At 37.6% G+C, this 72,089-nt stretch overlaps 2 protein-coding genes across 4 annotated transcripts; one reads left to right on the top strand and one right to left on the bottom strand.

The window, feature by feature from the left end:
• The first annotated feature begins 38,769 nt into the window (after positions 1–38,769).
• On the top strand, positions 38,770–55,711 carry LOC107809478 (alpha,alpha-trehalose-phosphate synthase [UDP-forming] 1). Of its 2 annotated transcripts, none has more exons than XM_016634124.2 (18): positions 38,770–39,261; positions 43,144–43,572; positions 43,716–43,813; positions 43,985–44,373; positions 46,057–46,171; positions 46,324–46,425; positions 47,563–47,713; positions 49,176–49,264; positions 49,344–49,392; positions 51,084–51,184; positions 51,970–52,157; positions 52,893–53,010; positions 53,647–53,826; positions 53,906–54,028; positions 54,105–54,192; positions 54,352–54,482; positions 54,610–54,708; positions 55,179–55,711. In XM_016634124.2, exons 2-18 carry the CDS (start codon positions 43,194–43,196, stop codon positions 55,563–55,565), a joined length of 2,787 nt encoding a protein of 928 aa, XP_016489610.1. In that variant the 5' UTR covers positions 38,770–39,261; positions 43,144–43,193; the 3' UTR covers positions 55,566–55,711. The 2 variants fall into 2 exon arrangements, with proteins under 2 accessions (XP_016489610.1, XP_016489608.1); XM_016634122.2 differs by lacking the exon at positions 38,770–39,261 and adding an exon at positions 41,983–42,470.
• Positions 55,712–56,522: 811 nt separating this feature from the next.
• Positions 56,523–59,915, bottom strand: LOC107809479 (trifunctional UDP-glucose 4,6-dehydratase/UDP-4-keto-6-deoxy-D-glucose 3,5-epimerase/UDP-4-keto-L-rhamnose-reductase RHM1). Of its 2 annotated transcripts, none has more exons than XM_016634126.2 (3): positions 59,634–59,915; positions 57,302–58,933; positions 56,523–57,228 (listed from the first exon to the last, which is right to left on the bottom strand). In XM_016634126.2, the coding sequence occupies exons 2-3, from the start codon at positions 58,865–58,867 to the stop codon at positions 56,779–56,781; spliced, it is 2,016 nt and encodes a 671-aa protein (XP_016489612.1). In that variant the 5' UTR covers positions 58,868–58,933; positions 59,634–59,915; the 3' UTR covers positions 56,523–56,778. The 2 variants fall into 2 exon arrangements, with proteins under 2 accessions (XP_016489612.1, XP_016489611.1); XM_016634125.2 differs by having other exon boundaries at positions 59,645–59,905.
• Positions 59,916–72,089: the final 12,174 nt, after the last annotated feature.

Here is a 72,089-nt window from a genome sequence, read left to right as displayed (position 1 = left end):
GTGACCTTGTTCAACTGGTGGTAATCAATACACATCCGCATAGAGCCATCTTTCTTCTTCACAAATAAGACAGGAACTCCCTAAGGTGACACACTGGGCCGAATAAAGCCCTTATCAAGCAATTCTTGTAACTGTTCCTTCAACTCCTTCAACTCAGGAGGAGCCATACGATATGGAGGAATAGAGATGGGCTGAGTGCCTGGCAACAAATCAATGCCAAAATCAATTTCTTTGTCGGGCGGCATGTCCGAAAGATCATCTGGAAACACATTTGGAAAGTCCCTCACTACTGGAACTGACTCAACTGTAGGGGTATCAATATTGACATATCTCACATATGCTAGATACGCGTCACACCTCTTCTCAACCATTCGTTGAGCTTTAAGAAATGAAATAACTCTGCTGGGAGTATAAACTAAGGTACATCTCCACTCTAATCGCGGTAATCCTAGCATAGCCAGCGTCACGGTCTTAGCGTGACAATCAAGAATAGCATAATGGGGCGACAACCAGTCCATGCCCAAAATAATATCAAAGTCTACCATGTTGAGCAATAATAAATCGGCTCCGATCTCAAAACCACTAAGAGCAATCAAACACGACCGATACACGCGGTCCACAATAAGAGAATCTCCCACATGAGTAGACACATAAACATGGGAACTCAAAGAATCCCGAGATACGCCCAACTACGGGGCAGAATAAGAGGACACATAGGAATATGTAGAGCCTGGGTCAAATAATACCGATGCGTCTCTATGACAGATCAGGACAATACCTGTAATGACAGAGTCGGAAGCAACTGCCTCTGTATGAGCAGGAAGAGAATAATATCTGGACTGGCCTCCCCCTCTAGGGCAACCTCGACCTCCCCGACCTCCACCTCGAGCTGGCTGAGCAGGTGGGGCGGTAGCTGGTGCTGAAATCATAGCCCGAGGAGTAGCCCCGATCCCCTATTTACTGCTTTCCCCGTATCTGTTTCAGCTTATGTGACTTGCCGGGAGGTTTTGTTTTGGTTTTTGGGGTGTTTTGGGACACTTAGTCCCTAAACAGAAGCTTAAGCCTAATGATTTTGACTGTAGTCGGAACTGTGTGAAGATGACTCCGGAATGGAGTTCAGTCGGTTCTGTTATTTTTGTTGGGTGATTTTGGACTTAGGGGCGTGTCCGGATTGTGTTTTGGAGATCTGTAGTTCATTTAGGCTTGAAATGACGAAAGTCGAATTTTTGGAGATTTTGACAGTAGTGGACTTTTTGATATCGGGGTCAGAATCCGATTCCGGAAGTTGGAGTAGGTCCATAATGTTGAATATAACTTGTGTGCAAAATTTGGGGTCAATCGGACGTGGTTTGATAGGTTTCGGCAACGGTTCTAGAAATTGGAAGTTTCAAGTTCATTAAGTTTGAATCGGAGGGTGATTCGTGTTTTTATCATTGTTTGATGTGATTTAAGGGCTAGACTAAGTTCGTATGGTGTTATAGGACTGGTTGGTATGTTTGATTGAGGTCCCGGGGGCCTCGAGCGTGTTTCGGATGCTTAACGGATTGAATTTGGACTTATGCAAATTGCTGAAGTTTCTGGTTCCTGGTGTTTTCGCACCTGCGGTGGGGTGACTGCAGGTGCAGACTCGCACGTGCGGAAAGAGGAGCGCAGGTGCGGTTTGGTCAAGCTTGGTTTGTGGGAGCAGGTGCGAGATTGGCCTGCAGAAGCGGACCCGCATCTGCGAAAGATGGAGCGCGGAAGCGGACGGGGCCTGGAGCATGAGGATCACAGAAGCGGAAGATATTCACAGGAGCGGGTGCACAGGTGCAGCCCATTGCTCGCAGATGCGGACCCAGCCTCCTTAAGTCATTTTCGCACATGCGATGAGGCCTGGAGCGTGAGGATCGTAGAAGCGGAAGATATCCGCAGGAGTGGGCGTGCAGGTGCGGCCCATTGCTCGCAGATGCGGACCCAGCCTCCTTAAGTCATTTTCGCACATGCGATGGTTTTTCTGCAGGTGCGACTAGAGGTCCGCGGATACGAAAATGCTGGACAGCACACTTAAATGCAAGGGTTCGCAATTTTTGCTCATTTTAAACATTTTGAGCTCGGGTTTGGCGATTTCTTGAGAGCATTTTCGAGAGATTTCGTGAGATAAGTCCCTTGTGCTTATTTTTGATCAATAATGTTGCTTACCCATTTATTTTCCACCTAGCTAGTTTGTATTTAAGGTGGAATTTGGGAGTTTGGGGCTAGGGATTTGGAGAGTTTTATTTTGGGTTTTGAGTGGTCATTTGAGGTCGGATTTTGATAAATTTGGTATGGTTGGACTCGTGAGTGAATGGGCTTTCGGATTTTATAATTTTTGCCCAATTATGAGACATGGGCCCGGGTCGACCCTTTAGGACGAATTTCGAAATTTTTGTTAAAGTCTTGATTTCATTAATTAGATTAATTTTTTATAGTTGTATTTATGGTATGTAATTGATTTTGGCTATAGTTGGGCCATTCGGAGTCGGATATTCATGAAAAGCGCATTGTTACGGATTGATTTGAGCTCGGTTCGAGGTAAGTGGCTTGCCTAACCTTGTGTGGGGGAAATTCCCTTAGGATTTGGTGTTGTTATGATATGTGAGCGCCGTGTACGCGAGGTGACGAGTGCGTACACGAGCTATTTGTGGAAAAACCTGATTTTTATTGAGTAATAGCCCGTTTTCATCTTATCTGAGTATACTAGCATGTGTAGTTATGCTGTTAGCCTAGAATAGCATGTCTACGTGTCCTAATTGCCTATTTGAACTCTTTGCAGCATGTTTAGTAAGTCTTGTTTCTTTCTTGACTTGTACTTAGCCTAAATTATAGGTTTTCTTGATGTAACTGTTATATTCATTTGTTTGAGTTGCGTATTTATTTTGGGACTACGGGACGTTATCCAGGAGATCCCCCTGTACTGCATATTTATTTTCGGACTATGAGGCGTTTACTCGGGAGATCCCCATGTACTGCATATTTACTTTGAAACTACGAGACGGTTCCTCGGGAGTTCTCCCCGCATATTTACTTTTGAGACTACTAGGCAGTTCCTCGGGAGTTCTCCATGCACATTTACTTTTGAGACTACGAGGCGGTTCCTCGGGAGTTCTCCCTACACATTTACTTTTGAGACTATAAGGCGGTTCCTCGGGAATTCTCCCTGCATATTTACTTTTGGGACTACGAGATAGTATATTGGGAGCGCACATGTCATTATATCATTGTGCGGTGTTGTTATTGCTTTGTGGATACTTGTTGTTGTCTTTTTCTATTTTTACTTCATGTTCATTATTGCATTTGTCTTATTATTATATACCAGTAGGGCCCGGAACTGACTTCATCACTACTCTACCGAGGTTAGGCTTGGCACTTACTGGGTACCATTATGGTGTACTCATGCTACTCTTCTGCACATATTTTATGTGCAGATCCAGGTATTTCTTAGCAGCCTCGCTACTAGCTGAGAGTGCTTGCTGTTGTACAGAGACTTCAAGGTATATTTTTCGCGTCCGCAGACCTCGGAGTCCCCTGCATTCCCTCTTATGTCATTTACCTTCCTTATTTTTTTTATTAGACTCTGGTGTATAGAGATACTAGTTTTCATCTTGTATCTTATGACTTATGATATTTCGGGTTTTGGAAATACTGTGTATTATTAGAGTGTTGGTTGTTGTAAATGCCAAGCGGCATTGTTATCAGCTATTTAGTTATCTGTTACAGTTAGTTGTTAAGTTTTGTTTTCATTTTTTGTTATTTTCGCATCTTTGTTAGGCTTACCTAGTCGTAGAGACTAGGTGCCGTCACAATATTTTACGGAGAGAATTGGGTCATGACAGAACCAAGCCCCAACCTTCATTACTATAGGTTCAAGCTCCCCATATATTTAAGCACATGCAAGGTGAGAACTACCACTAGCAAGGAATCAATTTTTTTTCTTTTCTAAGTTCTGATTTTGTTTTCCTTTCTATTTTTTTTTCCAATCAAACTCTTTTTTTTTAATTCTCTGCATGTGGCTCTCACAAATTTTTAAACAGTGCACCTTTCTCCTTTTTCTATAGTTCCACTCAAAATCCGACCATACCTCACTTAGGTTTATAAGTTCATAAGAAAATCAAGTACTTACGAGAGGTAAAAGGTTCAAACAGGTACACAATTCAAACAAATGGGTCAAGCTTGTAGTGTGATTGCCAAAAAAATAGGATTATAGGCTCAACGGGGCTAAATAAGATACACATTAATTTGGTGGGTAAAAGCAATTATCTGTCTCAACAAAGAAATGCCTATATTACTTCCTAGACTGAACAAGACTACTATTTCGCTTTGCAAACACACGGGGCAAATTCTAGACATCAAATGCAATACACAGAATACCCAAAACCTCACACACACATGGCATATAACTCACTCAGGATCGGACTCATCAAAATACTCTAGTCAAAGCAGTTAAACAAAATTAAGATCATACAATTTAAGGTACTTATACAAGAGTCAAAAACTGAGCATAAGTGTCACAACTAAAGCACTTGTTATTCTCAAGGCATAATAAAGTCAAGAGATATTGCTTTTATTTAAAATCACAACACAAGATCTCCTAACTACACCTGGTTCAAACTAAACCCTTGGAAAAGAACCGCGGCACAAAGAAAAATCAAGGAGAAATTATTATACTACCTAAAGATAATAATATTTTATAAAAAAAGAAAATATATATATATTAATTTAAAATTTTCAATCAAAAGAAACGAAAACACACACAAGAAACGAAAACAAACAATTATTTACATATTTACATCCCCAAATTTGACGAGCGCAAAACACACACTTAAATTGTGTTCGCTAGCCAAAGATAGTATAGTATAATATCGTATCCACGGGGATTGGAGTTAAATAGTATTATCGTAGTTTGTAGCTAGATTGCTATCCAAGATGATCAATAATTTAGATTTATGTGGTTAATACTAAAATTAATTAAGAATCTAGAGCCAACTGACTAATGACAATCGAAGCAAGGCCTAAGCAAAGGAAGATATCAATGGGAGAAAATGGGGTTTTGATAGGATAAGTGTAAGATAATTGTCTGGGATTTAACTCTAGATAATTCATTTCTAATGTTCAAGTCAGTCTCTCGAATTCACTTAATTATCAGTACAACTGTTTAGTAGAAACTCATCTCTCGATTAAGTCTCAACCTTTCAATATGAACCAATTTACGCTCTGTGAAACAGGGGATTATAGCCTACCATCATAATGTTGTACTGATGTAATGTTATATTTGATGAAGTTATTAGATGCGACTTTGAGTGTATTACACAACCAAGTATCTAGTTTATTACTAGACACGTTATCTATTACGCAACCTCTAGCTGCCTGATATAATGTTATATTTGATGAAGTTATTAGACACATTTTGAGTCTATTACGCAACCAAGTAGATAGTTTATAGATGGACCCAATGTCTATTACACAACTAAGTAGCTAGTTTATTACGAGACACATTGTCTATTACGCAACTTCTAGCTATATGTTGTAATACAAAAAGGAAGTGCTAAGGAAACAAAAATTATAGCATCAATAGTTAATCGACAAAAAGGTAGTTTCATTACATAAAGGTAGATGCAAATATCATAAATTACTACAAGTTCACCCAAAATGCATTTGCCCTATGACCAACATAAATATAAATTACACTGATAAAACTAAGAAGGATCCATCATTCCGCTGAAGATATCCACCACAGATTTTTTCGTGAACAACTCCATTCGCTTGTCATTAAGCTGCACACACCAATGCAATCTTAAACGTCTCTTCTGTGCCAAACCTTTTGGACTTCAATCTATCAGCCATCACTTTTTTCATTTCACTTCTTCTATACTGGCAAACTCCACCCCCTTCCTGCTAGACTGACAAACTTTACCGTAGAATGCTTCATCATTATCCATCACTTTGTTCATTTCTTCTTTACTGGGTTTCGCATCATAGTTCAATACAGTCATCATAGTAAACTCCTTCAATCCAAAGTGAACAGGCTTGTCTCTAACTAAAAATCTTAACTCGCGCTACTTCACGCAATAAATTCGGTGAATTAGTAGGAAATGGACAAGTTGCCCATTAAACTGTGTCCGATGCTCTAAAAGTTTTGCAGACTATCCAAAATAACTACTATTAAACTTTTCCATCAATTTGACTGTTTTAAGTTTATCCTTGAACTCATGGAATAAATTAATCCTAGACCTCACACTAATGTTGGCCGGGAAAGGTCTATGCTTTCTTAGAAAAGTTCTGAATTTGTATTTAGATGCGTCGATCTCCCTTACAAATACAGGAATTGATAGAGCATCCTGGTCACCTTCAATTGCTGCATGTGTTATACTTTCCAACCCATCTTCACTATCTTCAAGTTGTTCATCATCTTCTTCTTCTGTTGCATCGTCTTCTTCTTCTTTAGCATTTTTATCAACCTCCTGAGCAACATCATCACCATTTTCATCATCCTCCCCACCTAAAGTTTCATCATCATTGTCCTTTTCTTTTTCGATAATTATTTTTTCGGAAACCTGTTCTTCCATTTAAGTTTGTGCTGAGTTTATGTCCAAGTCTTCTTCCTCCTCATCATCAACACCTCTAATCCTAAGCTCATTGAAACAGATTTTTTACTAACAAGTATGTCCTCGTCAACTAATCTAGACCTTGATCTTGTTCTTTTTTACCGGTAGACTTTGATGGCTCTTTGTTCATTTTCCTTCTATCATGCTTAGAAATCGCAGAATTTTCTTTACTAGGGGAAGCTTTAGAAGTATCTACATTTCATTTTTTGGTAGTAGTTTTTGAAGGCTCGGCATTTGCTTTACTTGGTGATGCTTCTTGTGTTTTTGCATTTCCTTTCCTGTTTGGAGGCTTTGAAGGCTGTGTAATTGCTTTCTTTGCCGAAAGAATATGCTTTTTAGCAATTTATTTCTTCCTCGTGTTACCTACATATAAATATGCAATGTCACATTTAATAATTTGAAAGCTAATATCAGAAGAAGAAAAATAAGCCCCAATTTGAGCAAACGTATATGGCCAGAAGACAATCGAATACAGGTTTATCAATAAATATTAGGTCGCCAGTCCGACGACATTCTTAAATACAAAGCACAGAGGTAGTCCAAGAAGCAAATATAACCACCCACTCCATATAAGATATGGCTATACACGACCCAATCGATCTTGAACATGCACAAAAATAAAAAAAAAAATAATCAAATTCAAGAAGCAAAAGAACTCGCAAGTCAAGGAGAAAAAGAGTGTGGATCAGATATAGAAAACAAAGGAAATCTGGGTTATGTTATCTCAAAGCATCAAAACGCTCTTAAAAAAGATTACGCTGAATCAGACACGAAGAAGGGTAAAAATAAAAAATAATACAAAAGTAACACGGGTGAAACTAGAGCTGCTTGTCGTTCCAACCTAGTTCCAACAATGCATTTCTCTGAGCTAGAAAGAGGAACTGCTTGACGTTGCATATTAGAACTCATTAAAACTCGATTCGCATCATTATGTTCGATAAAAGGAATGAGGGAAGCTCCATAGAAAAATATTGGAAAGGAAAAATATTTCGAAGATAAACATGTTCCCATGCAATAGTCAAGAATTTTTTACGGTATCGAGCTGGAACAACCTGTTCGTCCTGAATATCCCGATTTAAGGCTAAAGAATTTTCTGCCACTACCATATAGTATTCATCTCTACCTTGTGATAAATAAAGCATTCATACCCCGATTGACCTCTCAAAAATTCATAAAAAGGGTTTTCTAGAGATCACCAATGACCGATCCTCGCATGAAAATATTTATATATTTAGATTCTCCTATTCTATTCACTAAGTTAAGTAATTCTCTTGAGCCACCCACCATATTTATACATTGCTTTGGGCTAAACTAAATAAGAATATCTCAATGATGGCCCTCCATGGATTTACCTATATAAGCCACGGTTAAAGTTACAAAAATAAGAGCTTGAATACCACTTGTAAATAATCCAAGGAGCATGACAGGTATAGGAACTATACTAAAGAAACAAGAACAACAACTACTAATTTATCTGCTAAGATATTCCCGAAAAGTAAAAAACTAAGAGATAAAGGTTTTGTGAAATCTTCTAAGATGTTAATGGAAAAAAGGATTGGGGTTGGTTGAATATATTTTTCGAAATAACCTAATCCTTTTTTTGTAAAACCCGCAGAGAAATATGCCACTAATGTGAGTAAAGCCAAAGTAACAGTAGTATTTATATCATTCGTGTGTGCGACTAACTCCCCATGAAATAATTGTATGATTTTTCAAGATAAAAGAGGTCCTGACCAATTAGAAACAAAAATAAATAAAAATATAGTGCCAATAAAAGGAACCCAGGGCCCATATTATTCGCCAATTTGAGTTTTACTCACATCTCGAATAAATTCAAGAACATATTCGAAGAAATTCTGACCCCCGATCGGAATGGTTTGTAGGTTCCGAACAGCTATAGTGGTTGAACCTAATAAGATAGCAATTATAACCCAAAAAATAATAAGTACTTGGCCATGTACTTGGAAACCCCCTATTTGCCAATAGAAATATTGGTCTATTTTCACATCGAATATATCGTATAACCTCTTTAGAGTATTGATGGAGCATGATAGAACATTCATATTGCCTTGGCCTCTGAAAAAAAACTGAACTTTAAACAAAAACATTTGATTCAACCATATCTTTGTCTACTTGAATCGGATATTTAGAACACCAACTAAGATTTAGAATACTAATAAATCATATAATATTCCCAATTATTTTTAACTCTTTTTTGAAATTCAAAAATAGTAAGCGATTCCATAAGGAATTTCTGAAGTAAGTTATTTATCTTATTATGTTATTATTAATCAAGGATTTCTAATATAGCTAGCCACAAATTGCGAATACTAATTTGTTAAGAATTAATCAGATTTAAGATTTGGCGTCATCATTCGCTGGAATTGAAATATCTACGAGATCGGGATCACAATTTGTATCGGTTAAACAAATTGTTGGAATTCCTAAAGTAATACACTCTCGCAGGGTCGTATATTCTTTATGTTGATCAACGATGATTACAATATCGGGTAAGCCTGTCATATATTTAATCCCGCCCGAATATGTTTGCAAGTGAGATAATTGTCTTTTCAACATAGCTGCATCTCTTTTCGGGAGACGGTTGAGTCTCCTTGTTTTTTGTTCCATTCTCAAGTTCCTGAACTTATGAAGTCTTGTTTTGGTAGTGGACCGATTAGTTAACATACTGCCAAGCTATTTTTTATTAACATAATGACACTGGCCCTTATTGCAGCCCACTCTACTGAATCGGCTGCTTTATTTTTTGTACCAACAATTAAGAATTATTTTCCCCTACTTGTTGCGTCAAAAACTAAATCACAAGCTATTGATAAAAAATGAGGTAAATGACAATTCACTGAAATTTCATCTTTGTGAGATTGTCAGTATTGTACCGAGGGTGTCTTTAGAGTATACTGAATAAGTATAGCTATCCTTCTTCTGACACAGCAATGCAATGCCTCGATCAAACTTGCGTTCCCCAGGCGCTATGAAATGGGGGTCTTTTCTTCACCTATCGTATGTATCGGCTTGGCTTCGTCCCGAACCAAGGAGGCATTCTTGCGGGCGCATACGTGTAGGAAGGCCGATGACTACATAAGAATGAATCCCTCTATAAAACCACAAATCACAAATGTAAGAAACGAAAAAAAAAATTAGAATTTACCAAAATTGACACGTTTTGAGCAACAATACAGTGCTTGTTGGGTCTATAGAGACGATTTCACCCAAAATCGAAGCTTGATTTTTATCCTTTCCCGCCAGAAAACATCGTGGTCGAGGGGGTTGAGTGAGAGAGAAGAGAGAGTAAAGAGATAAACGAGAATATGACATAAAAATTAGAAATAAAGCTTATTTTTCAAACCTTATAGATGACTCACTAGTTTTGGAAATGTTAAAAAGGCCCCATCTATCTTAACCCACTCATTTAGCCATTTTCCAACCCACAAGAAATTGAGAAAGAAAATAGGAGGTCACTTGACCAGTTTATGTTTTGAGGAGGTCTTCTTCACAATTCCTCTCTAGTTACTCTAAGAAGAAGGGGAGGGAGGGAGAAGAAGCGGGTGAGGAGCAGTTTTGTCTTATGCCTATATTGGTTATTTGCACACAAAACTTAAAACCACAAAATATTACACTGTTTTTCCCCCACCCACCCCCCACCAAGGATGAGCCTTTAAATATTATTTTTATTTTTAACTCTGTTACAAAAATAGGCTTCTTCTTCACCTAGAACACCATAGTTCTTTAATATTAAAAAAAAAACTTCTTGAACTAGAAGTTAATTATTGATTATTATTAAAATCGTTTGAATATTAATAAATTTGAGCTTAGATTTGAAAAAGACAAAGTGAGTTTTATTGATTTAGAATAATTTGACTAAATTAGTGATTGGGATCGTTTGTGTTAGTATTTGAAGATTTTATTTTAAATTTGAGATCATTTGAAGCAAACTTGGGATGGTTTGATCAATGTTCAAATTGCAATTTCGAAGAAGAATTTGTTGAACAACACAAAAAAAGTATGCCATATGATTAGACTTTGATAATAATTTAATCGATAGGTCAATTGCATATAACACAAACTTATGCCAATCTGGTAGAGTTTGTTGAATAATTGAACAAGCATAAAATCAAGCCAACTCGGTAGAATTTGTGAACAATCTAATAAATAAGTCGAATGCAGATAACACAAAGTCATGCCAATATGATAGAATTTGGTGAACAATTGAACAATTATAAAGTTATATCAACAGTGTAGAATTTATAAATAATAAACAATATATGTAGAGTTAATATGGTATAAAATCTACCAATTCGGTAGAGAAATACCTGACAAGTAATAAGTGTGTATTGATTTTTTTAAATACATTCAAAAATAGAAATAATATTTAAAGATACACTTGGAGCTATGGGTGCTTCAACACCCATTGACCTTGGCCACACTATTTTATCTATGCATATATAATACTTTAAAAAGTCTATAAAATGGGCATGAGCATCCACTATAACAAGGTGGATAGATGAAATTTATACTGATATCAATTGTAAATTTTGGATTCGCCACTGTCCTTATAGGTGAAAATAGCATGGGCTAGCAAGTTTTTGGACTGGTAATTGAAAAATAGTTAGCGTTTGCAAAGTCATTAAAAAATAGCCATTATTTTGCTGCAACACGAAAAGTTCCAGCATAATATACCGAAGATTAGTGCACCTGTGTATGAACTTTCAGCATATTATGCTGGAACTCCAACACACGGAAAGTTCCAGCATAATATACTGGAGATTGGAGCACATGTGTATGAACTTCCAGCATATTATGTTGGACCAGTATATTATGCTGGAAGTCCAGTATATTATGCTGGAATATTTTTCGGATTTTGAACAGTATTTTCGTTCATATTTATCCTTGCATGAAAAGTGACTAAATTTCGATTACTTTTGAAACTATGACTATTTTTCAATTACCACTTGTAAATCTGGCTATTTTTGAATTTCACCCTCCTTATAGGGTCATTCTTGTCAATCACCCGAAATTTTTATGAAAATATAATTTAACTGAGTCGGGCCTCTTTCTCTTGGGTCATTGATCACTTCACTTGGGCCTGGATCATGAACGAATTATTTGGGCCAAACAAAAATTGCAGGCAAGTTCCTCGAACAACTGCAAGAAAGTTTTTCCAAATTAGTCAATAGAGTTGTTGATTAGTTGTTAGTACTTAGAAGCCTGCAGGGTGTGCGAACTCTGCGTTCTGCGAATTCCTAGAATGACTTTAACTCTGTTCGGAGGAAAAATTGAGAGCAAAATTAAACCCGAATCGTGTGAATTGTCTTGGTCTGAGGTAGGGGTATCAAACGGGCTGATCGGGTCGGATACGGCAAACAATCAAAAGATTACGAATCTTTGGTAAGGAAACAATCATTTCAATTATGTGTACGTGAAATCTGTCTTTGTATTCTTTGTGCTTTTGTGCTTGATAAAGCCAAGCATAATCGAGCACATAGTCTCCTCACCATTCACATTATTCTCTCCACAAAAATCAATTCCAATTTCCCATCATTGCCAAACTCCCTTTTCCGTATTTTTTGCTTCCCTTGGATTTTTGAAAGGGACATCTCCTCATCCACTTACATTTGTGAAACGACGAATATGTACTACTATTAATTGTTTGTCCAATTGATTATTTTTATTTTCCTTTTTTTCTTTGGATCTTTATGCTAGTAGCTGCCTGAAATTTATTTTTTCAAATTAGTATATATTGATTATATATAGTTATACACATATTATACATATATTATATATGCACAGACTATTTTTAGTTTAAACGATTGAGTGAGTGTCTATTAAGATTAATTTTTTTTTCCTTTAGGGTTGGGGCCCAAGTCATTGACCAATGGAGGAAGAAAAAGTAAGAGGGATGACCTTTTGGTTCAAACCTTACACTCAAGTGCCAAGACAAAGAGGGGCAAATGTCTTGCACATAGAAAAAGGACACATAAACAAGACTTGTGAATTCCAACTTCCAACTGAAGGAGATTTCCACGTTCCAAGACAAATAAAGGGTTTGTTAAAGACTAGTCTCGCCATCTTTGACAAGCAGTCAAAGTTTGGGGTGATTTTGGACAAGATTGTTTGTTTTGAATAAGTGGGCAAAGACTAAGAAAAATGATGTAATTAAGTTGCATGAAGACAGGAAAATGCTGAAAGTTGCATGCTTTTGAATAGAATTCTCGAATCAAAGAAACTCTGTACAATTTGGGGGGAACCAATTTGTCGTGTAATCATATTACTGCATGGCATGGACCAAACTTCCCTTTGTCACCAAATGAATCATTACGTTCTTGTTTGGCTCATTGTATATGTCCATAGTACTCCTAAATTAATGCTTTTGGTTTCGTATTTCTTATCCTAAAATCCAAAATCAAATTTCCTCTTCCTTTGCACTCTCTCCAATAAACAATATCGCCGCTGCTCAGGCCAAAACTTTAGAGCTAACGGATTCGGGATGAATTCATGATTTAAACGTTACGTGTTTAATTTTTTAAGGTTTTAATGTTAAATTTATTATATTTTAAAATTTATGAGCTTATATTAACTATTTATTGCAACTTTAATTAATTTTACATATAAAGTTATACTCTGCATGTGCATCAAACCACCTTTCGTCGAAAATTTATATTATGTATAAGGTAAAATATTATTTGTTATTAATTAAAAATTAATTTTGAACACCCTTACGTATAAGGTAAAATATTACTCTCTCCGTTCACTTTTACTTGACACGTTTTGACTTATCACGCCCCTTAAAAAATAATAAATGAAGTGCATAATTTACCATGATACCCATATTAATTGATGCATATTTTATTGGATTTGAGAAAATAATTTGAAATGAGTAATAAATATTGTGGGTATAATAGAAAAAAAAATGTCTTTTCTTGATATGCGTAAAGTGACAAGTAAAAATAAAAATTTATTTTTAGTATACATGTCAAGTAAAAGTGAACGGAGAGAGTACTTGCTATTGATTAAAAATAGACTTTGAACACCCTTGCATATCCCCCGGCAATAAGTCTAGCAAAAACATTTACATGAATGAATTTGCTAAAATCTGAAATTTTTGTAAGCTAACTCTACGCTGGATAGAGAGGTTGTTTCTGATAGAAACTTGGCTCTCTCCCTCCAAGAACTCCTCACCTTGCTCTTGGGATGACTCGAACTCACAACCTCTTGGTTGGAAGTGGAGGGTGCTCACCACTAGAGCAACCCACTTTTGTAAGCTATATCGACGAAGAAAAAAGAAAAAAGAAAGAAATACACCACATTGTTTATCACTAAATTGCAACCCACCAAATCGATTGGAAGATGAAGATTGCAATATTGTTATATGAACATATTCTATATTTTTCATATGTTTGAGTTTAGAATTAATTAGTATGATCTTATTAAGCGTATAGATTTTGAATTTCTTTTGTATATGTCAAGCAAAAATCAACGAGTTGAGTTAAACTCACCACATCAACCTATAATTCTCCTCGACTTAAAAACCGAACAACACTAATTTATCACTCGAATATGTGGACATTAAGAAATGACCCCTACGAATCTTGGACCATCAGAAAGAATAAAATGACATAAAAATGTTAATGGACAGCGTTGTAAGTCAACTAGTAAACTATTTTTTGGGTGATAATTTAATATTGACGAATCAAGCTGAAATGATTAGTTTAACCTTAAGCTACCTAAAGATGAATAGTTTATGTCTTTATCATATTAGTACAATGCTGCGTGTTTGGCTATCACGTGAGTTAGTTTCTTTTTCTCGATCACTTTTCTAAGTTGATGCCAAGTATCATGCAAATTATAAAAGATGGATTTGTTCTCTTTGCAAAAGCTAATTAGCCAAAAAGCATGTCTTTCCCCTTTTTGTCATCACCAACTAGCATGCTTTGAGATTCCTCATCGATTTAATATACTTACTGAAATGTAGGCAATTCCTGTCTATACTATTATATAGTAGTCTACGAGTACTATCTTTTTGTACTCCGACTGCCACTTCCACTTCTACGATACTCCGTTAATATGATATTTTCCTTTTTATTTACATGTTCCTCTGCGGCTCTGCCAACAAAAATATGATACAATAATTATTTAGATAGTTAAATAATTTTTCTATTATCCGGGGCTTTTATTATAAGAATAGTTGATTTCTATAAAATTTTATGTAACTTTTAATGTGTACCTTTTTATTTTAAAAACACTGAGATTTTCCTCCTCCTTTTCTTTTCAAAAATTACGCTGAGAAAGATATTTTAATTCTCGTATTTCCGATTGTGGCATTCTTTTGGAAAGAAGATAGCATTTTATGTCCTAGTTTAAGGCACATTTGGTTTACGGCCAACATTTAGTTTATCTTTTTGGATAATTAATTCCCGAATTAAATTTGAGATGAGTTTATCTCACGTTTAGTTGGAATAAAATTGCGGTATAACTAATTTTGAGATAAATTATTCTGGGATTGTAATGTTATTTTTATCCGTATGAGAGAGTGAATAACTAATCCTAAAATAATTAATTCTGAAATAACTTGTTTCTCGACGACGAACCTTAATCTTCCTCCAAGTGTTATGGCTATCCAATTGTCATTAGATGACTTGTTACTAAATTGCAATAACTACGAATATTTTCCTTACTTTTAAAATCCTAGATTACGTAAATACACAGACAACTAGACAAGACATGTAACAGAAAGGGATCCAGCTAAGATCAATTGAAGCGGAGACCTCCATTGGCTAGAAGCTATAGAATCAAAGTAGGTCCAAAGTGGTTCAAGAGAGCTTTGTGAATTAGGGCCCGCCACAAGCTCCAAATGCAAATGCCTTATTAAAGTTCCATTTTCCTGCATGTTAAGTAACATGTGTCATTCAATTTTTTTTTTCTTCAAAAATTGCTCGAAAAGAACAAATTCTATCGAGATTATCACAAACAAGAAGAGATCGAGCTCACACAGTGGCGGACCCAGAATTTTGTACAAGCGAGTTCAATCTTAGAAATATATAAATTTAATCGTAAAATATTAGTTGTCAAGTGGTTTCAAATAAAATATTTATGCAAAATTTACACAGCTTTAATCTTAATTTATACATATAAATAATATTATTTTTTTGTGAAGCGGATTCAACTGAACCCGCTAGCCACCACTTGGGTCCTCCACTGAGCTCACAGAGGAGCTCCAATGGAGGCTCTAGAAGGTTGTGAGTGAGGAAAATATATGAGAGTAGAGAGAGAATGAAGAGGAACTAAAAAATGGAACTCTACTACTTTTCTCATTATTACAATGTGTATATATGTACACACGTGTATCTAAAATACAAGTATCTGAAAATACAAAATACAACTAACTACATGCTGACTCAGCATATCTATGTATAAAAGCATAGACATACAACTACTCCCATAACTACATGCTTACTCAGCATATTACAAATTAATTTATCTTCAACTAACTAACTATATCTCATCTCAATACCCCCCTCAAGTTGGATGGGAGGGCCTCACAGCCAACTTGCCAAGAACAACATTATGTTTAACTCTTGTGAGGGCTTTAGTAAGAATGTCAGCCAATTGGTCAGTAGTGGCTACATGGTGAAGAGAGATCACGCCCTCCTAGAGTTTGTTCCTTACAAAGTGACAGTCGGCCTCAATGTGCTTTGTCCGCTCAGGGAATACGAGATTGTGAGCAATATGGATAGCAGATTGGCTGTCACAGAAAACAGCAATGGGACTGGACTATGGGATAGTGAACTCTTCAAACAGCCTGCTTAACCATACCAGTCCCCCAACAACTTTTCTAAGGGACCTGTATTCAGCTTCAGTTGATGACAGGGAAATGGTCTCTTGTTTCTTGGACTTCCAGCTAATGGGACTGTCTCCTACTAGAACAATATAACTAATGACAGATCTCCTAGAGTCAGGGCAGGATGCCCAGTCAGAGTCACAATAGGCAGAGATAGAGCAATCAGTGGCATTTGAGAAAAATATCTCAAGTGTGAGATTTTTCTTGAGGTACTTGAAAAGATGAAAAGCTGTAGTTAAGTGTGTATCTCTAGGTGCTTGCATGAACTGGCTGAGGAGCTACACACTGTAGGCTATATCCAATCTGGTGTTGGTTAGAAAGTTCAGTTTGCCCACTAATTTTCTGTAGTATGTAGGATCTGGGAGAAGAGTGCCTTCATCAGCCTTCAATTTCATAGCAGGATCAAGAGAAGAAGACAAGCTGATGTAGGCAAAGTAGTCATATTCCTTTAATAAGTCTAAGGTAAACTTCATTTGGGAGATGATAACACCATCTGGCTTGTAAAGGACCTCCAAACCCAAGAAGTAATGAAGTTTCCCCAAGTCCTTGATTTTGAACTGTCCGTCAAGGAATGACTTTAAGTTGGCTATCTCCACTGAATCGGTACCAGTGATGATAACATCATCAACATACACGGCTACAAAGATAATAGAGGATGAAACTTTCTTGGAGAAGGGTGAATAATTATTTTCAGAATGTTTGTACCCCATTGATGACAGGGCTTCAGTCAGCTTGGCATACCACTGCCTGCTGGCTTGTTTCAGCCCATACAAGATTTGTTTAGTTTGCAAACCACCTTATGTGGGCTAGTTTGATCAATCAAAAGACCTGGTGGCACTTCCATGTATACCTATTCATATAGGTCACCTTGGAGGAATGCATTATTTACATCAAGTTGAAATATATCCCAACCTTTCTTTATAACAACAGTAACTAAAACTCTAAATGTTGTCATCTTGACAACATGGGAAAAGGTTTTTGTATAGTCAACCCCTGCTTGTTGAGTATACCCTTTCACCACCAGTCTAGCTTTAAATCTCTCAATACTACCATCTGCTTTAAGCTTGATCTTATAGACCCATTTGCAGCCTATTACCTATTTTCCAACTGGTAAAGGTACTAAGTCCCAATGTGGTTGGCATAAAGAGCCTCAAATTCCTGTGTCATGGCTGCTTGCCATGCAAGATTGAGTGCTACCTCTCCATATGAGGATGTCTCACTATCATGACAAATATCTGTCACTAAGTGTTGACTCTTAGAACATAGGGCATCAGGGGTAACATGATTGTGATTGGAAAAAAGTGCACTTAAGGAAGGTAAACCTTGAGAAGCAACAAGATAAGATGTGTTAGGTAAGTTACAATGTAATCCTTAAGGTAGGTAGGAGTTTTATGTGTTCTGTTAGACTTTCTTAGCATGGGTATTTCTGATTGGGTAGTTGTTGGTGAATAATGACTGGTAACTTCATGTGAAACTGTAGGGATAGGAGCATAAAGGGATAAGGTGTATGATACATGTATTAGAGTATCATTACCAAATGAGGACTCAGGGTGTTGATGCACATCTGGAGATGTAATACTTGTAGGACTTTGAACACTAGAATATGGATTGTTACTCTCAATGTAAGTAGGAAGGGGACCTGATTTGAGGACATTGTACATGGAAACATTCTTAGAGCCTAAAGAAAAAGGAAAGACATCTTCATAGAACACTACATCTCTAGAGACATGAATCTTTGTAGTGGCTAGGCTCAACACTTTGTAATCCTTTGTCCCAAAGGGATAGCCCATAAAGACACGAGGAGTTGTCCTGGGCTCAAATTTGTCTTTGCGCACCTTAGACACAGTGGGATAGCAAAGACAACCAAAACTTCTCATATGAGAATAATTGGGTGTCTTGTGATATATGAGTTTAAAAGGGCATTTGTTAGTAACCTGTTAATTAGGTAAGTGGCTATCAAAATATATTCTCCCAGTATCTAGTTGATAATTTGGATTGAAACATGAGTGCCCTGGCAGTTTCAAGGAGATATTTGTGTTTTCTCTCCACTACCCCATTTTGTTGTGGAGTATAAGGGCAAGTTTTCTGGTGAATAATGCCTTTGAATTGATAAAATGTGGTGGCTTCATGACTGCTAAACTCCAGTCCATTATCAGATCTGATGGTTTTCACAGAGGTGTTGAATTGATTCTCAATCATGTTTACAAAAGCTTTAAGGGTTTGTAGGACATTGCTTTTACTGCAACAAATGGGTCCAGGTGGACGAGCTAAAATCATCCACTAATGTGAGGAAGTATTTGTAATTATCATAGGTAGTGACATGGTAGGGGGGCCATATGTCAACATACAATAATTGAAATATCTGAGTAGAAGCACAGGTTCTTTGTGGAAATGAAAGTCTGGCTTGTCTAGCCATGGGATAAATTGAACAAATGAAGGGTTGTTTAGGTGAGAAATTCACAGGTATGAAGGATATTCCTCTCATTTTGACGAAAGGAACATGGCCAAGCCTATTATGCCACAAGACATTTACATCATGTTTATCTAACACAGTTGAAGACTCATTCTTATTATTGTGAATGGAAGTATTTACATTTGCTAAATAAGGATGTGAATGAGCAGGACCTATTATGCCACAAGGCATTTACACTAGTAGAAGAAGAACAGTTGCAACAAGAAATTGACACATTAGCATTTGAAACAGTGTTTTTACCCTTCAGACACCTAGAACTTAGGTAGTATAGTCCCTCCTTGCTACTACCAATCACCTGAGGCCTCTTCACTGAAGGGGCCAGCAACAGACACAGTGCATCAGTAAAGAATACAATACATTTGAGATGTGTTGCAAGTGAATGGACAGAAATCAGGTAGTATTAAAAGAATGGAACATAGAGAACTTTATGTAAGGTAATTTCAGAACTAAGTATCACATCTCCAAATTCAAGCACTTTCACCCTATATCTATTTGGTAAGCTTATCAATAGAGGGTATGGTAGTGTTGTGATGTTACTAAGTGCATTTTTATTGAAGGTCATATAGTTAAAATCTCCTGAGTCTATGATCCAAAAGTCAGTCTTAGATTCGAAACATTTGCATGATGGTTTGTCAAAATCAATAGAAGAAGTACAGACTACAATACCTGCAAAGTTGATAGCACCACTGGTGATATTGGCATTTCTGCGAGATCCTCCTGTCTGAAATTGTTGTAGCAAATTCACTATCTGCCCGTAATGTTCTTTTGTCAGGCTGATATTTTGATTCTCATCATGCAAGGTTGGATCATCTTCTTTCTCGTGGAGAAGATCAGCTGGGACTCCATGTACGTTTGCCACAACTCATTTTTCTCTGTTGAATTTGTGACCTTGAATCTGACTTGAATTATTACCCTGGTTGAATTGTTAGGTGTTGGTGTGATTTAAGTTTTGATTGTTGTATGAATTGCTCTTGGGATACCTATGTAACTTGTAGAATTTGTCCTTTGTATGACCTGGCATTTTGCAATAGTCGCAGAATGGTCGACCCCTATTATTGGCAGTATAATGCAGTTTAAAATTCCTAGCTCCAAGTGGATTTTGATATTGTGAAGGTGCAATATTCACATGCAGTGAAGTAGACTCGAGGTTCAGCTGATTGTTTGGTTTGAATTCACTCTTCTTCTCCTCTTGTATTAATAGAGAGAAAGCTTGTGCCAAGGATGGCAGAGGTTTCATCATCAAAATACTTCCTCGCACTGTTGTGTAGACTTCATTTAGGCCCATCAGAAATTGTATGAGTCGTCTATCTTGTTCTGCCTTATGCATAATTTCCTTTGATCCACACAAATACAAGTGCACTGAGACTTAGCACTTAGATTGCTCAGTTCTTCCCATAATCTTTTCATCCATGTGTAATATGCAGTGATGTCCAAAGAGCCTTGAATAAGGTCGTTAATCTCCTTTTGGATCTGATACAACTTTGCACCATTTGTTTGATCATATCGATCTTCCAGTTCCCTCCATAGTTCTACTGAATCATTAACATACTCAACACTATCAGAAATCTCCTTTACGAGGGAATTAAGAATCCAGAAAGTTACCATGTCGTCGCACCTCTCCCATTGACGAAACTAAGGTGAATTGGGGGCAGGTTTCATGCAATCTTCATTTACGAACCCTAATTTGTTTTTGACGGACATGGCTCTCAACACACTCTTTTTCCACGCCCTATACCTAATTCCGTCAAATAGAACCGACACTAGCATCACTCCGGGACTATCCGAAGGATGAATGTATAGGGGACTACTCGCATCTATGACTGGTTGATCATTTCTGCTCTTATGGGGATGAGTTCTTCGGTTTGATCGACAGCCATGGGAGAAGCTATAAATGATGAAATTGACGAATGTTCCAAACGATTTAGTGAATGGACAGATAGATTTTATAGAAGATCTCTTCACTTCGTACAGAAATCGCAGATCGGAATCACGAAACCAAACCCTAGCAGGCAACGGGGAAAGAGAGGTCTTAAGACACAAAATATCCGTCAGACTTCGAGTAAATACATTCCGCTGGCTCTGATACCATATCGAGATTATCACAAAGAAGAAGAGATGGAGCTCACAGAGGAGCTCCAATGAAGGCTCTAGAAGGTTCTGAGTGAGGAAAATATCTGAGAGTAGAGAGAGAATGAAGAGGAATTAAAAAATGGAACTCTACTACTTTTCTCATTATTACAATGTGTATATATGTACACACGTGTATCTAAAATACAAGTATCTGAAAATACAAAATACGACTAACTACATGGTGACTCAGCATATCTATGTATAAAAGCATAGACATACAACTACTCCCATAACTACATGCTTACTCAGCATATTACAAATTAATTTATCTTCAACTAACTAACTGTGAGCACCTAATTTTTGACCATGCTTGAGTTTTTTCCCACTCATCTCACCAATACCTCACTTCTCGGTCCATCTTTTCCGCTCGCATCCTCCCAGGCGTGTCCCCACTCCACTTACCTTTGTCTCCCATGCTTGTCCTCCATATTTGTCCCACATGCTTTGTCCCCCATGCTTATCCCCCACACACAACCCCCCACATATCCCCATTTTCTTTCTTCACGTGAGGGGGCAAAAAGATCCCTCCCTAAAAAGAGAGGACACGCCCAAACCAACTTTTTGGATTCTGCTGAATAAGGGCAACAAAAATAGCTCTCAAACCAGCCCCAAAAGGAGGTAAAACTACATAGAAAGCACCAAAAATTCAGCCAAAACACAGCTGAAATTGCTCCCTAAAACCAGCTCAAATCCCACCCCAAACGGGCAACAAAAACAGTTGCGAAGATCTGCAAAAACGACCTCAAATCTGTCCCAAAAATCAGCACCAAAAAATAATTGAACACTATCAAAATTCAGCCCCATAACAGCCCCAAATCAGCTGCAAAATCCAGCCCAAGAAAGCAGCAAAATAAGCTACGAATCTGCTGAAAAATAAATCCAAAACCACCAGCAAAGCACCTCATTTTCAACACCAAAGCGCTGTAAACAAATGCAGCAGTTCACCTCCCAAAATAACCTTTAAATACCACCCCAAAGCATCTGAAATTCACCACCAAATAGCCATGAAAACTCCACAAAACAGCAACATCAGGAGTTGAGTTCAAGGGCGCCGTTCAAAAGATCCGATCGTCATTTCAATATGCCAGTCAGATTTTGATTTTTAGCATTTGAGGTGATTTTGACTCTAAAGAATGTTCATTTATCACCTTTATACTTGATTAATTTATGATTGGAAGTCCTATGTCGTGAATCTTGAAGCTAAATGAAGTTATGTTTCCTTGATGAGTGTATTTTTATGCTTTAATATTTCCCTCTATGTGGACTTCATCTCTATTGCATTATTTCAGCTATGTTAATGAAAAATTAGTATAAGTTGTTTAGTTTGTGCTATAGTGATTTTTCTTAAAAATTTTATTTTTGTAATTTTTCTTATGGTTTGTTGCAAGGCTGAGTATGATTTAGGACTTGGGCCAAATGCTTTCGATAATAAAAGAGGCACAACAGCTCAATAACAAATAATGGAGCTAACTTAGTATCTAAAGTAAGCTAATCTACCTTTAACTAATTTACTACATTTCTTCCACAATAAATTCCGTAATCAATGGCCTTGGAATAATCTCAAAAATAATTTTTTAAAAAAATCTTAATAATTGCTAGTATGCTTTAGGCGCGCATTAATAAATAAATTATCGTGATTATGTACATATTTACATGACACAATTATGATTTCTAAAATTAAAATTGAAGTATGCGTTCGCGCAACTTTGGGAAAAACAATCTTAGTGTAATAAAATGCTATTAATTGTGTATACGTACGCGTGACATGATTTTGGCACAATAAACAAAACGGATTCACACAAGTGATTCGTTTCAAAGATAATTTCATATTTTTATAATTAAAAGCGGATAGATAAAATATGAAAACTAATAATTTAAGCCAAGTTTAAGTCAATAAAGCAACCGTGCTAGAACCACGGGACTTGGGAATGCCTTACACCTTCTTCCCGGTCAACAGAATTCCTTACCCGGACTTTATTTTTGCAGACCAATAATAATAGAGTCAAACATTCCTTTGACTAGGGATTCAAATAAAAGGTGACTTGGAACACCCAAAAAATCAATTCCGAGTGGCGACTCTGTAAATAAAATAATTCCTAATCAAGTTTGTCACTTTAATTGGAAAAACTCTTTAACCCACCATCCATAATACATATTATCTTTGTGGGGGGTAAAAAGGAGGTGTGACAGTTCTGGCTACTCTGCTGGGGATATCAAGAATTCGAGCTTGTGCATTGACTTTATTTGGCTTTATTAATTTTTGTATATATTGTGATTTATTTGGGCCTAATGTGTTACTTGTCGAGTTTTTACCGTTTTGATATTGTTGAACTGTACATATAAATTGTATCTTCTCTCGCATCCCTCTGAGTCTTCTGATAATTAGTTATGTTGTGTTTGCCTACCAGCATCATAAAATTTATGTCTTGAGATAAAGCCAGTTAGCCTACCAGCTTCTCGTGAAGGATTTAGTCACATGTGTTTAGGCGGGAGAGCCGTTAGCTAGCCAGTGCTGTTCTACTACTGGTGACGCTTGACGCTCCTCGGCCCGGGTTGTCCATCCGGGTAAGCCAGGTCTAGATACCATCTCCTTTAGGATTTACAAACTTAGAAGAACAAGCCACAAGCAATGAATATCCCTAGTAGGCTACGCTTTATTTGCATCATGTGCATTTGACTTAGCAGCGCTCGACACAGAGGTCGAGTTCTGTTTTAGGACAGGCTTTGTTGAGACCATTATGTCATGTTACGTGCTACTTGTTGCATTATTTGGGAGGCTTGCATGTCGACTGGCTTTAGCATATATCAGTTGAACGAAGAGAGAAAAAATGATGTGGTTTAGTGCATATGGTTTTTAAAGATTAATTTTCATTAAAAAAAAAGAACATACCCGATTTGACCGAACTACGCAGGTCTGATTCTCACCGGATATGAGATACGTAGGCAAACCTCATCGGTTCCGGCCCCCAATTTTCAAAAAATCCAAAAAAATATTTTTCTTTAATTCCTTCCTTAGAAGTCTTTCTTTGGGACGTCAAACTCAAAATTCCAAAAATATTTTCTTCTTTTTTTTGTCTTTCTCCCAAAATCCAAAAAATGAAAAATAAAAATCCACAAAAATATTGTCTTTTTAATTTTAATTTTTTTAAAAAAAAATCAAAAAATATATATTTTTTTAAAAAAGAATTTCTTTCGAAGATTCCAAAAAAAAAATTGTCTTTAGAAGTTTTCTTTCAACCAAAAAAAAACAAAATTCCAAAACAAAAAAAAATCCTAAATATTTTTCCTTGCTAGCCGCTTTTATGGGATTATTTGTATATGAGTAAAAAAAAGAGTTACTTTATTTTACTTTATTCCCGATTTGCCCTGAACTACGTAATGATCTGATTCATGCGGCGACATGATACGTAGGCAAACCACAAAAGGTTCGATCAAATTATTTTTCAATGATTCTAAGATGAGGGATCAAAATGAGGTGTAAGTGGGAAAAAAAAAAGAAGAAAATAAGAGCGTCAATAAGAAGCTACCTCATAAGCCGGAATGAAACATGAAGCCTCCAAAAGCATGTTAGAAATAGTGACAATGATAGGAGCATGGCACATTATGTGTTATTCATATCTATAAAATGCTTAACCCTAACACGTTTGTTGTCTCTTACGTAGTAAGCTTAAGGTGGTTGGTTTGTGGTGAAACTAATAACACACCATTACTTCACTAGATCTAAGGGAGCAGTAGTAATGGCCAACGATGATGAGATCGAGCTGATCAGTGACGACCCCCAGGGTCAATCAGTTGAACAAGAGTCGGAGGAAATAAGAAAATTGAGACAGCAATTGTCTGATGTATATCAAGCTTGGGTGTCTGGTCAGCCTCCACCCCGGGGTCCCTCAGAGGGAACTTCCACCGTACCCCTGGCTACTCAACCACCGCTCCATGCAACGAGCGACCACATTCTACCACCAGGGTATGTGCCAAACTACAGCCTCCACGTTGCTCCTAGTACCTCTAATGTGCGACCTCCAGTTGCACCGGTCAGGAACACTCCTCTAGTCATGTCTGGTGCACCGACATACGCAATCCTGCCTCCACCTCCTGTGACGAGGCCACTCAACGAGCCACCATCTTATGCTTATGATGGCCAATACTACTCTCCAAATATGGCTTTCGGGGTCTCGGCTCCATGTAATCAGACTCCTCAGTACGAGTCACCAATGGAAAATGAAAAGCTTTCCAAGACGGTTGAGTCGGATGAGATGGCCAGGAAAATGAGAAGTCTTGAACAGAAAATAAAGAACATACAGGGACTAGGGGGTCACAAAATTATTTCGTTCTCTGATCTATGCATGTTCCCTCACATCCATTTGCCACCAGGGTTCAGGACCCCAAAATTTGAGAAGTATGATAGACACGGCGACCCTATCGCCCATTTGAAAAGGTACTGCAACCAGCTGAGGGGTGCAGGTGGAAAAGAAAAATTACTGATGGCTTATTTTGGGGAAAGTCTTGTGGGGGTAGCCTCCGAATGGTTCATTGACCAAGATATCTTTCACTGGCATGTCTGGGACAACATGGCCCAAGCCTTCGTCAAATAATTTCAATACAACATAGATATTGCACCGGATCGCAATTCCCTGTCCAATATGAAGAAAAAGCCGACTGAAAGCTTTAGGGAGTATGCAATCAAGTGGAGGGAGCAAACAGCTAGAGTTAAGCCACTCATGGATAACCACGAGTTGATAACTATTTTTCTGGAGGCCCAAGAGCCTGATTACTTTCAGAACATGATGTCCGCAATAGGTAGACCTTTTGCGGAAGCGATCAAAATAGGAGAAATGGTTGAAAATGGCCTCAAGACTGGCAGAATTGTAAGTCAAGCTGCTCTCAAAGCCACCACCCAAGCTATCCAAAATGGGTCGGGAAGTTTGGCAAATAGAAAGAAGAGAGATGAAGGGTCCATGATGACTTCGGGATCCAGGGAAGTTCAAAGAGGGGCATCGCACCCTTATCTGCAAGTTCAGCAGGGGAAAATCCAGCTACCCTCAACATTACTATCCCCCGCCAATTCCTCAGTACTCTGTGGGACCGCCACAATATACATTGTTTAATGCTCAATCATATGCTCGTCCTCCCAATCAACACGTACGGGTACTAGCTCTAAGATTCCCCCGAACTCAGCAGCAAAATTTTTGGGCACCCTACAATGCTCGTCCTAGGCAGGATTATGGTCGAGAGCAGAGGCCGGTGGAAAAATTTACTCCATTGGATGAATCATACTCTAGTCTGTTCCAGAAGTTGAAGCATATGGGCGTGATTGGACCCATCGCTCCCCACCATATGCATCCTAATTCACACGGATTTCAAGCAAATGTTAGATGTAAATATCATTCAGGTGCTCTGGGGCATAGCACTGATGACTGTTGGACCCTGAAAAGAGCCATAGAAAGACTCATTGTTGAAAAGTTGATTGTAGTCACGAATGGCGAGGACCCTCCTAATGTGACCAATAACCCGTTGCCAGTACACAATGATGTTCATTTTGTGGGAATGATTGGCCGAGATCATGAATATAAGCCGGTTGGTCAAGCAGAAATGACAATGGTAACAATTCAAGAGGGAACCAAACTGGAAGTAAGTCCAAGCCTAGATGCACCGTTGATTGTGAAAGGCGCCCAAAGCTCAGAGAGGGCAACTTTATTTGTTCCAAAAATCTCGAGGTTGGAAGTTCGCTCCAATGTTCCAAACCCAAAGTTATACGTCCTTGGAGGTCACCCCATCACAAAGCAGAATCAGGGTGATATGACGGGTATAATAGAACCGATCATAATCAAGCCTGCCACACAACCCCGTGTAACAAATACGAAAACCATCCCTTGGAACTACAACAAAACTGTAGTAACCTACAAAGGCAAGGAAATCATAGAAGAAGTGGGGGAAATTGGAGGTTTGACTCGATCAGGGAGGTGTTACTCTCCAGAAGAGTTGAGGAAGGCTAAGTAAATCAGAGAAGGCCAAATGCAAATAAAGAAACCGGTCACTAAAGAAGAGGCGGAGGAGTTTTTGAAAAAGATGAAAGTTCAAGATTACTCAATCATTGACCAACTGAGAAAGACTCCTGCCCAAATCTCTCTGTTATCTCTGCTCATACACTCAGGAGAGCATGCCCGTGTACTAATCAAAATCCTGAACGAGGCACATGTCTCAGAGAATACCACCGTGAATCAGTTAGAGAAGATGGCCAATAGATTTTTTGAGGTTAACAAAATTTCCTTTACTGATGATGAACTTCCTGAGGAGGGATCCGGTCACAATAGGGCTTTACACTTGATTGTCAAATGTGAGGGGCATTATCTGAAGCGAGTCATGGTTGATGGAGGCTCGAGTGTAGATGTATGCCCTCTCTCTACCTTGCAAAGTATGAAGATCAATACAGACAGGATCCGACCCAGCAATGTTCGCATCCGGGCTTTTGATAGCTCAGCGAGAGATACCATTGGGGAGATCAACCTCACCATGACGATTGGGCCTGTTGATTTTGAAATTGTCTTCCAAGTAGTGGACATGGAAACTTCTTATAACTTTCTTCTTGGAAGGCCATGGATCCATAAGGCCCGAGCTGTGCCATCCACCTTGCATCAAATGCTCAAATTCGAGCACGATATGCAAGAAATTATTATTCACGGAGAAGACGAGTCATCCATTTATAAAGACACATTAATCCCATGTATTGAGGCCAATGAAGGATGTGAGTCTATTGTCTATCAGGCTTTTGAAGTGGTTGTTGTGGACCATGTTGAGGAAGGAAAGCCCATTGTGCATCCTCGTCTCTCCGCCACATCTGTAATGGTGGCTGCACTTATGATGAGACAAGGTTATGATCCAGGAAAAGGCTTGGGGGCATCATTGCAAGGAATTTCAAAACCCATTTCTCCGTTCAGTAACATGGGTACTTTTGGTTTAGGCTTTAGGCCAACACAAGCGGACAAAGACAAAGCCAAGCACTGCAAAAAGTACGGGTGGGTCTTGCAGCAACCTATCCCTCACATTTTCTACACTTTTGTCGAGCCACGAGTCAAACATGGTCAAAATTCCTCGGCGCATGCAAACATTGATGAAATTTGCCATGGCCTCAGGCAGATATTTTCTGAAGCGAATATGATCCAAGTTGGTGAAGATACTAGTCGTGCCGATATGCAACTAATTGGCCCAGAAACCATGCTCAATAACTGGGAAGCAACTCCTCTCCCCACAAGGAAGGAGTCTTGGTAGTTGACTTTTGCAGCTTCTTTCTTTTGTACTTTGGGTTACTTTCAGGGTTGTAATCCAAATATCTTAGTATGATTGTTTTATTTTGACGTTAACCCTTCTATCCTTTCAAATTCAATGAAATGCAGTTCAGTTTCATATTTTGTATCTTTTCCTTTTTCTAATTCCTGCCATTTTATTTCCATTTTAGTTTTGTTAATGCCGGCTTTAATAACATGACATGCATGCGGAATTCACACCCAGATCTCAAAAAGCTGTCTAATTTCAAAATAATGTATCAAGAGGTCGAATATGATGAAGATAAAGGTTTTTGATGAAATAAAAAGAGAGTTGGAACAATTTGAAAACAAGCCTAGGCCCAACCTCAATGAAACTGAGCCAATTAATATCGGAGGTCATGAAGAAGTCAGAGAAAAAAAGATAAGCATTCACACTGAACAAAAAACCAAATATGCCTTGATTCAAATTTTATTTGAGTATAGAGATGTGTTTTCCTGGTCTTATGATGATATGCCTGGTTTAAGCGCCGATTTAGTGGTTCATAAGCTTCCCGCGTATCCTGATTTTCCACCAGTCCAACAGAAGCAGCGAAAATTTAAAACGGACATGAGTGATAAAATCAAAGAGGAAATAATGAAGCAATTGAGCGCCAATGTTGTCAGAGCCGTACGATACACCACCTGGGTGGCAAATGTTTTGCCCGTGCCAAAGAAAGATGGAAAAACTATAGTCTGTGTTGACTACAGAGACCTGAACAAAGCAAGTCCGAAGGATAATTTTCCTTTGCCGAACATCCATATTCTTGTAGATAATTACGCAAAGCATGAAATACAGTCGTTCGTGGATTGCTATGCTGGTTACCAACAGATTCTAATGGATGAGGGTGATGCAGAAAAGACCGCTTTCACCACTCCGTGGGGTACCTATTGTTACAGGGTCATGCCATTCGGTTTAAAGAATGCAGGGGAAACTTACATGAGGGCCATGACCACCATTTTTCACGACATGATGCACAAAGAGATTGAAGTATATGTGGATGATATCATCATAAAATCAAAGACACAGGCTGATCACGTGAATGATTTGAAAAAGTTCTTCGAATGGCTTCGAAGGTATGACCTTAAGCTCAATCCAGCCAAATGTGCATTTGGAGTTCCATCTGGGAAACTCCTCGATTTTATAGTCAGTCAGAGAGGCATCGAATTGGATCCATCAAAGATAAGGTCCATTCGAGATCTGCCACCCCCGAACAAAAAGGAGGTCATGAGTTTGCTCGGAAGGTTGAACTACATTAGTAGGTTCATTGCTCAGCTCACAACCACATGAGAGCCCATCTTTAAGTTGCTGGAAAAGGATGCTGCAATCAAGTGGACAGACGATTGCCAAAATGCTTTTGACAGGATCAAAGATTATCTATCAAAACCCCCTGTACTGGTCCCACCTGAACCTGGTAGGCCTTTGTTTTTATATCTATCGGTGATGGATAATTCCTTTGGATGCATTCTGGGGCAACATGATGCGACAGGCAAAAAGGAACAAGCAATATATTATTTGAGCAAGAAGTTCACCAATTATGAGGTTAAGTACACCCTTTTAGAAAGGACATGTTGTGTCTTGACTTGGGTCGCTTAGAAGTTGAGACATTATCTTTTGGCCTGTACTACTTACCTCATATCCAGAATGGATCCTCTGAAGTATATCTTCCAAAAGCCAATGCCCACCGGCAGGCTCGCAAAATGGCAAATCCTGCTTAGAGAGTTCGACATCGTCTATGTCACTCGCACCGCGATGAAAGCACAGGCTTTGGCCGATCATTTGGAAGAGAATCCAGTTGATGATGAGTACAAGCCACTTACCACATACTTCCCAGACGAAGAGGTCAACTCAATAGAGGAAGTAGTTCCAGACGACAACCCTCTATGAAAAATATATTTTGATGGAGCTGTCAATATCAAAGGAGTTGGGATCGGGGTAATCCTCATCTCACCTATTGGACAGTATTACCATGCAACAGCCTGGCTTTGATTCTTTTGTACCAATAATACGGCAGAATACGAAGCATGTATCATGGGTTTGAAAATGGCCCTCTATCTGGATGTGTATGAACTATTGGTTATGGGAGATTCTGACTTACTTATCCGGCAAGCCCAAGGTGAATGGGAGACTCGAGACATCAAGCTTATTCCATACAGACAATGTGTACAAGATTTGAGCAAAAGATTCAAATCCATCGAGTTCAGGTACATTCCCAGGTTTCACAATGATCTAGCCGATGCTTTGGCTACTTTAGCCTCGATGCTTCCTTATCCGGGAAACACCCATATCGATCCACTAGAAATCCAAGTTCGGAATCAACACGGTTACTACAATACAATTGAGACTTAACCAGATGGTGAACCATGGTATCATGATATAAAACGATTCCTGAAAATGAGAGAATACCCAGAGCATGCCAAGGGAGATCAAAAAAGAACTATAAGGAGGCTCGCCAGCGGTTTCTTCCTGAATGGGGAAATTTTGTACAAAAGGACCCTAGATTTGAATTTGTTGAGATGCGTAGATGCCACAGAAGATGAGCGGATCATGAGTGAAGTGCATTAGGGGGTATGCGGACCTCACATGAATGGATATGTTTTGGCGAAGAAGATTCTGCAGGCAGGGTATTATTGGCTTACAATGGAGCGAGATTGCTTCAGTTTTGTTCGCAAGTGTCACCAATGCCAGATTCATGGTGACCTGATTCACTCGCCACCTTCAGAGTTGCATCCCATGTCCTCTCCTTGGCCTTTCGTTGCTTGGGGAATGGATGTTATTGGGCCAATTAAGCCAAAGGCTTCAAATGGGCATAGATTCATTTTGGTTGCAATTGATTACTTCACCAAGTGGGTGGAGGCCGTCACTTTCAAAGCAGTCGCCAAGAAACCAGTGGTAGACTTTGTTCATTCCAACATCATCTGCTGCTTTGGTATCCCAAATACCATTATCACTGACAATGCAGCCAATCTCAATAGTCATTTGATGAAGGAGATATGCGAGCAATTTAAAATTATGCATCGCCATTCTACCCCTTACCGGCCAAAAGCCAATGGAGCCGTTGAAGCAGCGAACAAGAACATCAAGAAGATTTTTAGGAAAATGATCCAAGGTTCGAGACAATGACATGAAAAGTTACCTTTTGCTCTTTTGGGATACCGCACGACTGCTCGCACATCTGTTGGTGCAACTCCTTATCTGTTGGTATATGGGACAGAAGCTGTAATACCGGCTGAAGTCGAAATTCCCTCTCTTCGGATCATTGTGGAGTCGGAGATTGAAGATACAGAATGGGTAAAGACCCGATTAGAACAACTAATGCTGATTAATGAAAAATGGCTAGCAGCAATGTGCTTTGGCCAGTTATACCAGCAAAGAATGGCGCGCGCTTACAACAAGAAAGTGCGTCCAAGGCATTTTGAGGTAGGCCAACGCGTTCTGAAACGCGTTCTTCCATACCAAGTAGAAGCTAAAGGAAAGTTCATCCCAAACTGGAAAGGACCCTACATCATCAAGAAAGTGTTACCAAAAGGGGCCTTGCACTCGGTAGATAAAGAAAGACGGGTACCAGACATGACTATTAATGCAGATGCAGTCAAAAGATATTATGTCTGATATATACCCACTGTGAAACTTTCATGCATGATTTTCTTAGATCGAGATGACAAAGGCTACCATTGCTCGCTATTCCAAGCAAGTATCACCCTTTTGTTACCCATTTAAGCTGTATTTTTCTTCCTTGTTTTTCATTTTTTGGAACCTGTGTACTTAAAAAAAAAAAAAGTCAAACAATAATTTTTTTTTGAGTCATTGAACTACGTCCGACCTGATTCCGAAAGGATACGTAAGCAGCCTTACCCTGGGTTCGGTTCCATCGCAACAAAAATTCATTCCCAATACTCTAAAACTGGGGCAGAAGTTTGTTTTTATCTTACGGTTTTTCCCGTAGAAACAGTTCCAAAAGTTGTAATTCAGTTCAAGGTTCTTTTCGCCTTTTCGTGTTAAGAATTTCTGATTGATCTTTGAGAATACTCGAAGTCTCCATGCCAGGGGCATTGACCAACCTTCCGCATGAAAAAAAGAAAAAGAAAAAAAAAGAAATGAGAAAGTTTTATCGGTGAAAACCCGTATGAGCACTGTAAAGCGACAGTGAGCAGAGAAATGCAAGAGTCTTATTGGTGAAAACCAGATGGGCACCATAAGGCAACCGTGATTAAAGAAATGAGAGAGGTCAGTTAGCGAAAACCCGCAAAGGGCGCTACTAGCCGAATGAGGGTCTTCGATGCTCCAGCATGAGCACAACCAAGACAGTTTCAAGATGAACATTTGCGACGTATTTTGAGAATTAGACAGATCAGGCGTTCAGTCCAAAATGCATGTCATGATTCATTGAAGTCGGCACATATCTCCAGATAAGTCTCCTTATTTCTCTCCCCGAAAGGGACACCTTTTATTTAGACACAATTCCTTTTTTCACTTCTAATTGCTCTTCTATTCTTTTCCATAATTTTTCTTAGATTCTCTTTCGGTCTAATCTTGCACCAAAAGCAAAGCAAAAATGGTTGCAAAACTGTCTACAGTTTTTCTGTAATACCGAGCACAAATTGGAGCATATACGGCATTGATGAAGGCAGGAATCCATCTGTGATCTCTTTTAATAAGGCGGACAAAGTGTCTCAAAGAAACTGAAAAGGTCGCCTAAGTAAGACTTGCTTCATGGGAAAAGTTGATAAGCACTACAGAGACAAACTGGTTCTGAGTGCAAGACAACTAAGTTTGATTTTAAAGAAAAATTGCTTTGCCTTAGATACAAGGGTTAACGGTACCGTGGACATCCGGGTATGAAACAGCCAGGGGAGACATCAGAAAGACAAAGTCTCCAGAAAATGATACAAAGTATCCGAGCATCTCGGTACCACTCTGATAGAATCAGTTTTTCGACAACGGGGTGTCCGTGAACTCAAACTCCTCAGTGCATCAAGGCCACAAACCGACCACCACTTTAAAAACTCACAAAGTTTCTTTGTTTGAGGCAGGAACAAAGCAGTGCAGAATGGCGGTTCTCAAAGGACGAATGTCACCAAATGTAAGCTCCTTAAAATCTTCAACGTGCATCACTACTGTCCATACCTCTCATTTTCATAGCTTAACCCAGGCTGAACCTTTTCACCTAGGGGGATCCAGCTCATAGTTCCAGATAGAAGTACTCTTCGCCCATGTTGTTTTTCGTAGCTTAACCCAGGTAGAACCTTTTTCGCATAGGGGGATGCAGCTCATAGTTCTAGATAGAAGTGCTCTTCGCCCAGGTTATTTTTTTTTCCGTAGCTTAACCCAGGTAGAATCTTTTCGCCTAGGGGGATCCAGCTCATAGTTCCGGGTAGAAGTACTTTTCGCCCAGGCTGTTTTAGGTAACTTAACCCAGGTAGAATATTTTCGCCTAGAGGGATCCAGCTCATAGTTTCGGGTAGAAGTACTCTTCGCTCAGGTTTGTTTTACATAGCTTAACCCAGGTAGAACCTTTTAGCCTAGGGGGATCCAGCTCATAGTTCCGGGTAGAAATACTCTTCGCTTAGTTTGTTTTACGTAGCTTAACCCAGGTAGAATCTTTTCGCCTAGGGGGATCCAGCTCATAGTTCCGGGTAGAAGTACTTTTCGCCCAAGTTGTTTTACGTAGCTTAACCCAGGTAGAACATTTTCACCTAGGGGGATCTAGCCCATAGTTCCAGGTAGAAGTGCTCTTTGCCCAGGCTGGTTTTTGTAGTTTAACCCGGGTAGAACCTTTTCGCCTAGGGGGATCCAGCTCATAGTTTCCGGGTAGAAGTACTATTCGCCCAGGATTGGTTTTTGTAGCTTAACCCAGGTAGAACCTTTTCGCCTAGGGGGATCCAGCTCATAATTCCGGGTAGAAGTACTTTTCGCCCAGGCTATTTTAGGTAGCTTAACCCAGGTAGAACATTTTCGCCTAGGGGGATCCAGCTCATAGGTCTGGGTAGAAGTACTCTTCGCCTAGGTTATTGTACAGTAGTTTAACTCAAGTAGAACCTTTTCACCTAAGGGGATCCAGCTCATAGTTCTGGGTAGAAGTACTCTTCGCCCATACTATTTTTCGTAGCTTAACCCAGGTAGAACCTTTTTCGCCTAGGGGGATGCAACTCATAGTTTCCGGATAGAAGTACTCTTCGCCGAGATTGTTTTACGTAGCTTAACCCATGTAGAACCTTTTTCGCCTAGGGGGATCCAACTCATAGTTCCGGGTAGAGGTACTTTTCGCTCAGGTTGTTTTACGTAGTTTAACCCGGGTAGAAACTTTTCACCTAGGGGGATCCAGCTCATATTCTGAGTAGAAGTACTCTTCGCCAAGGTTTGCTTTTTGTAGTTTAACCCAGGTAGACCCTTTTCGCCCCGGGGTTTTAGCATTTTTTCAGTAATACAGGGCGCCAACCCCTGGTTATATTTTCTTTTCCAGTAATACAGTGTGCCAACCCCCGGTTACATTTTCTTTTCAGTAATACATGGCGCTAACCCCTGGTTAAATTTCCTTTTCAGTAATACAGGGCGTCAACCCCTGGTTACATTTCCTTTTCAGTAATACAGGGCACCAACCCCTGGTTACATTTCCTTTTCAAGTAATACAGGGCGCCAACCCCTGGTTACATTTTTTTTTCAGTAATACAGGGCACCAACCCCTGGTTACATTTCCTTTTCAGTAATACAGGGTGCCAACCTCTGTTTATATTTTTTTCTCAGTAATACAGGGTACACCAATCCCCTGATTATATTTCCTTACCAGTATAAGGTACACCAATCCATGATCTCCTTACCAGTATAGGTTATACCAATCCCTAGCTGTGTTCTCCAACATAGGGTACATCACTCCCTAGTTGATTTGATTTTAAATGCAGGATACACCACTCCCTAGTATCATTGCCAATATAGGGTATCCCATTCTCTGACCATATTTTCCTAACATAAGGTACACAAATCCTTAGTTGAGACATTCTTTTGGGACAATAAAAAAAAAAATCATCATGACCTTTTCAGGGTACACCATTACTATTTTTTTTATTATTTGCTTTCAATAAAGAAGTAGTTTAGAATTTTATTACAATAACTCACGAAATTTTTTCTAGTGAAAACTGAGGCAGAAAAATTTCGTTCGTTTGTTTGTTGTGATGTCTGAGCAGGTTTTACCTCGAGGCACAAGGTTCGAGATGAACAAAAGAAGAAGTCTGAATCCAAAATAAAGAAAAGAAAAGAAAAAAAAGTGAATCCAAATGCAGAAGCAGATGGAAATAATATGGACTGCTCAAAACATGACTGAAGTTACTAGCTTCACATTTCCCGTTTTGCTCAGAAGAAGCCGTAGAAGAATGAACTAGCACCTACAGCTAGCAAGCATCAAGGTTCAGATCAGAGTCTGCATGAACAACCAGTCAAGACTCAAGATCAAGGTTCAGAAGACTTATAAATATGAATCTTGTAACTTATAGTTGATAGGCTTGTTTAGTTCCTTTAGATTTTGATGTAATAACAGGGCCACGAACCGGAGCCTCGACGGAACCTCGCTCGACTTTCGAACTCATCACTCCATCATTCTTCTTGAACTACACGCGGCCTGATTCTTGAACCCGGGATATGTAGGCTGTCCAAAATCAGGACTCGGTTGTACCTTTTTCTTTTATTTTTCTTCGTCTTTTGAATAACGATATGGTCAAAAACTTAGTCACACGGCTCGCTTTATCATTGCTTGAAAACTTTTAATGTTTTCAAGCAAAGAGGGGCATGCTGTGAACACCTAATTTTTGACCATGCTTGAGTTTTTTCCCACTCATCTCACCAATACCTCACTTCTCAGTCCATCTTTTCCGCTTCCATCTTTCCAGGCGTGTCCCCACTCCACTTTCCTTTGTCCGTCATGCTTGTCCTCCATACTTGTCCCACATGTTTTGTCCCCCATGCTTGTCCCCCACTCACAACCCCCCACATCTCCCATATTCCCTAAAAGAAACGGACAGATCCCTTCCTAAAAAGAGAGGACACGCCCAAACCAACTTTTTGGATTCTGCTGAATAAGGGCAGCAAAAATAACTCTCAAACCAGCCCCAAAATGAGGTAAAACTCCATAGAAAGCACCAAAAAATCAGCCAAAACGCAGCTGAAATTGCTCCTTAAAATCAGCTCAAATCCCACCCCAAACGGGCAGCAAAAACAGTTGCGAACATCTGGAAAAACGACCTCAAATCTGTCCCAAAAGCCAGCACCAAAAATCAATTGAACACTATCAAAATTCATCCCCATAACAGCCCCAAATCAACTGCAAAATCCAGCCCAAGAGAGCAGCAAAATAAGCTACGAATCTGCTGAAAAATCAATCAAAACCACAGCAAAGTACCTCATTTTCAACACCAAAGCACTGTAAAAAAATGCAGCAGTTCACCTCCCAAAACAACCTTTAAATACCACCCCAAAGCAGCTGAAATTCACCCACCAAATAGCCATGAAAATTCCACAAAACAGCAACATCAAGAGTTGAGTTCGAGGGCGCCGTTCGAAAGACCCGATCGTCAGTTCCGGTTGAGGTCGCCGTCGAGATCGTCGCACGATAGCAACTCCGATTTCAATGTGCCAGTCAGATTTTGATTTTTAGCATTTGAGGTGATTTTGACTCTAAAGAAGGTTCATTTCTCACCTTTATACTTGATTAATTTATGATTGGAAGTCCTATGTCTTGAATCTTAAAGCTAAATGAAGTTATGTTTTCTTGATGAGTGTACTTATGTGCTTTAATATTTCCCTCTATGTGGACTTCATCTCTATTGCATTATTTCAGCTATGTTAATGAAAAATTAGTATAAGTTGTTTAGTTTGTGCTATAGTGCTTTTTCTTAAAAATTTTATTTTTGTAATTTTTCTTATGGTTTGTTGCAAGGCTGAGCATGATTTAGGACTTGGGCCAAATGCTTTCGATAATAAAGAGGCACATCAGCTCAATAACAAATAATGGAGCCAACTTAGTATCTAAAGTAAGCTAATCTACCTTTAACTAATTTACTACATTTCTTCCACAATAAATTCCGTAATCAATGGCCTTGGAATAATCTCAAAATTAGTTTTAAAAAACAAATCTTAATAATTGCTAGTATGCTTCAGGCGCGCATTAATAAATAAATTATCGTGATTATGTACATATTTACATGACACAATTATGATTTCTAAAATTAAAATTGAAGTATGCGTTCGCGCAACTTTGAAAAAAATAATCTTAGTGTAATAAAATGCTATTAATTGTGTATGCGTACGCGTGACATGATTTTGGCACAATAAACAAAACGGATTCACATAAGTGATTCGTTTCAAAGATAATTCCATATTTTTATAATTAAAAGCGGATAAATAAAATATGGAAACCAATAAATCACAGTTTATCCATAATTAATTTAAGCCAAGTTTAAGTCAATAAAACAACCGTGCTAGAACCACGAGACTCGGGAATGCCTTACACCTTCTCCCCGGTCAACAGAATTCCTTACTCGGACTTTATTTTTGCATACCAATAATAATAGAGTCAAACATTCCTTTGATTAGGGATTCAAAAAAAAGGTGACTTGGAACACCCAAAAAATCAATTTTGAGTGGCGACTCTGTAAATAAAATAATCCCTAATCAAGTTTGTCACTTTAATTAGAAAAACTCTTTAATCCACCGTTCATAATACACATTATCTTTGTGGGGGTAAAAAGGAGGTGTGACACTAATTATATCTCATCTCAATAAATTCCTTCTCAAGAGACAACTAGGTGACTAGGAGGTCATATTTCAAATTTCAATTGTTTAAATCCTTATAATCCAAATGCATATTATAATCCGCCCAATAGATGAACATATCATCCAACATCATCCAATAACGTGATCACATCATATTCGTAAGAACAATTATACCTCAATTACAATTTAATTACGTGATCACATCATATTCGTAAGAACAATTATACCTCAATTACAATTTAATTGGAGTAAGCTATATAAAATTTTTCACTTTGTTCCGTTTCATTCAACAATTGAATGATTTGAAACAGATTATAATTTCTTTGATATTAGAGATTATCTGAATATTACCTCTTCCATTCACTGTATATAATAGTATCCAACAAAACCCAAAAATTATCGTCAAATAACAATTTTACTGAAAGTGTGCCAATAACGACTAGTTATAATTCAAATTATTATCAGTCAGAATAATTCATATTCACACCAATAGATCTACTATAGAAGGTAAAACACTCTCAAACAAGAAGTTCTCCATTTCAAGAGCTCGAACTCGATAAGATTAATGGTACGCATATTTTGTTAACATTACTTATAAATATATAATAATAAAAAAAAGAATAAATTCAGTCACCCAAGCCAATTGATTGACGAACAAGGCCACCCCACCGGGCACGGTGAAGCCAAACTGCCAAACCCAGCCAAAAGGCCCAAAAAAGCAAATGAAAAAGCCAAGTCGGCCAATGTCTCGCCTTCACAGTGCAATATTTATAAAAGGCGGAGATATCCCCATCTCACCCAGCAAAATCCCCTTTTCGCGATTCTGAGTATAGATATAACTCTTCATATGCGCGCGCACGTACACATTTCACTGAAGCTGTGAATTGCAATTTAAAAAAAAAACATAAAGCTGCCTTTTCCTTTCATTTGCTTTTTGCCTCTCTTTTATTCTCGAGCCTTCTCTTTCTTAGCCTGAAAGCTGCCTTCCTCTCTCCCTCTATAGCACTGGCCAGTGGCCACTCTATATATATGCTCTGCAAAACATCTTTTCTCTCTTTCAATTTCAGCCACATTTCCAATTTGAGAATCTAAACATTCATCGTTCATCGCTGCTCAATTTTCAGGTATTTTTTCTCTCTCTGCTATCTCTTTCTGAAAAGTGAAATCTGTGCTGTATGTATATGTATGTGCGGTTCCATGTATTTGGCCGATTGAATGATCTGGATTTGAATTCGCGATCACAAAATCGCTGAAATTCTGGTTGAACAAGTACTTTCTAGGCATAGCGAAAGAGGATGTGAATCCTTAGCTGTTCGCTCTGCTTTTTTAATGCCGTTATTTTGAAATCATGTTTCGGGAATTTTCTGTTTGCATGATTTTCAGATAAAGTGATGATTCATTTTAAATTTATACTATATTATAAAGAGTTTAACCAATATTCAGTGACTGTAAAAAGAATTTTTAAACTTTGTTTTTAAAATGATAAATCTTATTTTTATGAATAATTACCTGTAAATATTTTTTGTTTAATATATGTATATTTTTATAAATATCTTTTGTTTAATCTAATAGTGTAAAAAAAGTGCTGGTGTATTAAACGCAATATATGGAAGTATAGATATCCTTCCACATGAAATAGAAAAGATCTGCTTCGTCTGATTTAGGAGTATTAGATACTCCACTAAATTTTGAGGACACAATTTGAAGTGCACAAAAGGTGACGTAAAAAGTGCATTGGTAGTCCGCCACTCCATCTTGAATGCAGGAGCTCATGTACTGTTGTGCTTGCCCACTGAATTTGAACTTGTTAAATTTCAGAAGAATAGAATCGGTACACTACATTTAAAAACTATTTTCAGTCTTACTTGCTTATGTGGATTTTGGAATTTAACAAATAACATTTAAATTCATTATTTCACGGTAAAATTTTCAAGTCTTTGTCACCAAAAAATGCTAAAATAATTCTAGTACTCCATATAGTCTGTAAAATGTCACATCTGTGTGTGTATGTGCTTGATTGTTGTAAAGTTGTGTTCAATCCACCCTCCACTTTATTTTCCACTAGGACTGTTGCATAGAGAGAAATCAGAAAAGCTTTGTGGATTTTGTTTTTGCTCTTATTGTTAGTTTTGTGGAAAAAGATTCGGTTGGTTAGGATTGATGTGAACGCCAACCTCGTGAAGCAAAATATTAAATCCTCATTGGTTGTGGTGACTGCTGCTATATATACAGCACATCATCCACACACACTTCGTATTTCCTAAGAAGGCCTAGGGCTTTTATTAACGGTAAAGTTTTCTATGATTGATGGATGCTATAGATTTTTTTTTAAGAATATTTCTTATTACTCATTTTGTTAAGGGCTTTTGTTAAGATATAGAATTGATCGATGATATAGAATTCCACTTATGATGTTAATTGATTTTTTTATATTATAAATATTTTAATTTGTTATAGCAAGTCTTTTATTTTATTCCAGCACATCATCCACACACATTTCGTATTTCCTAAGAAGGCCCAAGGCTTTTATTAACGTAATTTATTTACGGTAAACTTTTATATGATTGATCAATAAAATAAATTTTCTTTTAAAGAATATTTGTTAATACTCATTTTGTTAAGGTTTTAACTTATATCCACTTATGACATAATTGACTTTTACATTATGAGACATTTAATTTGTTATAACAGACATTTATTTTATTTCTATATTTCCAAATTAGATTATTATAGATTGTTAAACTTTATAATAGGTCATTTATTTTATTTTCAAATTTAAATTTTATAGAGATTTTATTAGGGGTGGGCGTTCAGGCAATTCAGATTGGATATAAAAATTTCGGTTTGGATTTTCGATTTTCGGATTGAAAAAATAACAATCCAAATCCAATCCAAATAAGCTCGGATTGGATCGAAATTTTTAAGTCCGGTTTCGGATTAATCGGTTTGGATATTTTGAATTTTCGATTTTGAGCTTATAAATTGAGATGTGTCTTCTTTTAAAAAAAAATGAATACACAAATAAAGTACTCATACTAAATTACCTGAAAAGTTCTTCATGCTCACCGTACCGCAATTATCCAAATAAAGTATTCAAGTAATGAAATTATTATCAAGGAAATGCAATAGAGACATTAATACGACCGATAAGAAGTAGCAATAGTAAAACCATATCCAAATAGAAAGTATTCTGACAATAACTTAATAATTAATATTGAATATATGAGATAATATCTAATGAGTAGGGTATTGAACTTATTACTATTAGCATATGGATAATGGACTAAATATAAAATGTAAAAATTGCGAATTTTTGGAGTACCAAATCCAATATCCAATCCGAAATTCAAAAATTTTAAAAATTAAATTCAAAATCCAATCCGTAATCCGAAAATTCAAACAAAAAATCTTAAAAATTCAGATTTCGACCGGCAGATGTAAATAGTTTCTGGTGCGAGCTAAAAAATTATAATACCCCTAGTTTTTACCTCTTCGCCGTTGTTGTGTCATTTAAAATTAAGTCTGATAGTGTGAAATTAGTCATAGATAACATTGTCAGGGCATAGAAGTAAACTTATGCATAAAATTTTTAATAACTTTGATTGAATTGAAAATTAAAGCCTCAGACTCCGCTGGACAACGTTACGTTAACCTGGGGTCCTAAACGCCTATAAAAGGAACAATCATATTTGAGATTCCTTTTCAGATATTAAAAAAAAAGAATATAAAATAGACCCTTTCAAAGACTCAAGTGGCCCGTATAGACCCTTCAAAAGAGGGTTCGGGTTCTCTATAATTTCTTCTGATTAATTTTTTATTAGGTTCGCTTCCTAAAAGAATTTTTTAATTAAAACAAAATTAGTTCCTGGGTATTACCATGAATGTGCATTCTTGCGTAAGCGCTGCCTTTTCCAGCTTTTTTAAATACGAATCTCAAAAAATAAAATCTGTGTCAGCTGCATGGCTGTAAGGCTTTATGTACCTTTTAAAGCTTACACGAGGATTCGTCTGCTCTTCCACTTCCACTTCCTCTCTCGCTATGATAATTTTCTCTTCTCTGCCACCCGAAATCTTTATATATTCTCTATTTCTCCCTCTTTCACCTTAATCAAAGGTTACCAATTTAATTCATCCACCAAATGTTAATTCTTGGTTCTAACTCCTGCTCTTTCTGAGTCATGATTCTATAGCTTTTCTGGTTATTGACGTTTGGATCAAATTAGGCCCGAACCCTCAGGTTTGACCGAGTCTTGATTTCTGGTGGTTTTTGAAGTTGGGTTAAGACTGTTTACCTGTCACACAAATATTTGTGGCTTTATTAGCTGCCCAAAAGGTTAGAATTCTCAATTCTATAGCAGGCGTTGATTTTCTGCATGCAATGTGTTTGTGCTAGTGTCCGAGTTGAATCTAATAATCGTTCTTTCTTTTACTTTTTGTGCGCCTTTATACATATACACTTGTCCTTGCTCACTTTGGTTGATTTTTCTCGTTTTCTTGAACTGAACTTGCGATACACTTGTCCTTGCTCACTTTGGTTGATTTTTCTCGTTTTCTTGAACTGAACTTGCGATACCAAATGAAATGTACAACGTGATTAATTAAAAATCTTGGAGGAAAACAGCCAAGACTCTTAGTGGTAGACCCCATTTCCCCTGTAGAATTCTGTGGATCCCATTCTCCCTGTTATCTCTTCATTAGTATAAGTCCGTTTTTCTCTATTATTGGTTATTCAAATTTTTTAAAGATTGGATTGGTACGTGTCTAAATGTTGCAACATGGATAGCGACCCACTAGCTTGGAATTGAAGCATAGTTTTATTGGGTTATTCAACAAGAATGCTGATGTCCTGTTCATATATGTTACCCTGGGCTGTGCAATTGCATTTTCACTGTTCGTACTTGAGGCGATTGTGGAATTTTAAAAATTCTTATATCATTCAGGAGGGAGTTTCTTCTATCACTACCTCTTAATTCGTTATAATCAAGATGAAAGACGTTTGTTTTCAGGGACAACAGAACTCTATTAAATTCATCCTAGGAGGTCTTATTCTAGACAGATGCCAGGGAACAAGTATAACGGAAACCAAACGGTTGCCACCACTCGATTGGAGAGGCTATTGAGAGAAAGAGAGCTAAGGAAAACTAGCAGAACTTCTCATCAAACAAGCGATTCTACTGATAGCAACAGGGGCAATGAGCTCTCTGACCATGATTTTCGCCAAGGAGAAGCTGATAATGCAGGAGTTTCATATGTCGAACAGTACCTAGAAGGAGTTGCACGAGCATATAATGAGGGATGGGAGCGGCCCGATGGACGGCCCACCAGACAACGACTCCTGGTTGTGGCTAATAGGTTACCCGTCTCTGCAGTAAGAAGGGGTGAGGAATCCTGGTCTCTGGAGATAAGTGGTGGAGGTCTAGTTAGTGCTCTTCTTGGTAAGCTAGCTTCCTTTCAGTCATTTCTGATTTTACATTTTGACTCTTATTTTTTACGTAGACTCTAATTATCTCTTTTTGGGAGTTTGATGTTCATATTATCTAAGAGACGGTCTAATTGTCCTGGAAATAATTTGTTGAAGGTGTGAAGGAGTTTGAGGCTAGATGGATTGGTTGGGCGGGTGTGAACGTGCCAGATGAGGCGGGGCAGAGGGCGCTTACTAAAGCACTAGCAGAAAAGGTTTTAATACATCGTCCTCCTCATGTTTTTGCCACCATATTTCAGTTTACCACACTTCATTGCCTTTTTGAATTTAAGACTGGGGAGATTGCTTTACTTCTTTTTTTTCTCCATGAAGAATGCTTTACCTATATCCTGCATTTGTTTACCCTTTTGATACTGTTCTTGTAGAGGTGTATCCCTGTGTTCCTGGATGAAGAAATTGTTCATCAGTATTACAACGGTTATTGCAACAACATATTGTGGCCTCTTTTCCATTATCTTGGACTTCCGCAAGAAGACCGCCTCGCGACTACCAGAAGTTTCCAGTCTCAGTTTGCTGCTTATAAGAAAGCGAATCAAATGTTTGCCGATGTTGTGACTGAACATTATGAAGAAGGCGATGTAGTCTGGTGTCATGACTACCATCTCATGTTCCTTCCTAAATGTCTCAAGGAGTACAACAGCCAAATGAAAGTTGGGTGGTTTCTACACACACCCTTTCCATCCTCAGAAATCCACAGGACTTTGCCATCTAGATCGGAGCTGCTCCGAGCAGTTCTCGCGGCTGATTTGGTTGGGTAAATTCTCCTTTGAGCAACTCATTCTCCTGCATATCATCTAACTTGTTGTTTTAGTTTAACCTTCATAATTTTGGAAATAGTTGTTTGGGCCTCAGAGTGATATTCCTGTCTCTCTGTGCTGAGAGTGAAAGTTGAAGTAGTGGATAGCAAGGATCTTGAATTCTAAGGTTGTAGGCGTCGATCTACGGGTTTTGTTTAGTAGAAATAACTTATTGCCGGTAAAAAAGAAATAACGTACTAGTGGTTAGATTTCTGTGAAATCTCTTCCTCTCACTAACTTTACCTGGTTAGGCCTGGCATGAAAGATATGCTTTGGTAACACCTAGCATGATTGTGAAAGACACTCTGCCAAGAAAGTACAACTAAGAAAAGTCTATATTAAAGAGATTTACATCAGACCTTAATAGCAAAGTGTGCTGGTTCTGCTATTTCAAATCTGCAGCAGTTTCCCCATCATTAATGTTGAGAATAATGGGTGTTCCATGAATCTGCTATTAGTTTGCTGCTAGTTCAATTATGTTAGATGCTTGGAAATTCATGCTGAAGTTGAAGATCCTTTTATTGAATTATTATTTGATAGGATATTTGGATTTAGTTGTGTTGAGATTCTGATGCTTCAATTTCCAGTGACCATTTCTATCTGCATGAACTTGTACTGTTATGGTTTTAAATACGAATTGCCACTTCTGGTTTAGAATGCAGTACCAAGAACTTTCATGCATCGAATGTCTTCTATTAGAGTCCTTTCCGTTTTTTGGTGAGAGGTTTCCATGTATAATATGGGGTATTCTTTCAGTTCATTGGATTGTAAAGCTTCAGATAAAAGTTTAAGCCGGTGTGACTTTTTCCCTTTTTAAAAACCAGATCCTATTACTTAATTACTAAAAACTTGATAGTATTTGGGCTAAATTTAGAATGGTAATCCAAGTGGCTTCTTATTTGGGCCTCCTGATGTTCTATTGAATGCTAATCATTAAACATAATGCTCATCCATGGATTTTCCTCTGTAAATAATACATGTGTGGTTATATTTTCAAAACAAACTGTCTGCCAGTTTAGGTTCTTTTATTTCAAAGTAGGCTTTGAAGTTTCATTCCAGAGTTTAAGCTGATATACAGATATTTCTTTTGTGAAAAAAAATAGGATTCCACTAGTTAAGACAAAACCGGCTAGCGTTTTGGCCAAGTTGATTCGTAAAAGAAAGTGTACTGGCGAAATTGGTTCACAATCGTAGCATAATCTTTCAAATTAAGCTGAAAAGGAGAATATGCTGGTTTCACTGGTAACTTTTAGCTGTCTGTATAATGACTATCCAATAATTCTAGAAGACTAACATGAGTTGCTCTTCCTCCTGATTTTCCATCAGATACCAGTGTACTATATTGCTCAGCTGTGGGTTTCCTTGGTACTATGTTTTGGTTTTATCATGAAAGAGTAGCTAACTTCCACTTCATTGCACATCTTTGACTTCCTGGTCCGTTAAGGAAATGATGTCCACTTTTTCTCCTGTGACTTTTCATCCGTTAACCTCTATGTAATGAAAGTCCTTAGGGCTTTGACCTATATTTGCATAGTTTGATGATTTAAGACCATCTAATTGTTACTTTCTAATGGATTTTTATGTTTTAGGGATTTTTATTTGACTTTCTAATGGATCAGTATGTTAAATTTCCTCTGCAGTTTTCATACCTATGACTATGCAAGGCATTTCGTTAGTGCCTGTACTCGTATCCTTGGACTTGAAGGAACTCCCGAAGGAGTAGAAGATCAAGGTAGACTGACCCGTGTTGCTGCGGTATGTTAAAGTTAACTTTCTACACTTTCACACAACATTTCTGCATTAAGAAATTCTCTAATCCTCATCTAGAAGATTTTGTGTACTTAGCCTTGCGTAATATCAACTTGATTTCTTTCTGAGCAATTTTTAAATTGTTTCTGTACATACAGTTCCCCATTGGTATAGATTCAGAGCGATTCATTCGAGCACTTGAAGTTCCTCAAGTTCAGGAACACATTAAAGAACTAAAAGATAGATTTGCTGGGAGAAAGGTATTTCTCTCCCGCTCTGTATCCTCTCTATCTGGCCTGGTTTTTCTTTTTCGCATGATATCACTTTCATGAAGTAAGAAATATCTTTTTGTTTTTTCTGATTCCAAACGTTTATATTTGCAATATGCATCACATGGGGAACAATTTGCTTTTCGAAAATTTTTCACCAATTTCACTGTCTATTTTTAACTGTGAAATCTTGGCCTTGAATTCCATCAACATCATATTTCCGCTTCCCAGTTCCTTAGGCCAGTTGGGGACTTGGTCATGACCTGGATCCATCTTGGGTAATTTTACCATCGTCTCCTGAAAATTGTACCTCCGCTACAAAGATTACAGAAGTAATGTCTCCATTTGCTAATAGTGTATTTTCGATAAAATGGGGGCTAGATAAAGTAGTATGAAACAGGGGCAGGCATCCGCCATAGATTCAAGTCCTACGGCTACCTGTCATCACAATACTTTCATGTGCTTACATCAAGCAAAAAGTTGCCTGTTTGCTATGCACCAGAAGGTGTATCTTGAAAGCGTAATAAGTAAATACTTCCGTTATGTTACTTTAGTTGACATGCTTACCATTTAGATAGTCGGATATTTCTTACTAAATTTCTCCTATTATGAAACAGTATATAGATATGAATATTGAAATTGGACAGAAATTTTTTTTAAAAAAAAGAGAGAAAAAAAAAAGAGAGAAAGAAAGATTTCTTTGCATTTGCCAGGAGTAACCATGTTCCGTTGTTTTGCTGCCTTAAAGCAGATGTGGCTTTTACACTCTCTTAGAATTTCCATGTGGCTTTATTAGGGCTGGAAATCTTTCCCCATTTTTCTGTTTTATACAAAATCCATATTCCTTTTTTCATTAAAAGGTGAAATGTATTTGCTTCTAAGTCATGTATGTTTCAATTTTCTGAAGGCTAACTGGAATTTCCTCGCCCTTTGTTGCAAAGCTATGTCAGTCTAGCGTTCTTGCTAATCATTTTTTTATCTTGTTTTATGTATACCAAACTCATATCACTTTCTTCTGTTTCTGCCTGTTGTCAGGTAGGAGGATAACCTTATCTACTGCATTTGTTTATGCATTGGTCCTATAAACTTTTACCTTGCTTTGTTTTCCCTAAATAAATCTGATTACAGGTGATGTTAGGAGTTGATCGCCTTGATATGATTAAAGGAATTCCCCAGAAGATCCTAGCATTTGAGAAGTTCCTTGAAGAAAACCCGTACTGGCGTGATAAAGTGGTTTTGCTGCAAATTGCTGTGCCAACAAGAACAGATGTTCCTGAATGTATTTTCTTGGGCACATTCACTCTGAGTTCTTCTTTATTCCTAAATCATTTTATTTTTTCCTTTTCTCCTATTTGCCATTACTGCCTGTAGGGAAAGTTTACTTTCCACTATACTGGTCCAGTTCATCATCAGCTGTTTTTACATCTGAACAGAGAGTTCCTAGGAAGGGGAGTTTTTTGATTCATAAGTCTATTGGTCAAAGCCTAAAAAAATTTGTCTAGGGGAAAGCATCATAGATTCTTTACCAAATATAGACGCTCTAAAAATTTAAAGATCCCTGTTAATGATCTTAATGATCCGGACTTGAGGGCTAGCTAGCTTTTGGAGTTGTTAAGTTAATTGTTAAATGTATCCAAAAAAGAATGATCCAAACTTGAGTGCCCCGGAAAAAGACATGTGCCACAGGCATTCCATCATAAATCTATTTCGTTGCAGAATATAATCCTTCCTTCCTGTTGGCTAATTCATCTGTGCTTAGAACCATGTGTCATCTTTGATTACTCCTAGCTTGTTAGCAAAGACTCAGATAGCTGCACCGGTAGGAGATAGAAGTGATCATATTAGAGAAATCTCTCTCTGTCTCTCTCTCTCTCTCTCCTTATTCACTTTCCATTTCTTTCTGTCTTAAACCTAGTGCGTACTTTCCATATTGGTTTAGATATTCGAAGGCATTCATTGATGTTAAACTGTATGTTGAGGGAATCGCGCCTCATTTTACCTTCCACGCTATAGCTGTAATGAAGTTTTGTGTTGCAGCAGAGACATCAGGTACAAAATTTAAATTAGAAAGTTGCATAACAGTATAGTTTGGACCCAACAATGATCTGTCGTTACATTAAAGAACTTGGCAAGAAAACTAGTTGAGGTGGTTATCTGATTCTTTTTGGTTTCATTTTAGAATAAGATTGCAGTGTGTAATGCTAGGACATTGGAAAAACATTACACATGTAAAGTTCTCAAAGAAGTTGAAGCAGTTCAATACAAATTTAGAATTCTTGATAGCTAACTCTGAGCATTAATCATCCAGCACAGTCCTCAACTTGGACAGAACATCCATGAGAGGAACAAAGATGGGATTCAAACCAAAGCTTATTACATTTTTTATTCACCTATTTTCCAGTGGATTCCGTGAGATACTTTGTCTGTTGCATCCAGAAATGCTTCCATGAAAATGGCATTTTTAATCTGATGAACTTTGGTGACTAGCTTATTCTCCTTGAATTAGCTCAAGTATCACTCATAAGGGAGATTCTCTTGCGAGCTTTCAACTAGGACAATGCTTTACTTCCCTTTTCTGAATCTTAAAAACTTAAATATCTGGGAACTCATGAACCCAGCTGGACCTTAAGGACAGTCAAATTTCAATGAGATTTACTTGGTTATAAATGCTGATGTATGTCATAATTTATCTTCATGCTTAAGTATGATATTTTACTTGGTTTCACCTTGTATTTTTGCAGACCAAAAACTTACTAGTCAGGTTCATGAGATTGTTGGACGCATCAATGGCCGATTTGGAACTTTGACAGCAGTGCCTATTCATCATCTGGTTAGTTTTTTTTCCCTAAATTCATTGTTCCTGAATTTTATACCAAGGCTAATATGGTTATACTGTTTTTTCAATGCAGGATCGATCTCTTGACTTTCATGCATTATGTGCACTATATGCTGTAACTGGTAATCCCTTTCATCTTGCATTTAGTTCTATTAGCAGCTTCCACACCCCATTTGCACCCCCAACCCCCACACTTCTTAGTTGCACTACGCTATGCTATTCTGTGAGATAATAATGTGTAATATTAGTGTTGTTTCTGCTCATCTATGTTTGGTCATTTTCTTCTGTGCTTTAAGAGTAAGTGTAAGCACTAGTACTTGCTTGTGCTCTCACCTGGTACGAGTTTATTAGATTGTCTCTGGAATTGGAACTAAACTATGAACAGAGAAGAGAAGAGCGGTGAGCAGTTGATGTTTATGTACGGTTGTACTCCTGGTTAGTAAATAGTTCTTTGTTAATACATATATGGGGAAGGGTATATCTCCACACAGTTTTCATAAGGTTGTTTCCCTTCAGGTTTGGTAATTCGTTCTTTTTTAAAGCCACTTCCGGCAGAATTTAGGATAATTACTCCCCCAGGCTTAAAATACTTGTAGTTTCACGACTCTTATGGTCCTTACAAATGATATTGACAATGGAATAGTTTATAAAGGCCTCTGCATGTTCTCAGAGAAGTCTGCATCATGTTAGATTTTCTAGAAAAATGATATCAAACTTGCAGATCCGGAATTGGTTCAAAACTTGTGAAAGACTGAAGATACGTTTAGATCTGCTCACTGGGCTTTATTATTGAGATCTGGCATATTGTTTTAACTTCATCCTTTCCGTACTAAATGGTTGAATCGTTTTGATGTAGTAGTGAAATGTGGGCATTCAGTCTGGGATGGGAAGGAGAATTGTGTCTATGAACATGTAGGTATTGTAGTTATATATTTTCTTACTGCCTTTCTCCTGTGAAGTTCTTTCTGCCTCTGGCACCAAACCAACATATTCCTTTCCTCACACTCTCATCTTGCTTTCACCCAAGGCAGAAAGTGATCATCAGCTAGAAGTCCAAGAGTCTGTTTTCATGCTGCTTTCTTTGTTTTGGGTATCTTGCACTTCCTTCTCTATTGGTTGATTTTCTTATAATGAACACAGAAGTTTGACCATGATCTATAGATGGGTTTTACCCTGCATGGACTAGGGAGAATGATTTTATTGCTCCAGCCATGAAATGGTCTTTCATGCACAGGTCCCCAGTGGTTACCTGTTTGTTCCAACTTATTTCCTATATGGATTGTACTTGGAGCATGGACCACTGAGGTGCCGAGTTCCTAGTAAGCTACTGCAACCAGTCATGTATTAAAACATGGCTTATCGACTAGATAATGCATAAGTTGTGCTCCAGGATTTGAACAGGGGATGAGTATGCTTGGTCACATTCAGAAAACATATGCATGACATAGTCCAGATATACCTTATTGCTTTAGTGATCTTGAAGGGAACAAAAAAAATCCTTTACTAGTAATACAGTTTGTATTCTACTTGTCATATTCCCGATGGTTCAAGACTATAAAATGGTAAAACGATATATTACTGACATGATGGCAAAAAGTTTGCAAATATATAATCTTCTAGAATAAATAATTACTGCAAGATTATCATTGTCATCGTCCCAAATACCATTCTTGCTTTTGTTATAGTTGATGTACTATTATATGATATATATCGGTACCTTCATTTGTCTTTTCATCATTAGCTAAATCCATGTGGTAGCTACATGCCCGTTCCTGTTGTATTTGACTTCTTTTGGCAATGTCTTGTTCATCAGATGTAGCGCTGGTTACCTCCTTAAGGGATGGCATGAACCTTGTTAGCTATGAATTTGTGGCCTGCCAGGAGTCGAAAAAAGGGGTCCTTATTCTCAGCGAAGTAATAATCACGTATCCAATTGCAATTCTATTTCCTCGAATGCCATATTTACTAGTTTTTTGGTTTCACAAGTGTTTTATGCTTTCAGGCATTGTGAACAGATAAGATGAAAAGATTTTTGCAGCATAACCCACATAGATGGACATTTTTGTGTTTCTTTGCTACTTGATTTTGACAAGGCTAACAGTTTATCGAAAACAAAAGCAAGATTACAGTTATCCTAATTCCTTTTAAAATTTTGATGCCCCTCAGTCTTCTTGAATCACACACGATGCTCCATACATGGTATCTTTTGTTCTCTTACGTCTTATTCATTTCCAAAGTCAAGGAGGTTATTTTTTGTAAGACCTTTTGCAGATAGAACATCTGATTTGACAAGTTTCTGTGACACAGGCCATGAACAGCTGCGCTCCAGCTTCTTTGAACAGCCTCTGTTTTTGGTGTTTTCTCGTTTAGATTGCTTTTATGTGACACAACATAGTATGTCAACCAAATAAAAAAATCAATCCCTTTCTATTCAGTTAGATATCTAAATAATCCATAACTGACATGTTGCTTATTCTCTTCCTAATTGTGTAACTATTGAGTATTCTATATCATACGTTGTCATGGAGTAAGATAATTTGTGAAATCAAAATAATGGAGCTACCATTTCAGTTTTGCAGTAATTTTGAAGGAGATTTTACTGCTGTGCTGTCCAACACCTTGAAATTGTCTCATCTCTCTTTGTATGTGCATAGTTTCAATAGATAAATTTTCTAATCTTTCATCTCGTGCATTTGTAGTTTGCAGGTGCTGCACAGTCCTTAGGTGCTGGAGCAATTCTGGTGAATCCATGGAATATCACAGAGGTCGCTGCGTCGATTGGGCAAGCTTTAAATATGTCAGCCGAAGAAAGAGAAAAACGCCACAGGCATAACTTTCTGCATGTGACTACCCATACTGCTCAAGAATGGGCTGAAACTTTTGTGAGGTGACAATACATTTCAGCAATAGCCTATTGTCGTTAACAGTGTAAAGCTACTCTGAATTTTTTCCTAATCACTGATCAGACTCCTGTAAAGAACCTGTTTGGCGGCAAAAGAGTAATAATAGTATAAAACCATACAATACCACCCTAATTGTTCTACTTTTGCTGTAAACGCAAAGTATGCAACAAGGCTTCTTGAAGAATTGAAGAAGCAAGATAGTAGAGAAGTCAGTTCTTGCTTGAGTTTAACTTCATGGCTGTGGCTCTGATGCTTCAATGCTCATTTGCACTTTCTTTACTCAAGTTGATTCTTCCTATCTGTCTTTAGTTCGGAGTTATTTGATCCATGGATTGGAACAGGTCAGGTTAGACCTTGGATTTATATTTTTATTCTTAGGGTCATAAAAGTACCTATGCAGCCTGTTTAACTGACTAGGATCTTATGTCAGAATATACACACTCTTATTTAGGGTATGCCTACCTTGAGAATGATTGGAGGCACCATATTATATAGTTTGCATATCTTCCTTGATCATTTCCATGTTTTGTTGCATGGCTTCTCTTGATATTAAACAACTCTCCTATGTCAGCCGTTTTAATCTTTCCTCGGCATAGATACTGTTGGTGCAATTTAAGCATTGTCATGTTTATTAATTGAGATTATAAATGGATCTTTTAGTAGAGCTTCTTTTGGATAAAATTTGCATATTAATCGGCCACTATTCCTCTTCTTCGCAGTGAACTAAATGATACTGTTATTGAAGCTCAACAGAGGATAAGAAAAGTTCCACCCCGACTTAACATCAGTGATGCAATTGACCGCTATTTGTTGTCCAATAATCGTCTACTAATATTGGTACCTCTCATCCCTCTTTCAAATGTAATCTGCTGAAATTATTTATCCAGAAGCTACAGTTAACTGTTTTCCCTAATGATTCCTGTGATTGATAATAATCGTTTGATTCTGGAAGAGTTCATATATAGCAGAAAGGCTACCTAGATGGCTTTAGACGATGAATCAAGTTAGTGGCAAAAGCCTATGCTAATTTGGATAGCATACCAACTTTTTTTGGATTTGACATGTTCACTCGAGTCCAAGTTATGTTGGTGATGATTTGGTGTGCATATTATGGGTGAAGGGGGTGGCCTGCTAATGATTTTGGCTGTAGAAGTGAAGAATTAGCAATAGAAGAATGAAGGGATCTGGGATGCTACCATGATTCCGGGGCCTCGGTGATTCTGGGAGGGAAACATCTCCAGTTAGTGGTAGACTTTGTGGGAAGGGGTTATACGTGTGAAGAAGAATAGATGCAGCCTCCACTTCCCCGTACTTTGCCTTTGTGAGGACTCTTTGGGTTTCTCTGTCGAATGCCTAAATTTCATGAGATATTATGTTTTTAAGTTTAATTTTCTGTTCTTTTATACTGATATGCAGCAACTAGCTAAGTTAATGACAATTTCTTGACTTGATTACGGTGGTCCTCAAAAACAGGGTTTCAATTCTGCGCTGACAGAATCGGTGGATACCCCTGGAAGAAGAGGTGGAGATCAAATTAGAGAGATGGAACTGAAATTGCATCCCGAATTGAAAGAACCATTGACCGCAATCTGCAACGACCCAAATACAACAGTTGTTGTCCTCAGTGGAAGTGACAGAAATGTCTTAGATGATGTACTGCATTACAACTAGCAAAATTTCAATTCCTTCAACTATCGCTACGTTTTTCCATGCCAATTTTGTACCTTTGCAGAACTTCAGTGAGTACAACATGTGGTTAGCAGCAGAGAATGGAATGTTTTTGCGATCTACAAATGGTGTATGGATGACAACAATGCCAGAGCATCTAAATATGGATTGGGTTGATAGTGTAAAGGTATGAGCATGTGTAGCTAGGTTCTGAAAGTGGATTTTTCAGCTCTAACTTTTCTGGTTCTTTTGACTATATCCAGCACGTCTTCGAGTACTTCACTGAAAGGACACCGAGATCTCACTTTGAACAACGTGAAACGTCACTTGTTTGGAATTACAAGTATGCAGGTAATCTTAGTTTCATCATCTATTTTCCTTTCAAGAAAATTCAGTCATGTAGTTTTTGTTTTTAGATTTTTCAGGTTTATCTTACCTTCGGCGTGTCAACTCTCTTTCCTCTATTTAACTTATAATTTTCATTTGTGGGGGTCTTCCATGTCCTTTTAGATGTTGAATTTGGAAGATTGCAAGCTAGAGACATGCTGCAGCATCTTTGGACTGGCCCAATATCAAATGCATCTGTTGATGTTGTACAAGGACTCCGCTCCGTTGAGGTCCGAGCAGTTGGTGTTACAAAGGTGACCACATTGTTTCTTATGATAATATGACCAGAAAGTTGCTCCCTGAATTTCATTTCAAGCGCTTGATTAGTTCATGAGACAATTCTTTTTCCCAATTCTCATACACCCATATATACACATGCAGGGAGCAGCAATTGATCGTATACTGGGGGAGATAGTACATAGTAAAGCCATTGCAACACCAATTGATTACGTCTTATGCATAGGGCATTTCTTAGGGAAGGTAGATTCCTTAAAGCTATCACAATATCCTTTCTTCAAGTTAATACTGCTATTGCTGTGAGCTTCAAATTTTGTAACCCAAAGTTTCCCTGTCTGTTAAACTAGTTCCAGATTTTGATTAACTATTATTTCAAAAAAAGAAAAAAAAAAAAGAATTAAATGCTCCCAAGAGAAAAAACTTAAGAAAACTAAAGTAGCATAGGTTGATCATTTGGAACTGTATACTTGTTTTCCTGTGTCCATCTTGAATTTTGATGCTGTTGTATGCCCTGTCCTGTCCATTTTATTGCTACACTATGTCCATCTGTATAAATATATTAAAATTCATGGAGTAAAACTAGAAGGATCATGTTGCATCCAAATCCTTTGAACTTTGTATGTTTTATAAGTCAAACTTCAAACTACGCCAGAGTTTTTTATGAAATACAGATGCCACTATTCTGATTTCTGTCTGGTGTCTTTGTAATGTAGGATGAGGATGTATATACCTTTTTCGAGCCAGAGCTTCCTTCTGATTGCATTGGTATTCCAAGGGGTAAGGTCTCTGATGCACTGAAGGTACCAGGGGAAAGGCGATCGGCGCCAAAAGTTCCGTCTAGCCGAACTAGCTCAAAATCATCTCAGAGCAGGAATAGGCCTGTATCAAGCTCAGAGAAGAAAACTTCCAATGGTGGTGGACGTCGGACCTCACCTGAAAATGTGTCCTGGAACGTGCTGGATCTGAAGAAGGAGAATTACTTCTCTTGTGCAGTTGGCAGGACTCGTACAAATGCTCGGTATTTGCTCAGTACGCCTGACGACGTTGTTGCTTTTCTAAAGGAATTAGCTGAAGCATCTATCTCAAATGCGCCATTATGAAAAGGATAAATGATGCTGGTGTTTTTGATTGAGGGAGATTTGTATGGAGGATATTGAGCAAACGTTTATACCTGCTTTGCGTTGGATATATAGATGTCTGGATTCAAAATTCTACAAAGTAAAGAAATAACCTTTCTGCTAGCTAATAATAGACTTCCTCTGTCCCTCTTCCGACCCGTATATGTTTTTGCGCGTCGGACTTTAACATACATATCGAGCAGTTCAAAATCACAAGCACTTGTCACAACTCACAACCATCATTTATGGAGTCACTCATTAAAATGAACTTCAAAGGAGAATTCTTATAATTATTTTATTGGCCATTCTTTTGTTTTCTAGTGTTCAATTTCAGTCTTCTAAATGGAATTCTTAGAAAGGCAGAGATATATTGGAATAGAGATAAAAATAATTCTTATCCCTTGCTTATGGTGTAATAAAAGAACAGTTGAGCTCATGTTGACTCTCTTAAGAGTTTTTTTCATGTTTCTAATTCACAAGATAAAATCATTGCACCTATTTGGTTTACATATATGAAAATTTGAACTAACTTCTTAAATCTTAGTGCCTCTATCCTAATAGACCCATAAATGTTTGAAAGTTGGATGTCCAAAATGGGAACATTTTAGGGCCTATTATTCTTCAAAAAATTTAAAAATCAATGTCAAATTCACTCCAAAGGAACTGATGCATTGTTGTGGTTTAAATTAACCATTCTTCCTGGAATGGAGAACGTATTTGATAAAGTCATTAAAGTAAGTAAATTATTAAGAAGTAAAAGATGATTTTCTTGTAAATTACTAAAACCAAATTAAAACCATCCATGCTAAACATGCCCTATGCATTGTTTACTGCTGGAGCCCAATAAAGATGCTTCCATACAGTTATTCTGCCTTTAGAATACTAGCAAAATACAACACTTTCCGCTCAATATGTGGAAGAGAAAAACAACACTAAAAATTGGAGCAAGAAACAATTCATAATTCCATATATATTAGATTCAACAAATAAACCCCTTAGCATACAGGGTTGATAACAGATACATGGGGAACTCTTATCCAAAGGAACAACCAAGCATAGGAATTCTAATCACTGGTAAGAATCTAAACAGTAGAAAATTTTGGCTGCTAATGATGAATAATGACTAAACTAGAATACAAAGTCAACTAGCATATTGATCCAAACCAGAAGTCTGCTCCCAATAACCTAAAGCTTATTATGCAGCAGTTTTTCTATTTGGTTCAAATACATATTTGACCAATGATTCTTTGATTGGCAGCAACTCAGGGAACTCCTTTTTCAACTTTGAAGCATCCATCTCATTGTTACTGCGAGCTGCAACAATTACCTTAGCCTGTTCTTCCAACGTGAAGTTGGCCCATGTAAATTCTGGATTTATATATTTCTTGTACATCTCCAAAATCTCATTATGGCTCACAACACCGGGGTTTGTGAAATTCCATATGCCCCTGAGATTACGCTTTGCCATCTCAATTGAAATTGGAAGAAGCTCATCCAAAATCGTCATGCTGTTGGGAATATTGACCACCTTATTGTAGCGACTAATCTTGGTAATGAAATTACGGGGGTTGCTGAGGTCTGAAGATATTGGCATCCGGACTCTGAGGGTGCAAACATTCTCGTATTCTTTCAACAACTCTTCAACCTGGTGGAAGAAAGAAACAAACAATATCAAAATTCGTAAAAGAATACCCACATAAGTCTTAAGGAGTACCTACCATAGCCTTGGTCTTTGAATAGAAAGAACCAGCGAAATTGGGCATGTCTTCCTCTTTGAATCCAATCCCAGAACCTTCTGGGTGTGCAGCATCATATTCAAATATGCAACCAGTGGCAAAATTCATCATCAGTAAACCATGCTCTTTACAAACATCAGCCAAGTTTAGAGTTCCAGCAACATTTGTACGAATTGTTTCAGTTTTATGACTCTCACACCAATCAACATTAGGTCTACCGGTGACACCAGCAGCATTGAATACATGTGTGGGCTTGACAGCGTGAATGTCTGCCAAAAGTTGTGAGCGATCCTGCAGACGTCCCCTTCCATACTCATAAGGAATTCCCTGTTTCTCACAAAGCTTGCCTAGCAGACCACCAATCCAACCAGTCCTACCATAAATCAAAAACTTATAAGGTGATTTATTAGGGGGGTTGCCGATCTTGGAAGCTGGAACTACCATCCGGGTCTGGTTGGAGTTTCCAGAGCACTCAGATGATCCCGAGTCATCTTTTTCAGCTCCTCTCTCTACCCCACCAGGCATCATCAGCATTCTAGGATGGGGAAGCAATGCTCCAGAGACATCTCCCCACCAATCAGGATTACTGATATACCAGTCCATGGTTTTTTTCAGACCCTCTTCCCACGTGGTCCTCTCTGACCAACTCAAGTTCTTCAACTTCTGATCGTCTAGAAAATACCTCTGGTCATTGAAGGGCCTGTTCTCCACAAACTGAATGCTTGCATCTGGATCCTTGTTAAAAAGCTTGCATAGATCTTTGGCAACATCAATCACCCTCCTCTCTTTCTTAGTTCCAATGTTATAAACATGACCAACCTCTCCTCGGTGAAGAACAACCTCGAAAGCCTCAGCAACATCCTCACAGTACAAATAACTTCTAACATTTGAACCATCTCCGTGAATAGGAAGAGGCTTCCCCCTCATGGCTAGATTGATAAACTTTGGGATTAACTTCTCAGGAAATTGATTGGGACCATACACATTATTCCCTCTAGTGGTTATAACAGGCAATCCATATGATCTCCCATATGCCATAACAAGCATTTCAGCACCAGCTTTTGTGGCTGAATATGGGTTCGTAGGAAGGAGTTGTGAGGCTTCATGGTTTCCCACAACGGCATCCTCATCAGTCTCCCCATAAACCTCATCCGTGCTGACATGGATAAACCTTCTGATCTGACCAGTAACTTTGCAAGCCTCTAATAGCACGTGTGTACCATAAATGTTGTTCTTGGTGAACTCAAAGCTATTACCAAAGGAGTTGTCAACATGGGTCTGAGCAGCAAAGTGCATTATAGTGTCAATGGACTCAGTGATGAGAAGGTAGTTAACAAGATCAGCACTGCCAATGTCTCCCTTAACAAACTTGAAATTAGGGGAGGATCGAGATGGATTAAGGTTTTTCAGGTTGGAGCAATAATCAAGCTTGTCAAGCACAACGATTTTGTAGTCGGGGTAACTCCGAACAAGGCGGTTGGCAACATGAGATGCAATAAACCCTGCAGCCCCAGTAATGAGTATATTCTTAGGAGTGTACGTCGACATTTTGATGCAGCTTCTTCAGCTAACGAATTTCAAATCAATATTCAGAGTTTAATAGCAACTCAAATCCTGCAAGAAATAAATTAATTTCATCTATTAACAACTGTCAAACCTAAAGCTTAAAAAAGAAGGCGTAAAGGGAAAAAAGGACATAAAAATGATTTCTTTAATAACCAGGTAACAACAGAGAATGTTTGAGAACTAATAAGCAACTATGCACCGACAAAAATATTAACCAAAAACAAGCCCAGAACATAAAAGTTCGACAACCCGGATTCTGAAAAGTACCTAATGCCATAAATCTGACTATGTGGAGAGAGGGGGGGGGGGTTGTAGTAGGTAAAAGCAAGATAAAAAATGCGAGTGAATATACATGAATTAATAAATAATTTCCCTGGATCAGCAATAAAATATAACCACAATATTATAAAAACCAGTATTAAATTATGAATCAATCAATTAATTATGTCACAAATCACAAACTAATGGAGATTTAGAAAAACCAGCACAAAATTGAAATTGAAAAGAAAAAAAGCACAGATCATCAGATCCAACATAGTATTCTGCAAAACACAACATTCTCATTGCTCATCAGCATTTCAAATGTGTGGTCCACAATACGATGCATGCTCGCTTATCCATAACAGATCTGGAATCATAAGTTTGCAATGGCAATAAATTGGAATCAAAGCATATGTGCATTCAAAAACCAGATCTAGCCCAAAGTTATGAATTGCAAACAAGAATTAAAATATAAGATGAAAATTACAATTGGCTTACAGATTTTCCAGAACCAAATAAAGGATCCAAACCCCAAAATACAAGAAAAGGGAGACGAGAGAAACGGAAGAAACTTTTTAGAGAGAGAAAGAGAAAAGCGTGTGAAGATGAGAGTCAAGTATCGTATCGTATCGTCTCCCTTTTGTGTACGTATTTATACACGCACTACCCCTACAAAATTTTCATGCAAATCTAATGTTCTTCTCTTCCATATTTATTTATTACTGCACCAAAAATAAAATAAATATGAAAATGGAAACAGAGAGTGTGTTATTGTTACAGCGGGAGGGTGAAGAAGGAATTGAAATTACTGTGGTGCCCCTGGAACGGTGATTGAATTACACCACGCGGATTTTGTGGGCCTTTGTTTGGGCCTCATTAATAGGAAACGGTAGCTGGTAAAAGCCGTTAGTTGTTTTATTATTAGTGGAGAAAGATAAAATAAAATAAATATTAATACTATACTAATACTAATAATGAGAATAAAAATGAAAAATGAATTTACTGGAATTTGGGGGACAGTGGAATGTGCGAATGGAATATGATGACACGTGATTGTTTGATTAGCTAATTAATGTGGCAATTTCTGATTGGATTTACTCCTTCCGTCTCACTTTTACTTGACACGTTTTGACTTTTTACGCATCATAAGAAATAATAAATAAAGTGTATAATTTATCATGATACCCATATTAATTAATACATATTTTATTGGATTTGAGAAAATAATTTGAAATGAATAATAAATATTGTGATATAACATAAAAAAAATTATTTTCTATTAATATATGTAAAGTGATAAGTAAAAATGAAAATCTATATCATAAAAGCACGGAGAGAGTACATGTTAATGATTGATTATTTTAGTGCACATTAGAGATATTAACTGTCATAATTGTACTCTTGCTGGGAACTTTCATATTCCATAGTTGTACAATCATGATATAGCTGTTTCCATTTCTGTCATGATGTGTATCTTTAATTGAAGTGTGAAATGAATTAAACAAAAGCCCGCAAACAAAGTGGTAGTCGGCTAGGAAATTAAAAAAATTCCAACTCAATGTTATACTCACCAATTAAACTATGAGTAATAAATTTACACTCGGGAAATACACTTATTATTTACTCAAAATTATACATTTACCTAAGTATCTTATTTCATTGATTAATTAATTAATCTGGTTTGATGTAAATCTGGACGTGTGAAAAGCCTTTTCCAATAGCAACAACAATCAGTTGCATCCAAAAGTGTGGCTTACTAGTCAATAAAGTAAATTGAGAATCATAAGAATTTATGTTCAAATTTCAGCATACCGTAAAAATATTAGGTAATTTATTCTTATTTATCTAAATATTGTTGTACGAAATTAATCGGTACTTTTATTACTGAGAAATAATAGATATTTTATAAAATTAATTAAGGTGTGTGCAAGCTAACTAGAACACTGTGATAATTCATCATCAGTAAAAGTCAATGGCATTTATAAATGCACTGCATCTATAGTTGGCTCTGGCGTAAAATAAAGCATTGCTTCCACATATCACCTTTTTATTTGGCTTTATTTCTGGAATTGTGTGTAAAAACTTTAAATAAAGTACCACGTTAGCTTGTAAATCAATCACACCGCAATGTGATACTATACTATTATTCCAATAATACCTTTGACTCAATTAGTTTCTCTATCACGCGGTTACAAGAAGTGTTTATAGATAGTGTATTTTCCTTAACATATATACTTATATGCTTCGTCTCATATTATATATCATATTTCTCTTTTATACGGCCCTTAAAAAAATATTAAATAGAATTTTTTTTGATTATTTTATCCTTATTTATGTCTTAAGACATAATCTATCATCATTAGATATGTATTCTATTATTTATGTACCATCTCCATCTTACTAGTAAGGATAAAACGAGAAAAAAATAATTATTTTGTCTTGAACTTCTAAAATGATAAATAATTTAAAACAACTATTTTTGAAAATCAAGACAGCTAACGTGAGACAGAAGGAATAGATAACAAGAACAAAGACAATAAATTTTATTTATTTTTGTCTATGAGACACGACTAAAGTAACAAAGTTGAGAAGCCCCACTCCTTGATGCATTTGGGGTTTAATATAAAATTGAAGTATTATAACTTTTTGCTCGCGTTAGAAAATATTTATATATTGTAGACAAAAAAGTGTATAATTCTATTGTTGACGATCTTGTGACTTTTTATACAAATATAAATATTTACTATAATCACTCGTATTGTTGACGATCTTGTGAATTTTTGGGCAGGGGGCCAAAATGACCATTTGTTGTGCAGTGGTAGTAGGTTTGAAAATTTGAGTCCACGAGTATAATGTGCTTCTGCTTTTGCAATTTCCGTACTGTCCCTCTATGATTCTTTTCGTTGGATTCGTCTCCTTCACTATTTTTACTCATCATAGTTTCACAGATATGAGTGCGCATATCGGGTTCAACTGAATCCAATACTTTTGATGTGAAATATAAATTTATGTGTAAAAATTTATTAATATTGCAATATTTAGCAATACGAACTCATAACTTTAAAAATACAATGAGTTCAATACTAAAAACTTTACAACTTGAACCATAAAACTTAAATCTTAGATCCGTCTATCTATTAATAGTTGCTAATAGGTTTTAGTCTTGTTATTGTGTTGGTTTTGAACCTATTGCTTTGACCTTATAATAGATTTATATGCCTGTAAAAAAAATATAAACCTTTTAACATTATTATTAATATTAGTATTATTACTATTATTTATAATATATTTAACTTATTTTTTGCTTTTATTTTTGCTATTATTTTTATTTGGTATGAAGATGACATGAGTTGTTAGTAATAGCGATGATTCATGTATATAGTCGATCCTATCTTGCTTGAATTTGAGGTATAATTGTTAGTGTAGTTTGGACCATTTATATTAAAAGTAAGTATATTTCTATATATTTCGCTCAAAGAATCCCTACAAGCTAAGAATTTTTATTTTCTAATCGTGGAAGTTCTATTAGGTCAATTGAAAATCTCCCAATACCAAATTAGTCAATGTTTGGACTCATACTTGACACTACTATTAAATTTTAAGGAAACAATAAAGACAGAGAGATTTTTATCCAATTAAATTTTGGATAGATTTTTATCTGCCTCGTTAACTAGTACTTACTATTTAATGAAATATCTACTGTACCCTTTCTTTGTCTCATTTGCAAACTCTTATTCATGCCACAAGACTTACCTAACACAAAACCTGATATATCATCGTGCTACCAAACAGTACCCAGCAATATCGATTGTGCATCGTCCATCGTAACAACCATTTACCTCTTTTGTTGTGTTTTTCCTCTTTCTTTTGGAGAAAGGAATTGACATCCCTCAAACCATTAGACTTCCAGAAAAGAGAAGTCTGATCGCCATTAAAATTATTCTCGAAAACCGAGTCACATACTCTTCAAAGTCGCATGATATTTAGGGGTCGTTTGGTTTATAAGTAAATTGTGCACGAATTAGTAATGCATGAATTATTTATTTATAAAAAATTAGCACGTGATAAATGATAATGAAGGGATTGATATGGGGTAACTAATAATGAAGGTATTATTATGCAATAATTAATAGTTAAGAGAACTTTTTACATGAATTAATTATTTTAAAGAGGCATTTTTATCTTTAAATAGTTTAACTCTAGTATTGCTAATACACGGATTTTTATTCTTTATTCTACCCGCATAAAATAATAATAGACTTACACATTTTAATACGAGTATTTTATTACCGTTAATTAAATATAGTATATGTTATTTTGTGGCTTGAATTATTTCCTTATATTTTTAGGAAATCCATAATCCCTATAGGTTTAGTAAAACCCATTGTTGTATTGGGTAAAATATGTTGCGATACGTGGCCACCAAAGAAGGGGACACGTGGAATCAAAGCAGGGAGGATAGAAAACTGGGCACATCTACCCCATGTGTCACTAAGAAAGGTAAGTCCATAAAAGGCATTAAGCTTGCTGCGCCTAACAGCATTTAATGAAGAATATTCCACAGTATTAAAGAGTAACGGCTCATTACAGAAATTCGGACATTTATGTTTACCGTTATGTTTCCATTATCACATTCCAATAATTGTCATTAGTGGTGGGCCCGACCATTACGCCCACTGAGCTATAAATAATAGGCTCGACTATTATTGTAAAGGATAATTTTTTGGACATCAAATAATTCTTCTAATACAACATCTTGATACTATTTTTCTGTCTCTAGCTTGTTGTTCTTATCATCACCGTGCCCGAAAATTCTGTCACCGAGCTCTCCATATCTATTGTTTTATCTACATTTGAGCTAAGTATCTTGCATCCAAATTGACTAATTTATTATCTTATGGGATCAAATTGAATCATTTGTCTAGAAACCACGAACAAATTCAACTGTACCATTTTTCGGGTAAACAGTTTGGCGCCCACCGTGGGGCCTAGACAGTCGTGTGGTTAAGTTGATCCTTACCTCTTTCACTCACAAGCTTTGATCGATGCTACGGCCGGGCACGAGTTAATGAGTTTCCTCGATGCCTATTCCGGGTACAATCAGATCAAAAATGAACTCGCAAGACCGGGACAAAACTTCGTTTTTAACCAATTTTGGTACGTATTGTTACAACGTAATGCCCTTCGGACTAAAAAAACGTCAGAGCCACTTACCAACGACTCGTAAATAAGATGTTCGAAAAATAAATAGGAAAACTATGGAAGTATATATAGACGATATGCTCGTTAAGTCTCTGGATGCAGGTAACCACCTGAGGTATCTGCAAGAAATATTTGACACACTGCGGGAACATAATATGAAGTTTAACCCCGAGAAATATGCATTCGGAGTCGGATCAGGTAAATTCTTAGGATTTTTGGTCCCACATAGAGGAATTGAGGTAAATCCTGACAAAATCAAGGCCATAGAGGACATCCCGGATCAACTATCCAATGTAAAGGAAGTACAGAGACTCACAAGCAGATTAGCGGCTTTGAGCAGGTTCATTTCCCGATCGTCAGAAAAATATCATCGCTTCTTCGTACTGTTCAAAAAGAAAAATAATTTCGAATGGACGCCAGAGTGTCAACAATCCTTGAAGGAATTAAAGGAATACTTGTCAAGCCTTCTGTTGCTCTCAAAGCCAAAAGAAGGAGAAACGTTGCTGGTCTACCTGGCGATCTCGGAAGTTATGGTAAGCGCAGTCTTAGTCCGGGAGGATAAAGTTATGCAATCCCCCACTTATTACGTTAGCAAAATTTTAATGGGAGCAGAAACTCGCTACCCACATTTGAAAAAATTAGCCTTAGCTCTCGTGGTCACCACTCGGAAGCTGAGGCCCTACTTTCAATGCCACCCGATAGCCGTGGTAACTACATTTTCTTTGAGGAATATACTCCATAAACCCGAGCTCTCAGGTAGATTGGCCAAATGAGCCGTTCAAATGAGCGAATTCGACATAGAGTATAAGCCAAAGACTGCGATTAAATCACAAGTCTTCCCTGACTTCGTGGCCGATTTCAGTCCGGGATTATTACCCCTTGCTGCCAAAGAGGCAATAATGGTGTCGGAACCGACATCGGGAGTCTGGATCTTATTCACAGACGGAGCTTCAAATGAGAAAGGGTCCGGGCTCGGAATAGTCCTAGTCACACCTTCGGGGGAAACCTTGAGGCAAGCTATCAGAACGATTCCTTTGACTAACAATGAAGCAGAGTACGAAGCTTTGATTGCAGGGCTCGAATTGGCCCGGGGGCTCGATTCCGAAGCCGTCAAAATCAAATGTGGCTCACAGTTGGTAGTAAATCAGGTATACAGATTTTTTAACACCAAAGATGAGCGAATGCGACAATACATGGCAAAGGTTCAGGCCTTATTATCACGATTCCGGGAGTGGTCAATAACCCACATCCCGAGGGAAGAAAACACAGAAGCAGATGCATTAGCAAATTTGGGCACATCAACAGAAATTCGAGGACCGGAGTCAGGTACGATAGTACAACTGATGAACTTAACCTTAGACACAGATGGTTACTGCGAGGTAAATTCAACTAGTCTGGTCTGGGACTGGAGAAACGAGATAATTAATTACCTCGAGCATGGAAAATTGCCCGAAGACCCCAAAACATCGAGAGCGTTGCGCGCTAAAGCCGCACGCTATAACTTCAAGAAAGGTCAATTGTACAGAAAATCCTTTCAAGGCCCGTTGGCCCGGTGCTTAGATGCATCAGAAGCCAATTATGTCATGAGAAAAGTCCATGAGGGGATATGCGACAACCATTCAGGCGCAGATTCTCTGGTGCTGAAATTAGTCTGACCAGGGTATTACTGGCCCCATATGGAACAAGATGCCAAAAAATTTGTACGAAAATGTGATAAATTCGAAAGCTACACACCACTAGTACATCAACCGGCGGAACCCCTGCATTCAGTTCCGTGCCCGTGGCCGTTCATGAAATGGAAAATGGACATCGTCGGCCCGCTACCACCAGCTCCTGGAAAGGTAAGGTTCCTTCTAATTTTAACTGACTATTTTTCCAAATGGGTGGAAGCAGGTCCTTATCAAAAGATCGAAGAACGCGAAGTGGTCGACTTCCTGTGGGAAAACATAATTTACAGGTTTGGAATACCGAAAGAGATTGCATGTGACAACGAGCCACAATTTATCGGTGCAAAGGTCACAAAATTCCTCGAATATTTGAAGATAAAAAGGATTACCTCTTCACCTTACTATCCAAGTGCAAACGGCCAAGAAGAGTCAACAAACAAAATAATTGTGCAAAACCTAAAGAAAAGGTTAGAAGCAGCAAAAGGCCATTGACCCGAAGAATTACCTGGAGTGCTATGGGCCTACCGAACAACGGCCAAATCAAGCACATGAGAAACCCCTTTTTCCCTTGTGTACGGCGTAGAAGCTTTGATACCGGTGGAAGTAGGGGAACCAACCTTAAGGTATTTGTAGGCAGATGAAGAGTCAAACAACGAGGCAATACTAATCAACTTAGAACTGCTTGAGGAATGCAGGGACTTGGCACATGTCAGAATGGCAGCCCAAAAACAGAGGATGGAGTGGTATTACAATCGAAGAACCAACCTTCATTATTTCAAAGTGGGAGACTTGGTCTTGAGGAATGTGACTCAGAACACCCGAGAACTCAACGCGGACAAATTAGCCTCTACATGGGAAGGCCCTTACCGGGTTTCGGCTATCACCGATAAAGGGTCATACGAGTTAGAAAACCGCAACGGAGACAAGTTGCCCAGCAACTGGAAAGTGGCTCATCTAAAAAAATATTACTGCTGACAAATAATAGTCAAACGGAAAGTATGTGCCGCACTCTTTTATCCTTCGTTCTGCTTTTTATCCCAATTGGATTTTTTCAGGCAAGGTTTTTAATGAGTCAGCGACCACAAGCATACTACAAAAATAACAGTAATAAGACCTTTTATGACAAGGCAAACAAACAAGTCTACACTCGGAGATGATAAGGTAATCTTCGCTTCGGTAGCAAATTTCCACCGGGAAGTTAAGTTTGCTACCGAACAAAGGTTACACGATCATTCATGAGCACAGAACACTAGAGGATTGTTATGTATTATTTCGCTCGACAACATGAATTCCTAAGGGGAAAGAAAAATATGTTACCGAACGAATGGTTGACGTAGCAATTCATCGGTGGAACATTCGAAGATACAAGACTTCTAGTGTTCTAACTCGCATTCTTCCCATTAGAACACTGGGGGGATAATGATATGATTACAAGGCAACACTGAATGTCACGTCAACCGGGAACGAAAATCCGGCAAGGCAACACTGAATGCCATGTCAACCGGGAACGAAAATCCGGCAAGGCAACACTGAATGCCATGTCAACCGGGAACGAAAATCCGGCAAGGCAACACTGAATGCCATGAATCATCGGGACCGAGGACTGCACAGCCAACCCCGAAGAAACAAGTTATACAAGATAGCCACAAGTCATGGCAACTTCTTTTCTACATAGCAAAATGCTTATGTAAACTATGAAAATGGAAGGAATGAAATGAAATCCTTTTTTTTATCTTGTTTCTTGTCTACACAATGAGCTAATTTTGTCATTTGAAAGTTAAACAAGTACTTCAAATATTAGTGTCGTAATGAACAGGAGACGTCCTCTTCAAGATTACCGTAAACATAAGAGGGACCTCTCTTATAAAAACTCTCATGTTAAAGGGTTAGTTACGGAAGAATATATCCTCGGAACCAAAAATGCTATTGGGGAAAAATACACCCAAAGATGCATATAAAAAAGACGCAGAAGCCAAACTTGTGCAAACACTTATAAAAACCCTCATGTTAAAGGGTTAGTTCCGGAAGAATATATCCTCGGAGCCAAAAATGCTATCGAGAAAAAAATACACCCAAAGCCACATATGAAAAAGACGCAGAAACCAAACTTGCGCAAATACTTATTGAAACTCTCATGTAAAAGGGATAATTCTCGGAGACAAAAGTACATCGAAGAAAATGCATCCGAGACCACATACATGAAAATATGCATAAACATTCAAGCAAAACTAAGACTTGGTCAAACATTTGAGCAAAAATATGTCTTCATTTACATGAATGTGCCAAAAGAAATACAAAAATAGGGAAAGAAAAAGCTAAGCTACATCATCACTGGAATCGGGAGGAAGAGAAGTATCCATATTCCCGGGAGCAGTAGCCGGTTCAACAGATGGCTCAACATCTGCCCCAGCTTGATCTTCAGCATCATCGCCTTTCGATTCATCTTTAGTATCCGAAATCTCGGAACCAGAATCAGAAGAACCTGGAGCATCAGACCGCGCTGGGAGTCCTTTCTTTGCAGCCAACTCAAGCTCATGTGCCTTAGCAATTTCGGTATCAATATAAAAAATGCTAGCTTTGGCTCCTTCCAAGGTCTTTCTCCTCATGCTGTACATGGCGTAAGTTTTTTCAACAACGAGGAAAGCCTCTCGGTGCCTGAGTTTTTCTTTGAGTTAAGTGATCTCGACAAAAAGATTATCTCGGGCAGACCTAGCAGATCGGAAACTCAAATCGAGATCATGGACAATTGAACTATAGAGCCTGTTGTGCTCGATAGTTTTCTTATACTTCTCCTCCAACCGGGCATGTCTCGCCCCCGCGGCAGCAAGCTCTTCGGCCTTAGAATTCAAGTTTGCTTCTAAATTAGTTATCCTTTCAGCAGCAGCAGCCTCACGATCATTGGCAGCAAGAATGGCATTCTGGACCTCAGCCCATTTAGCCTTGACTTCATCAAAACCGGCCCTCAGTGGCCCAACTTCTTGGCTAAGGGTTACTACTTCCTGCTCACTTTGCTGCAAACGGGCTTCCAAAACATTGGCCTCAATGGCCCTGGTTTCCAGTTCCGAAAGGCAAAGAACAGTTTGGTCCCGTTCTGTCAAAAGCTGATCTCGTTCAGAAGAGAGTTCCTCCTTCTCTCGTATTAAACTTTGTAGACCCTCGGAAGCAAGAAAATTGGCATGTGAGATAAGAAGAGGTAAAGCTTAAAATAAACTCATCCAGAAGCTGAAAAATATAGAAGAGAAAGAAAGAAACATACCGCTGCAGCATTATGCATGGCATTGTTCAACAAACACTCTCCCGAGAGTGTCCGAATCTTTTCCCAAACCTTCTCCGAAGTCAATGGCTTAAGATAATTTGCAAGCTCCACCAGCCGGGAAAGAAGGTTGCACCTGTTAGAGACCGAAAGGGTAATGTTCCTCCTCCTCTAAGGATCTTCAGAAGGGACAGCATTATTTTGCCCCAAATTCCCATGAACATGGAACTGTGGGAAAGTAACGCCTTCAGCACGGTCAGGTGTGGCCGATGGAGGTGATATTGTTGGTGGAAGTGTGAATGAAGATGGAATTGATGGAGCAGATGTCGGTGGCGAAGAAGGGAGTGATAAAGCTGGTAAGGGGGAAGAACGGGAAACATCTGCATCAAAGGAAGCACTGGTTGTTGGGTGCTCACCAACCAAGGATGGCAAAGACCCAGTACTCTGCCTCGTATTACTGGGTACAACAATAGGGTATTGAGAACCAGAGTTGGCATTTTTTACCAAATTAAACTCTCCCCAAAGTACCGAGACATCATCCTCGGCAGATGTAACTGCATCAACAAGTTGAGTATCCCGTTGTGAGGATAATGATCGTTGTTTTCTGTGTAAAGAAGCTCCCTCATCACTAGCTTCTTCATCATCATCGATCATCACAGTGTCGATGACCGGCCCGGAAGGAGGACCAGCCATCATCGCTGTCACACCTCCCCTTTTTCTTTTAGATAAGGTTTTTTTTTCCAATTTAAGTGACATTATTTGAAATTGGATTATTTATTTATTTCAGAGTCGCCACTTGGAATATTTATGGTGTCCCAAGTCACCGGCTTATTTTAGAATCCCAAATCGAAAAAATTGACTCTATTTATTGGTCCGCAAACACAGAAGACCGGGTAAGGAATTTTATTAACCCGGAAGAAGGTATTAGGCACTCCCGAATTTTGTGATTTTAGCACGGTCGCTTTACAATCATATACCTGACTTAATTAACGGATTATTATGTATTTTAGAACCTATGTGTATTTTAACTTTTACCGCTTTTAATTGCTTGATTATGGTGTGATTATGAAATTATCTTGAAACGAATCACGCGTACGTGTACTCGTTTTATTTGGTATGTCAAGATCATGTCACGCGTATGTGTACACAATCAATAACACATTATTATTTTTAAGGATTATTTTGTCAAAGTCGCGCGAACGCATACTTTGCCTTTAATTTGGAAAATCATAATTATGTCACGCGAACGTGTATATAATTACAATAATTGATTGGTTAACACGCGCCTAAAGCATACTAAAGTATTCAAAGTATTCTATTTATTTACATATTTTTATTATTATTACTTTATTACTTATTGAAACGAGTCTTGAATTAGTTCATGGCTTATTTCGCTACCTTATAAATACTTTTTCTTTAATGATAGGCCTAAATTCTTCTATTCGGCCCAAGCTTTATCCTATTAGGCGAAGCTAAATGAATCAACTGCCAATTATTATGTGGTCTAATTATTTAAAACTTTCTTCATTCGTTCTTCGACAAAAACGAAAATATTGATTCAAGCAAACAATTTAACGCCAATAAATATCAGATTTAACTATTAAACACATAATAAATGCTAAACAACAATGACTCTAAACATTAGATTATAATCTAAACTCTTAAGATATGAATATGAACGAGAATAAAAAAAAATATAAACTAATAAAATCATCCTACTAACTAAGCTACATACAGAAAGTTTTGAACTAAACTATAAAGAAATTTTACCACACATACATTGTTGATCTCATGAAATAACACACACACACAAAGAAAAGAAGAAATATATCTATGAAGAATTTAACTAAAAGGAAAAAATGAAATGAGAAAAATTATTGTGTCCCTATATTCATCTTTAATAAAAGTACTTCAACTCTAAATTTTACTAACTACACTAAACTTAATTATTGACCTAAATAATATATTTCATCTAATATAATTTTAAAATGTAACTTTATGATTCAATCCCCAAAGTAGCGTATTTAATTAAATAATTCTCCAAATGATAAAAGAATGTACTGAAAATTAAAGCATAATGAGAACTCTCTTTGTGTTCTCTGAAATTTCCAAACATTTGAAATCTACAACCTCAATTGCCATTATATTCTACTAGACAAAAAAAATTGACTAAATATTGGTTCGTTAGGATCCCTCGTCCAACCAACAGTGGATTAACATGGAAATGGATTTAAAGAAAATATTATTGGATACTAGTTAGAACCTAGACAAAAAAAAAAATAACAACTTTCAGTATCATGATTGACACTAAAGTGAAGAAATTTAAATAACATGGAGATGCAATTATGTCGGTAATTAAAAGTCCAAACATCCAAAACTGTAAGTATTTGCTTTCATAAATTATTGTATTATCTTTTACCAACTTTTAACTCAAATTACTAACACTTAAAGGAATGAAAAAAAAAGAATAGAAAGAAGCCTGAGGATGCAAATCTTCTTCAATATATGATAGAAAGAACCTCCGGAACAAATTTATAATGATAAAAATCCAAACTAAATACAACAGCAATTAGATTTAAAAACCGCAATAAGAACTGAAGCCCTCGTGTGAAATCGGAATCTTAACGGTGACCCGAATATTGACTCGTATTTTAGCCTCTATTTAGATTCCATGTTTTCTTCCTCTAGTTTCCTTCTTTTAAAGATGAAGAAGTGAGAGCTTCTCTTAAAAGCTAATGCAATCTCTCAATATTTTTTTCTCTTGAGTATTTTTCCAATTTTTTCAATTCTGTTCCTCTCAATTTTATTGCTTTCCTCACCC

This window comes from Nicotiana tabacum, chromosome 2, assembly GCF_000715075.1.
Source record: "Nicotiana tabacum cultivar K326 chromosome 2, ASM71507v2, whole genome shotgun sequence".
In the NCBI taxonomy this organism is placed as follows: Eukaryota; Viridiplantae; Streptophyta; class Magnoliopsida; order Solanales; family Solanaceae; genus Nicotiana; species Nicotiana tabacum.
Note: the sequence above shows the minus strand (reverse complement) of the source record. Positions and strands in the feature narration are given on the sequence as shown.

Excerpts from the sequence above, each read along its gene's own strand:
- LOC107809479 (XM_016634126.2), bottom strand. The coding sequence starts at position 58,867 with ATGTCGACGTACACTCCTAAGAATATACTCATTACTGGGGCTGCAGGG. Across the intron at positions 57,229-57,301 it reads ATTCAAAGACCAAGGCTATG|GTTGAAGAGTTGTTGAAAGA; the intron begins GTAGGTACTCCT and ends TTCTTCCACCAG.
- LOC107809478 (XM_016634124.2), top strand. The coding sequence starts at position 43,194 with ATGCCAGGGAACAAGTATAACGGAAACCAAACGGTTGCCACCACTCGA. Across the intron at positions 46,426-47,562 it reads ATAGATTTGCTGGGAGAAAG|GTGATGTTAGGAGTTGATCG; the intron begins GTATTTCTCTCC and ends ATCTGATTACAG. Across the intron at positions 54,193-54,351 it reads TTGGAATTACAAGTATGCAG|ATGTTGAATTTGGAAGATTG; the intron begins GTAATCTTAGTT and ends ATGTCCTTTTAG.